Source organism: Hypanus sabinus, unplaced genomic scaffold (assembly GCF_030144855.1).
Source record: "Hypanus sabinus isolate sHypSab1 unplaced genomic scaffold, sHypSab1.hap1 scaffold_1215, whole genome shotgun sequence".
Lineage (NCBI taxonomy): Eukaryota > Metazoa > Chordata > Chondrichthyes > Myliobatiformes > Dasyatidae > Hypanus > Hypanus sabinus.
Window position 1 is genome coordinate 61291 of NW_026779276.1, and position 65302 is coordinate 126592.

Sequence of the window (65302 nt, forward strand, 5' to 3'; positions counted from 1 at the left end):
TGGATATTGTGCATGGGGAACGGAGGGAGATGGACATTGTGTCCGCGGAACTTAGGGAGATGGACTGTGTAGGGGAATGGAGGGAGATTAACAGTGTGTACGGAGAACGGAGGGAGATGGACATTGTGTACGGGGAACGGAGGGAGATGGACATTGTGTTCGGGGAACGGAGGGAGATGGACATTGTGTACGGGGAACGGAGGGAGATGCACATTGTGTACGGGGAAAGGAGGGAGATGGACATTGTGTACGCCGAACGGAGGGAGATGGACGTTGTGTACGGGGAACGGAGGGAGATGGACATTGTGTATGGGGAATGGAGGGAGCTGCACATTGTGTATGGGGAACGGGGGGAGATGGACATTGTGTATGGGGAATGGAGGGAGATGCACATTGTGTATGGGGAACGGAGGGAGATGGACATTGTGTACGGGGAACGGAGGGAGATGGACATTGTGTAGGGGGAACAGAGGGAGATGGACACTGTGTACGGGGAACGGAGTGAGCTGGAGATTGTGTATGGGGAATGGAGGGAGATGGACATTGTGTACGGGGAATGGAGGGGGATGGACATTCTGCACGGGGAATGGAGGGTGATGGACATTCTACATGGGGAACGGAGGGAGAGGGACATTGTGTACAGGGAACGGAGGGAGATGGACATTGTGTACAGGGAACAGAGGGAGATGGACATTGTGTATGGGGAATGGAGGGAGATGGACATTGTGTCCGGGGAACGGAGGGAGATGGACATTGTGTACGGGGAACGGAGGGAGATGGACATTGTGTACGGGGAACAGAGGGAGATGGACATTGTGTACGGGGAACGGAGGGAGATGGACATTGTGTACGGGGAACAGAGGGAGATGGACATTGTGTACGGGGAACGGAGGGAGATGGGCATTGTGTATCGGGAATGGAGGGGGAAGGATATTGTGTATGGGGAATGGAGGGAGATGGACATTGTGTACGGGGAACGGAGGGAGATGGACATTGTGTACGGGGAATGGACGGAGATGGACATTGTGTACGGCGAATGGAGGGAGATGGACATTGTGTACGGGGAATGGGGGGAGATGGACATTGTGTACGGGGAATGGGGGGAGATGTACATTGTGTACGGGGAAGGAGGGAGATGGACATTCTGTACGGGAAATGGAGGGAGATGGACATTGTGTACGGGGAACGGAGGGAGATGGACATTGTGTATGGGGAACGGAGGGAGATGGACATTGTGTACGGGGAACGGAGGGAGATGGACAATGTGTATCGGGAATGGAGGGAGATGGACATTGTGTACGGGGAACGGAGGGAGATGGGCATTGTGTACGGGGAACGGAGGGAGATGGACATTGTGTACGCCGAATGGGGGGAGATGGACATTGTGTACGCGGAATGGAGGGAGATGGACATTGTGTACGGGTAATGGAGACAGGTGGACATTGTGTACGGGGAAAGGAGGGAGATGGACATTGTGTACGGGGAACGGTGAGAGATGGACATTGTGTACGGGGAACGGAGGGAGATGGACAATGTGTACAGGGAACAGAGAGTGTTGCTCATGGTGCATGGGGAACAGAGGGAGATGGTCAATGTGTAGGGGGAACAGAGGGAGATGGACAATGTGTATGGGGAACAGAGGGAGATGGACTGTGTAGGGGAATGGAGGGAGATGGTCATTGTGTACAGGGAACAGAGGGAGATGGACATTGTGTACGGGGAATTGAGGGAGATGGACTGTGTAGGGGAATGGAGGGAGATGGTCATTGTGTACAGGGAACAGAGGGAGATGGACATTGTGTACGGGGAAAGGAGGGAGATGGACATTGTGTACGGGGAATTGAGGGAGATGGACATTGTGTATGGGGAATGGAGGGAGATGGACATTGTGTATGGGGAACGGAGGGAGATGGACATTGTGTATGAGGAACAGAGGGAGATGGACATTGTGTACGGGGAATGGAAGGAGATGGACATTGTGTACGGGGAACAGAGGGAAATGGAGATTGTGTACGGGGAACGGGGGGAGATGGACAGTGTATACGGGGAACGGAGGGAAATGGACATTGTGTACGGGGAATGGAGGGAGATGGACATTGTGTACGGGGAACTGAGGGAGATGGACATTGTGTATGGGGAATGGGGGGAGATGGACATTCTGTACGGGGAATGGAGGGAGATGATCGTTGTGTACGGGGAACAGAGGGAGATGGAGATTGTGTACGGGGAACGGAGGGAGATGGACATTGTGTACGGGGAACGGAGGGAGATGGGCATTGTGTACGGGGAACGGAGGGAGATGGACATTGTGTATGGGGAATGGAGGGAGATGGACATTGTGTATGGGGAATGGAGGGAGATGGATATTGTCTATGGGGAACGGAGAGAGATGGAGATTGTGTACGGGGAACGGAGGGAGATGGGCATTGTGTACGGGGAACGGAGGGAGATGGACATTGTGTACGGGGATTGGAGGGAGATGGACATTGTGTATGGGGAATGGAGGGAGATGGACATTGTGTACGGGGAACGGAGGGAGATGGACATTGTGTACGGGGAAATGGAGGGAGCTGGACATTTGTGTACGGGTAATGGAGACAGGTGGACATTGTGTACGGGGAAAGGAGGGAGATGGACATTGTGTACTGGGAATTGAGGGAGATGGACTGTGTAGGGGAATGGAGGGAGATGGTCATTGTGTACAGGGAACAGAGGGAGATGGACATTGTGTACGGGGAAAGGAGGGAGATGGACTGTGTACGGGGAATTGAGGGAGATGGACATTGTGTATGGGGAACGGAGGGAGATGGACATTGTGTATGAGGAACAGAGGGAGATGGACATTGTGTACGGGGAATGGAAGGAGATGGACATTGTGTACGGGGAACAGAGGGAAATGCAGATTGTGTACGGGGAACGGGGGGAGATGGACAGTGTATACGGGGAACGGAGGGAAATGGACATTGTGTACGGGGAATGGAGGGAGATGGACATTGTGTACGGGGAACTGAGGGAGATGGATATTGTGTATGGGGAATGGGGGGAGATGGACATTCTGTACGGGGAATGGAGGGAGATGGACGTTGTGTACGGGGAACAGAGGGAGATGGAGATTGTGTACGGGGAACAGGGGGAGATGGACATTGTGTATGGGGAACGGAGGGAAATGGACAGTGTGTACGGGGAATCGAGGGAGATGGACATTGTGTACGGGGAAATCAGGGAGATGGACATTGTGTATCGGGAATGGGGGAGATGGACATTCTGTACGGGGAATGGAGGGTGATGGACATTGTGCATGGGGAACGGAGGGAGATGGACATTGTGTACGCGGAATTGAGGGAGATGGATATTGTGCATGGGGAACGGAGGGAGATGGACATTGTGTACGCGGAACTTAGGGAGATGGACATTGTGTACGCGGAATGGGGGGAGATTGGCATTGTGTATGGGGAACGGAGGGAGATGAACATTGTGTACAGGGAACAGAGGGAGATGGACATTGTGTACGGGGAACGGAGGGAGATGAACATTGTGTTCGGGGAACGGAGGGAGATGAACATTGTGTACAGGGAACGGAGGGAGATGGACATTGTGTTCGGGGAACGGAGGGAGATGAACATTGTGTACGGGGAATGGAGGGAGATGGACATTGTGTACGGGGAACGGAGAGAGATGGACATTGTGTACTGGGAACGGAGGGAGATGGACATTGTGTACAGGGAACAGAGGGAGATGGACATTCTGTACGGGGAACGGAGGGAGATGGACATTGTGTACGGGGAACGGAGGGAGATGGACATTGTGTACGGGGAATGGAGGGAGATGGACATTGTGTACGGGGAACGGAGAGAGATGGACATTGTGTACGGGGAACGGAGAGAGGTGGACATTGTGTACGGGGAACGGAGGGAGATGGACATTGTGTTCGGGGAACGGAGGGAGATGGACATTGTGTACGGGGAACGGAGGGAGATGCACATTGTGTACGGGGAAAGGAGGGAGATGGACATTGTGTACGCCGAACGGAGGGAGATGGACGTTGTGTATGGGGAATGGAGGGAGCTGCACATTGTGTATGGGGAACGGGGGGAGATGGACATTGTGTATGGGGAATGGAGGGAGATGCACATTGTGTATGGGGAACGGAGGGAGATGGACATTGTGTACGGGGAACGGAGGGAGATGGACATTGTGTAGGGGGAACGGAGGGAGATGGACACTGTGTACGGGGAACGGAGGGAGCTGGAGATTGTGTATGGGGAATGGAGGGAGATGGACATTGTGTACGGGGAATGGAGGGGGATGGACATTCTGTACGGGGAATGGAGGGTGATGGACATTCTACATGGGGAACGGAGGGAGAGGGACATTGTGTACAGGGAACGGAGGGAGATGGACATTGTGTACAGGGAACAGAGGGAGATGGACATTGTGTATGGGGAATGGAGGGAGATGGACATTGTGTACAGGGAACGGAGGGAGATGGACATTGTGTACGGGGAACGGAGGGAGATGGACATTGTGTACGGGGAACAGAGGGAGATGGACATTGTGTACGGGGAACGGAGGGAGATGGACATTGTGTACGGGGAACAGAGGGAGATGGACATTGTGTACGGGGAACGGAGGGAGATGGGCATTGTGTATCGGGAATGGAGGGGGAAGGATATTGTGTATGGGGAATGGAGGGAGATGGACATTGTGTACGGGGAACGGAGGGAGATGGACATTGTGTACGGGGAATGGAGGGAGATGGACATTGTGTACGGCGAATGGAGGGAGATGGACATTGTGTACGGGGAATGGGGGGAGATGGACATTGTGTACGGGGAATGGGGGGAGATGTACATTGTGTACGGGGAAGGAGGGAGATGGACATTCTGTACGGGAAATGGAGGGAGATGGACATTGTGTACGGGGAACGGAGGGAGATGGACATTGTGTATGGGGAACGGAGGGAGATGGACATTGTGTACGGGGAACGGAGGGAGATGGACAATGTGTATCGGGAATGGAGGGAGATGGACATTGTGTACGGGGAACGGAGGGAGATGGGCATTGTGTACGGGGAACGGAGGGAGATGGACATTGTGTACGCCGAATGGGGGGAGATGGACATTGTGTACGCGGAATGGAGGGAGATGGACATTGTGTACGGGTAATGGAGACAGGTGGACATTGTGTACGGGGAAAGGAGGGAGATGGACATTGTGTACGGGGAACGGTGAGAGATGGACATTGTGTACGGGGAACGGAGGGAGATGGACAATGTGTACAGGGAACAGAGAGTGTTGCTCATGGTGCATGGGGAACAGAGGGAGATGGTCAATGTGTAGGGGGAACAGAGGGAGATTGACAATGTGTAGGGGGAACAGAGGGAGATGGACAATGTGTATGGGGAACAGAGGGAGATGGACTGTGTAGGGGAATGGAGGGAGATGGTCATTGTGTACAGGGAACAGAGGGAGATGGACATTGTGTACGGGGAATTGAGGGAGATGGACTGTGTAGGGGAATGGAGGGAGATGGTCATTGTGTACAGGGAACAGAGGGAGATGGACATTGTGTACGGGGAAAGGAGGGAGATGGACATTGTGTACGGGGAATTGAGGGAGATGGACGTTGTGTACGGGGAACAGAGGGAGATGGAGATTGTGTAAGGGGAACGGGGGGAGATGGACATTGCGTATGGGGAACGGAGGGAAATGGACAGTGTGTACGGGGAATCGAGGGAGATGGACATTGTGTACGGGGAAATGAGGGAGATGGACATTGTGTATGGGGAATGGGGGAGATGGACATTCTGTACGGGGAATGGAGGGTGATGGACATTGTGCATGGGGAACGGAGGGAGATGGACATTGTGTACGCGGAATTGAGGGAGATGGATATTGTGCATGGGGAACGGAGGGAGATGGACATTGTGTACGCGGAACTTAGGGAGATGGACATTGTGTATGCGGAATGGGGGGAGATTGGCATTGTGTATGGGGAACGGAGGGAGATGGACATTGTGTACAGGGAACAGAGGGAGATGGACATTGTGTACGGGGAATGGAGGGAGATGGACATTGTGTACGGGGAATGGAGGGAGATGGACATTGTGTACGGGGAATGGGGGGAGATGGACATTGTGTACGGGGAATGGAGGGAGATGGACATTGTGTACGGGGAACGGAGAGAGATGGAGATTGTGTACGGGGAACGGGGGGAGATGGACATTGTGTATGGGGAACGGAGGGAAATGGACAGTGTGTAGGGGGAATCGAGGGAGATGGACATTGTGTACGGGGAAATGAGGGAGATGGACATTGTGTATGGGGAATGGGGGAGATGGACATTCTGTACGGGAAATGGAGGGAGATGGACATTGTGTACGGGGAACGGAGGGAGATGGGCATTGTGTATGGGGAACGGAGGGAGATGGGCATTGTGTACGGGGAACGGAGGGAGATGGACATTGTGTACGGGGAACGGAGGGAGATGGACAATGTGTACCGGGAATGGAGGGAGATGGACATTGTGTACGGGGAACGGAGGGAGATGGGCATTGTGTACGGGGAACGGAGGGAGATGGACATTGTGTACGCGGAATGGGGGGAGATGGACATTGTGTACGCGGAATGGGGGGAGATGGACATTGTGTACGGGGAACGGAGGGAGATGGACATTGTGTATGGGGATTGGAGGGAGATGGACATTGTGTACGGGGAACGGAGGGAGATGGACATTTTGTATGGGGAATGGGGGAGATGGACATTCTGTACGCGGAACGGAGGGAGATGGACATTGTGTATCGGGAACGGAGGGAGATGGATATTGTGTACAGGGAACGGAGGGAGATGGACATTGTGTACGGGGAACGGAGGGAGATGGACATTGTGCACGCGGAACGGAGGGAGATGGACATTGTGTACGCGGAATGGGGGGAGATTGGCATTGTGTATGGGGAATGGAGGGAGATGCACATTGTGTATGGGGAACGGGGGGAGATGGACATTGTGTACGGGGAACAGAGGGAGATGCACATTGTGTACGGGGAAATGGAGGGAGATGGACATTGTGTACGGGGAACGGAGGGAGATGGACATTGTGTATGGGGAACGGAGGGAGATGGACATTGTGTACGGGGAATGGAGGGAGATGGACAATGTGTATCGGGAATGCAGGGAGATGGACATGGTGTACGGGGAACGGAGGGAGATGGGCATTGTGTACGGGGAACGGAGGGAGATGGACATTGTGTACGCGGAATGGGGGGAGATGGACATTGTGTACGCGGAATGGAGGGAGATGGACATTGTGTACGGGTAATGGAGACAGGTGGACATTGTGTACGGGGAAAGGAGGGAGATGGACATTGTGTACGGGGAACGGTGAGAGATGGACATTGTGTACGGGGAACGGAGGGAGATGGACAATGTGTACAGGGAACAGAGAGTGTTGCTCATGGTGCATGGGGAACAGAGGGAGATGGTCAATGTGTAGGGGGAACAGAGGGAGATTGACAATGTGTAGGGGGAACAGAGGGAGATGGACAATGTGTATGGGGAACAGAGGGAGATGGACTGTGTAGGGGAATGGAGGGAGATGGTCATTGTGTACAGGGAACAGAGGGAGATGGACATTGTGTACGGGGAATTGAGGGAGATGGACTGTGTAGGGGAATGGAGGGAGATGGTCATTGTGTACAGGGAACAGAGGGAGATGGACATTGTGTACGGGGAAAGGAGGGAGATGGACATTGTGTACGGGGAATTGAGGGAGATGGACATTGTGTATGGGGAACGGAGGGAGATGGACATTGTGTATGGGGAACGGAGGGAGATGGACATTGTGTATGAGGAACAGAGGGAGATGGACATTGTGTACGGGGAATGGAAGGAGATGGACATTGTGTACGGGGAACAGAGGGAAATGGAGATTGTGTACGGGGAACTGGGGGAGATGGACAGTGTATACGGGGAACGGAGGGAAATGGACATTGTGTACGGGGAATGGAGGGAGATGGACATTGTGTACGGGGAACTGAGGGAGATGGACATTGTGTATGGGGAATGGGGGGAGATGGACATTCTGTACGGGGAATGGAGGGAGATGATCGTTGTGTACGGGGAACAGAGGGAGATGGACATTGTGTACGGGGAACGGGGGGAGATGGACATTGTGTATGGGGAACGGAGGGAAATGGACAGTGTGTACGGGGAATCGAGGGAGATGGACATTGTGTACGGGGAAATGAGGGAGATGGACATTGTGTATGGGGAATGGGGGAGATGGACATTCTGTACGGGGAATGGAGGGTGATGGACATTGTGCATGGGGAACGGAGGGAGATGGACATTGTGTACGCGGAATTGAGGGAGATGGATATTGTGCATGGGGAACGGAGGGAGATGGACATTGTGTACGCGGAACTTAGGGAGATGGACATTGTTTACGCGGAATGGGGGGAGATTGGCATTGTGTATGGGGAACGGAGGGAGATGGACATTGTGTACAGGGAACAGAGGGAGATGGACATTGTGTACGGGGAATGGAGGGAGATGGACTGTGTAGGGGAATGGAGGGAGATGGTCATTGTGTACAGGGAACAGAGGGAGATGGACATTGTGTACGGGGAAAGGAGGGAGATGGACATTGTGTACGGGGAATTGAGGGAGATGGACATTGTGTATGGGGAACGGAGGGAGATGGACATTGTGTATGGGGAACGGAGGGAGATGGACATTGTGTATGAGGAACAGAGGGAGATGGACATTGTGTACGGGGAATGGAAGGAGATGGACATTGTGTACGGGGAACTTAGGGAGATGGACATTGTTTACGCGGAATGGGGGGAGATTGGCATTGTGTATGGGGAACGGAGGGAGATGGACATTGTGTACAGGGAACAGAGGGAGATGGACATTGTGTACGGGGAATGGAGGGAGATGGACATTGTGTTCGGGGAACGGAGGGAGATGGACATTGTGTTCGGGGAACGGAGGGAGATGGACAGTGTATACGGGGAACGGAGGGAAATGGACATTGTGTACGGGGAATGGAGGGAGATGGACATTGTGTACGGGGAACTGAGGGAGATGGACATTGTGTATGGGGAATGGGGGGAGATGGACATTCTGTACGGGGAATGGAGGGAGATGGACGTTGTGTACGGGGAACAGAGGGAGATGGAGATTGTGTACGGGGAACGGGGGGAGATGGACATTGCGTATGGGGAACGGAGGGAAATGGACAGTGTGTACGGGGAATCGAGGGAGATGGACATTGTGTACGCGGAATGGGGGGAGATGGACATTGTGTACGCGGAATGGAGGGAGATGGACATTGTGTACGGGTAATGGAGACAGGTGGACATTGTGTACGGGGAAAGGAGGGAGATGGACATTGTGTACGGGGAACGGTGAGAGATGGACATTGTGTACGGGGAACGGAGGGAGATGGACAATGTGTACAGGGAACAGAGAGTGTTGCTCATGGTGCATGGGGAACAGAGGGAGATGGTCAATGTGTAGGGGGAACAGAGGGAGATTGACAATGTGTAGGGGGAACAGAGGGAGATGGACAATGTGTATGGGGAACAGAGGGAGATGGACTGTGTAGGGGAATGGAGGGAGATGGTCATTGTGTACAGGGAACAGAGGGAGATGGACATTGTGTACGGGGAATTGAGGGAGATGGACTGTGTAGGGGAATGGAGGGAGATGGTCATTGTGTACAGGGAACAGAGGGAGATGGACATTGTGTACGGGGAAAGGAGGGAGATGGACATTGTGTACGGGGAATTGAGGGAGATGGACATTGTGTATGGGGAACGGAGGGAGATGTACATTGTGTATGGGGAACGGAGGGAGATGGACATTGTGTATGAGGAACAGAGGGAGATGGACATTGTGTACGGGGAATGGAAGGAGATGGACATTGTGTACGGGGAACAGAGGGAAATGGAGATTGTGTACGGGGAACTGGGGGAGATGGACAGTGTATACGGGGAACGGAGGGAAATGGACATTGTGTACGGGGAATGGAGGGAGATGGACATTGTGTATGGGGAATGGGGGGAGATGGACATTCTGTACGGGGAATGGAGGGAGATGATCGTTGTGTACGGGGAACAGAGGGAGATGGAGATTGTGTACGGGGAACGGGGGGAGATGGACATTGTGTATGGGGAACGGAGGGAAATGGACAGTGTGTACGGGGAATCGAGGGAGATGGACATTGTGTACGGGGAAATGAGGGAGATGGACATTGTGTATGGGGAATGGGGGAGATGGACATTCTGTACGGGGAATGGAGGGTGATGGACATTGTGCATGGGGAACGGAGGGAGATGGACATTGTGTACGCGGAATTGAGGGAGATGGATATTGTGCATGGGGAACGGAGGGAGATGGACATTGTGTACGCGGAACTTAGGGAGATGGACATTGTTTACGCGGAATGGGGGGAGATTGGCATTGTGTATGGGGAACGGAGGGAGATGGACATTGTGTACAGGGAACAGAGGGAGATGGACATTGTGTACGGGGAATGGAGGGAGATGGACTGTGTAGGGGAATGGAGGGAGATGGTCATTGTGTACAGGGAACAGAGGGAGATGGACATTGTGTACGGGGAAAGGAGGGAGATGGACATTGTGTACGGGGAATTGAGGGAGATGGACATTGTGTATGGGGAACGGAGGGAGATGGACATTGTGTATGGGGAACGGAGGGAGATGGACATTGTGTATGAGGAACAGAGGGAGATGGACATTGTGTACGGGGAATGGAAGGAGATGGACATTGTGTACGGGGAACTTAGGGAGATGGACATTGTTTACGCGGAATGGGGGGAGATTGGCATTGTGTATGGGGAACGGAGGGAGATGGACATTGTGTACAGGGAACAGAGGGAGATGGACATTGTGTACGGGGAATGGAGGGAGATGGACATTGTGTTCGGGGAACGGAGGGAGATGGACATTGTGTTCGGGGAACGGAGGGAGATGGACAGTGTATACGGGGAACGGAGGGAAATGGACATTGTGTACGGGGAATGGAGGGAGATGGACATTGTGTACGGGGAACTGAGGGAGATGGACATTGTGTATGGGGAATGGGGGGAGATGGACATTCTGTACGGGGAATGGAGGGAGATGGACGTTGTGTACGGGGAACAGAGGGAGATGGAGATTGTGTACGGGGAACGGGGGGAGATGGACATTGCGTATGGGGAACGGAGGGAAATGGACAGTGTGTACGGGGAATCGAGGGAGATGGACATTGTGTACGGGGAAATGAGGGAGATGGACATTGTGTATGGGGAATGGGGGAGATGGACATTCTGTACGGGGAATGGAGGGTGATGGACATTGTGCATGGGGAACGGAGGGAGATGGACATTGTGTACGCGGAATTGAGGGAGATGGATATTGTGCATGGGGAACGGAGGGAGATGGACATTGTGTACGCGGAACAGGGAGATGGACATTGTGTATGCGGAATGGGGGGAGATTGGCATTGTGTATGGGGAACGGAGGGAGATGGACATTGTGTACAGGGAACAGAGGGAGATGGACATTGTGTACGGGGAATGGAGGGAGATGGACATTGTGTACGGGGAATGGAGGGAGATGGACATTGTGTACGGGGAATGGGGGGAGATGGACATTGTGTACGGGGAATGGAGGGAGATGGACATTGTGTACGGGGAACGGAGAGAGATGGAGATTGTGTACGGGGAACGGGGGGAGATGGACATTGTGTATGGGGAACGGAGGGAAATGGACAGTGTGTAGGGGGAATCGAGGGAGATGGACATTGTGTACGGGGAAATGAGGGAGATGGACATTGTGTATGGGGAATGGGGGAGATGGACATTCTGTACGGGAAATGGAGGGAGATGGACATTGTGTACGGGGAACGGAGGGAGATGGGCATTGTGTATGGGGAACGGAGGGAGATGGACATTGTGTACGGGGAACGGAGGGAGATGGACAATGTGTACCGGGAATGGAGGGAGATGGACATTGTGTACGGGGAACGGAGGGAGATGGGCATTGTGTACGGGGAACGGAGGGAGATGGACATTGTGTACGCGGAATGGGGGGAGACGGACATTGTGTACGCGGAATGGAGGGAGATGGACATTGTGTACGGGGAACGGAGGGAGATGGACATTGTGTATGGGGATTGGAGGGAGATGGACATTGTGTACGGGGAACGGAGGGAGATGGACATTTTGTACGGGGAACGGAGGGAGATGGACATTGTGTACGGGGAAATGGAGGGAGCTGGACATTGTGCATGGGGAACGGAGGGAGATGGACATTGTGTACGCGGAATTGAGGGAGATGGATATTGCGCATGGGGAACGGAGGGAGATGGACATTGTGTACGCGGAATTGAGGGAGATGGACATTGTGTATGTGGAACGGAGGGAGATGGACATTGTGTATGGGGAACGGAGGGAGATGGACATTGTGTATGAGGAACAGAGGGAGATGGACATTGTGTACGGGGAACAGAGGGAAATGGAGATTGTGTACGGGGAACGGGGGGAGATGGACAGTGTATACGGGGAACGGAGGGAAATGGACATTGTGTACGGGGAATGGAGGGAGATGGACATTGTGTATGGGGAACTGAGGGAGATGGACATTCTGTATGGGGAATGGGGGGAGATGGACGTTGTGTACGGGGAACAGAGGGAGATGGAGATTGTGTACGGGGAACGGGGGGAGATGGACATTGTGTATGGGGAACGGAGGGAAATGGACAGTGTGTACGGGGAATCGAGGGAGATGGACATTGTGTACGGGGAAATGAGGGAGATGGACATTGTGTATGGGGAATGGGGGAGATGGACATTCTGTACGCGGAACGGAGGGAGATGGACATTGTGTATCGGGAACGGAGGGAGATGGATATTGTGTACGGGGAACGGAGGGAGATGGACATTGTGCACGCGGAACGGAGGGAGATGGACATTGTGTACGCGGAATGGGGGGAGATTGGCATTGTGTATGGGGAATGGAGGGAGATGCACATTGTGTATGGGGAACGGGGGGAGATGGACATTGTGTATGGGGAATGGAGGGAGATGCACATTGTGTATGGGGATTGGAGGGAGATGGACATTGTGTACGGGGAACGGAGGGAGATGGACATTGTGTAGGGGGAACAGAGGGAGATGGACACTGTGTACGGGGAACGGAGTGAGCTGGAGATTGTGTATCGGGAATGGAGGGAGATGGACATTGTGTACGGGGAATGGAGGGGGATGGACATTCTGTACGGGGAATGGAGGGTGATGGACATTCTACATGGGGAACGGAGGGAGAGGGACATTGTGTACAGGGAACGGAGGGAGATGGACATTGTGTACAGGGAACAGAGGGAGATGGACATTGTGTATGGGGAATGGAGGCAGATGGACATTGTGTACAGGGAACGGAGGGAGATGGACATTGTGTACGGGGAACGGAGGGAGATGGACATTGTGTACGGGGAACAGAGGGAGATGGACATTGTGTATGGGGAACGGAGGGAGATGGACATTGTGTACGGGGAACAGAGGGAGATGGACATTGTGTACGGGGAAATGGAGGGAGATGGACATTGTGTACGGGGAACGGAGGGAGATGGACATTGTGTATGGGGAACGGAGGGAGATGGACATTGTGTACGGGGAATGGAGGGAGATGGACAATGTGTATCGGGAATGCAGGAAGATGGACATGGTGTACGGGGAACGGAGGGAGATGGGCATTGTGTACGGGGAACGGAGGGAGATGGACATTGTGTACGCGGAATGGGGGGAGATGGACATTGTGTACGCGGAATGGAGGGAGATGGACATTGTGTACGGGTAATGGAGACAGGTGGACATTGTGTACGGGGAAAGGAGGGAGATGGACATTGTGTACGGGGAACGGTGAGAGATGGACATTGTGTACGGGGAACGGAGGGAGATGGACAATGTGTACAGGGAACAGAGAGTGTTGCTCATGGTGCATGGGGAACAGAGGGAGATGGTCAATGTGTAGGGGGAACAGAGGGAGATTGACAATGTGTAGGGGGAACAGAGGGAGATGGACAATGTGTATGGGGAACAGAGGGAGATGGACTGTGTAGGGGAATGGAGGGAGATGGTCATTGTGTACAGGGAACAGAGGGAGATGGACATTGTGTACGGGGAATTGAGGGAGATGGACTGTGTAGGGGAATGGAGGGAGATGGTCATTGTGTACAGGGAACAGAGGGAGATGGACATTGTGTACGGGGAAAGGAGGGAGATGGACATTGTGTACGGGGAATTGAGGGAGATGGACATTGTGTATGGGGAACGGAGGGAGATGGACATTGTGTATGGGGAACGGAGGGAGATGGACATTGTGTATGAGGAACAGAGGGAGATGGACATTGTGTACGGGGAATGGAAGGAGATGGACATTGTGTACGGGGAACAGAGGGAAATGGAGATTGTGTACGGGGAACTGGGGGAGATGGACAGTGTATACGGGGAACGGAGGGAAATGGACATTGTGTACGGGGAATGGAGGGAGATGGACATTGTGTACGGGGAACTGAGGGAGATGGACATTGTGTATGGGGAATGGGGGGAGATGGACATTCTGTACGGGGAATGGAGGGAGATGATCGTTGTGTACGGGGAACAGAGGGAGATGGAGATTGTGTACGGGGAACGGGGGGAGATGGACATTGTGTATGGGGAACGGAGGGAAATGGACAGTGTGTACGGGCAATCGAGGGAGATGGACATTGTGTACGGGGAAATGAGGGAGATGGACATTGTGTATGGGGAATGGGGGAGATGGACATTCTGTACGGGGAAAGGAGGGTGATGGACATTGTGCATGGGGAACGGAGGGAGATGGACATTGTGTACGCGGAATTGAGGGAGATGGATATTGTGCATGGGGAACGGAGGGAGATGGACATTGTGTACGCGGAACTTAGGGAGATGGACATTGTTTACGCGGAATGGGGGGAGATTGGCATTGTGTATGGGGAACGGAGGGAGATGGACATTGTGTACAGGGAACAGAGGGAGATGGACATTGTGTACGGGGAATGGAGGGAGATGGACTGTGTAGGGGAATGGAGGGAGATGGTCATTGTGTACAGGGAACAGAGGGAGATGGACATTGTGTACGGGGAAAGGAGGGAGATGGACATTGTGTAAGGGGAATTGAGGGAGATGGACATTGTGTATGGGGAACGGAGGGAGATGGACATTGTGTATGGGGAACGGAGGGAGATGGACATTGTGTATGAGGAACAGAGGGAGATGGACATTGTGTACGGGGAATGGAAGGAGATGGACATTGTGTACGGGGAACAGAGGGAAATGGAGATTGTGTACGGGGAACGGGGGGAGATGGACATTGTGTACAGGGAACGGAGGGAGATGGACATTGTGTACGGGGAACGGAGGGAGATGGACATTGTGTACGGGGAACAGAGGGAGATGGACATTGTGTACGGGGAATGGAGGGAGATGGACTGTGTAGGGGAATGGAGGGAGATGGTCATTGTGTACAGGGAACAGAGGGAGATGGACATTGTGTACGGGGAATTGAGGGAGATGGACTGTGTAGGGGAATGGAGGGAGATGATCGTTGTGTACGGGGAACAGAGGGAGATGGAGATTGTGTACGGGGAACGGGGGGAGATGGACATTGTGTATGGGGAACGGAGGGAAATGGACAGTGTGTACGGGGAATCGAGGGAGATGGACATTGTGTACGGGGAAATGAGGGAGATGGACATTGTGTATGGGGAATGGGGGAGATGGACATTCTGTACGGGGAATGGAGGGTGATGGACATTGTGCATGGGGAACGGAGGGAGATGGACATTGTGTACGCGGAATTGAGGGAGATGGATATTGTGCATGGGGAACAGAGGGAGATGGACATTGTGTACGCGGAACTTAGGGAGATGAACATTGTTTACGCGGAATGGGGGGAGATTGGCATTGTGTATGGGGAACGGAGGGAGATGGACATTGTGTACAGGGAACAGAGGGAGATGGACATTGTGTACGGGGAATGGAGGGAGATGGACTGTGTAGGGGAATGGAGGGAGATGGTCATTGTGTACAGGGAACAGAGGGAGATGGACATTGTGTACGGGGAATTGAGGGAGATGGACATTGTGTATGGGGAATGGGGGGAGATGGACATTCTGTACGGGGAATGGAGGGAGATGATCGTTGTGTACGGGGAACGGGGGGAGATGGACATTGTGTATGGGGAACGGAGGGAAATGGACAGTGTGTACGGGGAATCGAGGGAGATGGACATTGTGTACGGGGAAATGAGGGAGATGGACATTGTGTATGGGGAATGGGGGAAATGGACATTCTGTACGGGGAATGGAGGGTGATGGACATTGTGCATGGGGAACGGAGGGAGATGGACATTGTGTACGCGGAACTTAGGGAGATGGACATTGTTTACGCGGAATGGGGGGAGATTGGCATTGTGTATGGGGAACGGAGGGAGATTGACATTGTGTACAGGGAACAGAGGGAGATGGACATTGTGTACGGGGAATGGAGGGAGATGGACTGTGTAGGGGAATGGAGGGAGATGGTCATTGTGTACAGGGAACAGAGGGAGATGGACATTGTGTACGGGGAATTGAGGGAGATGGACTGTGTAGGGGAATGGAGGGAGATGGTCATTGTGTACAGGGAACAGAGGGAGATGGACATTGTGTACGGGGAAAGGAGGGAGATGGACATTGTGTACGGGGAATTGAGGGAGATGGACATTGTGTATGGGGAACGGAGGGAGATGGACATTGTGTATGGGGAACGGAGGGAGATGGACATTGTGTATGAGGAACAGAGGGAGATGGACATTGTGTATGGGGAATGGAAGGAGATGGACATTGTGTACGGGGAACAGAGGGAAATGGAGATTGTGTACGGGGAACGGGGGGAGATGGACAGTGTATACAGGGAACGGAGGGAAATGGACATTGTGTACGGGGAATGGAGGGAGATGGACATTGTGTACGGGGAATGGAGGGAGATGGACATTGTGTACGGGGAACTGAGGGAGATGGACATTGTGTATGGGGAATGGGGGGAGATGGACATTCTGTACGGGGAATGGAGGGAGATGATCGTTGTGTACGGGGAACAGAGGGAGATGGAGATTGTGTACGGGGAACGGGGGGAGATGGACATTGTGTATGGGGAACGGAGGGAAATGGACAGTGTGTACGGGGAATCGAGGGAGATGGACATTGTGTACGGGGAAATGAGGGAGATGGACATTGTGTATGGGGAATGGGGGAGATGGACATTCTGTACGGGGAATGGAGGGTGATGGACATTGTGCATGGGGAACGGAGGGAGTTGGACATTGTGTACGCGGAATTGAGGGAGATGGATATTGTGCATGGGGAACGGAGGGAGATGGACATTGTGTACGCGGAACTTAGGGAGATGGACATTGTTTACGCGGAATGGGGGGAGATTGGCATTGTGTATGGGGAACGGAGGGAGATGGACATTGTGTACAGGGAACAGAGGGAGATGGACATTGTGTACGGGGAATGGAGGGAGATGGACTGTGTAGGGGAATGGAGGGAGATGGTCATTGTGTACAGGGAACAGAGGGAGATGGACATTGTGTACGGGGAATTGAGGGAGATGGACTGTGTAGGGGAATGGAGGGAGATGGTCATTGTGTACAGGGAACAGAGGGAGATGGACATTGTGTACGGGGAAAGGAGGGAGATGGACATTGTGTACGGGGAATTGAGGGAGATGGACATTGTGTATGGGGAACGGAGGGAGATGGACATTGTGTATGGGGAACGGAGGGAGATGGACATTGTGTATGAGGAACAGAGGGAGATGGACATTGTGTACGGGGAATGGAAGGAGATGGACATTGTGTACGGGGAACAGAGGGAAATGGAGATTGTGTACGGGGAACGGGGGGAGATGGACAGTGTATACAGGGAACGGAGGGAAATGGACATTGTGTACGGGGAATGGAGGGAGATGGACATTGTGTACGGGGAACTGAGGGAGATGGACATTGTGTATGGGGAATGGAGGGAGATGGACATTGTGTACGGGGAACGGAGGGAGATGGACATTGTGTACGGGGAATGGGGGGAGATGGACATTTTGTACGGGGAATGGAGGGAGATGATCGTTGTGTACGGGGAACAGAGGGAGATGGAGATTGTGTACGGGGAACGGGGGGAGATGGACATTGTGTATGGGGAACGGAGGGAAATGGACAGTGTGTACGGGGAATCGAGGGAGATGGACATTGTGTACGGGGAAATGAGGGAGATGGACATTGTGTATGGGGAATGGGGGAGATGGACATTCTGTACGGGGAATGGAGGGTGATGGACATTGTGCATGGGGAACGGAGGGAGATGGACATTGTGTACGCGGAATTGAGGGAGATGGATATTGTGCATGGGGAACAGAGGGAGATGGACATTGTGTACGCGGAACTTAGGGAGATGAACATTGTTTACGCGGAATGGGGGGAGATTGGCATTGTGTATGGGGAACGGAGGGAGATGGACATTGTGTACAGGGAACAGAGGGAGATGGACATTGTGTACGGAGAATGGAGGGAGATGGACATTGTGTTCGGGGAACGGAGGGAGATGGACATTGTGTTCGGGGAACGGAGGGAGATGGACAGTGTATACGGGGAATGGAGGGAGATGGACTGTGTAGGGGAATGGAGGGAGATGGTCATTGTGTACAGGGAACAGAGGGAGATGGACATTGTGTACGGGGAATTGAGGGAGATGGACTGTGTAGGGGAATGGAGGGAGATGGTCATTGTGTACAGGGAACAGAGGGAGATGGACATTGTGTACGGGGAAAGGAGGGAGATGGACATTGTGTACGGGGAATTGAGGGAGATGGACATTGTGTATGGGGAACGGAGGGAGATGGACATTGTGTATGGGGAACGGAGGGAGATGGACATTGTGTATGAGGAACAGAGGGAGATGGACATTGTGTACGGGGAATGGAAGGAGATGGACATTGTGTACGGGGAACAGAGGGAAATGGAGATTGTGTACGGGGAACGGGGGGAGATGGACAGTGTATACGGGGAACGGAGGGAAATGGACATTGTGTACGGGGAATGGAGGGAGATGGACATTGTGTACGGGGAACTGAGGGAGATGGACATTGTGTATGGGGAATGGGGGGAGATGGACATTCTGTACGGGGAATGGAGGGAGATGATCGTTGTGTACGGGGAACAGAGGGAGATGGAGATTGTGTACGGGGAACGGGGGGAGATGGACATTGTGTATGGGGAATGGAGGGAAATGGACAGTGTGTACGGGGAATCGAGGGAGATGGACATTGTGTACGGGGAAATGAGGGAGATGGACATTGTGTATGGGGAATGGGGGAGATGGACATTCTGTACGGGGAATGGAGGGTGATGGACATTGTGCATGGGGAACGGAGGGAGATGGACATTGTGTACGCGGAATTGAGGGAGATGGAAATTGTGCATGGGGAACGGAGGGAGATGGACATTGTGTACGCGGAACTTAGGGAGATGGACATTGTTTACGCGGAATGGGGGAGATTGGCATTGTGTATGGGGAACGGAGGGAGATGGACATTGTGTACAGGGAACAGAGGGAGATGGACATTGTGTACGGGGAATGGAGGGAGATGGACTGTGTAGGGGAATGGAGGGAGATGGTCATTGTGTACAGGGAACAGAGGGAGATGGACATTGTGTACGGGGAATTGAGGGAGATGGACTGTGTAGGGGAATGGAGGGAGATGGTCATTGTGTACAGGGAACAGAGGGAGATGGACATTGTGTACGGGGAAAGGAGGGAGATGGACATTGTGTACAGGAAATTGAGGGAGATGGACATTGTGTATGGGGAACGGAGGGAGATGGACATTGTGTACGGGGAACAGAGGGAGATGGAGATTGTGTACGGGGAACGGGGGGAGATGGACATTGTGTATGGGGAACGGAGGGAAATGGACAGTGTGTACGGGGAATCGAGGGAGATGGACATTGTGTACGGGGAAATGAGGGAGATGGACATTGTGTATGGGGAATGGGGGAGATGGACATTCTGTACGGGGAATGGAGGGTGATGGACATTGTGCATGGGGAACGGAGGGAGATGGACATTGTGTACGCGGAATTGAGGGAGATGGATATTGTGTACGGAGAATGGAGGGAGATGGACATTGTGTTCGGGGAACGGAGGGAGATGGACATTGTGTTCGGGGAACGGAGGGAGATGGACAGTGTATACGGGGAACGGAGGGAAATGGACATTGTGTACGGGGAATGGAGGGAGATGGACATTGTGTACGGGGAACTGAGGGAGATGGACATTGTGTATGGGGAATGGGGGGAGATGGACATTCTGTACAGGGAATGGAGGGAGATGGACGTTGTGTACGGGGAACAGAGGGAGATGGAGATTGTGTACGGGGAACGGGGGGAGATGGACATTGTGTATGGGGAACGGAGGGAAATGGACAGTGAGTAGGGGGAATCGAGGGAGATGACATTGTGTACGGGGAAATGAGGGAGATGGACATTGTGTATGGGGAATGGGGGAGATGGACATTCTGTACGGGGAATGGAGGGTGATGGACATTGTGCATGGGGAACGGAGGGAGATGGACATTGTGTACGCGGAATTGAGGGAGATGGATATTGTGCATGGGGAACGGAGGGAGATGGACATTGTGTACGCGGAACTTAGGGAGATGGACATTGTGTACGCGGAATGGGGGGAGATTGGCATTGTGTATGGGGAACGGAGGGAGATGGACATTGTGTACAGGGAACAGAGGGAGATGGACATTGTGTACGGGGAATGGAGGGAGATGGACATTGTGTACGGGGAATGGAGGGAGATGGACATTGTGTACGGGGAACGGAGGGAGATGGGTGTTGTGTATGGGGAATGGGGGGAGATGGACATTGTGTACGGGGAAAGGAGGGAGATGGACATTGTGTACGGGGAACAGAGGGAGATGGACATTGTGTACGGGGAACAGAGGGAGATGGACATTGCGTACGGGGAACGGAGAGAGATGGACATTGTGTACGGGGAACGGAGAGAGATGGGCATTGTGTACGGGGAATGGGGGGAGATGGACATTGTGTACGGGTAATGGGGGGAGATGGACATTGTGTACAGGGAACAGAGGGAGATGGACATTGTGTACGGGGAATGGAGGGAGATGGGCATTGTGTACGGCGAACGGAGGGAGATGGACATTGTGTATGGGGAACGGAGGGAGATGGACATTGTGTACGGGGAACAGAGGGAGATGGACATTGTGTACGGGGAACAGAGGGAGATGGACATTGTGTACGGGGAATGGAGGGAGATGGACATTGTGTACGGGGAATGGAGGGAGATGGACATTGTGTACGGGGAATGGGGGGAGATGGACATTGTGTACGGGTAATGGAGACAGATGGACATTGTGTACGGGGAAAGGAGCGAGATGGACATTGTGTACGGGGAACAGAGGGAGATGGACACTGTGTACGGGGAACGGAGTGAGCTGGAGATTGTGTACGGGGAATGGAGGGGGATGGACATTCTGTACGGTGAATGGAGGGTGATGGACATTGTGTACTGGGAACGGAGGGAGATGGACATTGTGTACGGGGAACGGAGGGAGATGGACATTGTGTACGGGGAACGGAGGGAGATGGACATTGTATACGGGGAAAGGAGGGAGATGGAGATTGTGTATGGGGAACGGAGGGAGATGGGCATTGTGTATCGGGAATGGAGGGAGAAGGATATTGTGTATGGGGAACGGAGGGAGATGGACATTGTGTACGCGGAACGGAGGGAAATGGACATTCTGTACGGGGAATGGAGGGTGATGGATATTGTGTACGGGGAATGGAGGGAGATGGACATTGTGTACGCGGAACGGAGGGAGATGGACATTGTGTATCGGGAACGGAGGGAGATGGATATTGTGTACGGGGAACGGAGGGAGATGGACATTGTGTACGGGGAACGGAGGGAGATGGACATTGTGTACGGGGAATGGAGGGAGATGGACATTGTGTTCGGGGAACGGAGGGAGATGGACATTGTGTACAGGGAACAGAGGGAGATGGACATTCTGTACGGGGAATGGAGGGAGATGGACATTGTGTACGGGGAATGGGGGGAGATGGACATTGTGTACGGGGAACGGAGAGAGATGGACATTGTGTACGGCGAACGGAGGGAGATGGACATTGTGTACAGGGAACAGAGGGAGATGGACATTGTGTACGGGGAATGGAGGGAGATGGACATTGTGTACGGGGAATGGGGGGAGATGGACATTGTGTATGGGGAAAGGAGGGAAATGGGTGTTGTGTACGGGGAAATGGAGGGAGCTGGAGATTGTGTACGGGTAATGGAGACAGATGGACATTGTGTACGGGGAAAGGAGGGAGATGGACATTGTGTACGGGGAACAGAGGGAGATGGACATTGTGTACGGGGAACAGAGGGAGATGGACATTGTATACGGGGAACGGAGGGAGATGGGCATTGTGTATCGGGAATGGAGGGAGAAGGATATTGTGTATGGGGAACGGAGGGAGATGGACATTGTGTACGCGGAACGGAGGGAAATGGACATTCTGTACGGAGAATGGAGAGTGATGGATATTGTGTACAGGGAATGGAGGGAGATGGACATTGTGTACGCGGAACGGAGGGAGATGGACATTGTGTATCGGGAACGGAGGGAGATGGATATTGTGTACGGGGAACGGAGGGAGATGGACATTGTGTACGGCGAACGGAGGGAGATGGACATTGTGTACGCGGAACGGAGGGAGATGGACATTGTGTACGCGGAATGGGGGGAGATTGGCATTGTGTATGGGGAATGGAGGGAGATTAACAGTGTGTACGGAGAACGGAGGGAGATGGACATTGTGTACGGGGAACGGAGGGAGATGGACATTGTGTACGGGGAAAAGAGGGAGATGGACATTGTGTACGGCGAACGGAGGGAGATGGACGTTGTGTACAGGGAACAGAGGGAGATGGACATTGTGTACGGGGAATGGAGGGAGATGGACATTGTGTACGGGGAATGGGGGAAGATGGACATTGTGTATGGGGAAAGGAGGGAGATGGACATTGTGTACGGGGAATGGAGGGAGATGGACATTGTGTACGGGGAACGGAGGGAGATGGGCATTGTGTACGGGGAACGGAGGGAGATGGACATTGTGTACGGGGAACGGAGGGAGATGGACATTGTGTACGGGGAACGGAGGGAGATGGACATTGTGTAGGGGGAACGGAGGGAGATGGACACTGTGTACGGGGAACGGAGTGAGCTGGAGATTGTGTATGGGGAATGGAGGGAGATGGACATTGTGTACGGGGAATGGAGGGGGATGGACATTCTGTACGGGGAATGGAGGGTGATGGACATTCTACATGGGGAACGGAGGGAGAGGGACATTGTGTACAGGGAACGGAGGGAGATGGACATTGTGTACAGGGAACGGAGGGAGATGGACATTGTGTACGGGGAATGGAGGGAGATGGACATTGTGTACAGGGAACGGAGGGAGATGGACATTGTGTACGGGGAACGGAGGGAGATGGACATTGTGTACGGGGAACAGAGGGAGATGGACTGTGTACGGGGAACGGAGGGAGATGGACATTGTGTACGGGGAACAGAGGGAGATGGACATTGTGTACGGGGAACGGAGGGAGATGGGCATTGTGTATCGGGAATGGAGGGGGAAGGATATTGTGTATGGGGAATGGAGGGAGATGGACATTGTGTACGGGGAACGGAGGGAGATGGACATTGTGTACGGGGAATGGAGTGAGATGGACATTGTGTACGGGGAACGGAGGGAGATGGGCATTGTGTACGGGGAATGGAGGGAGATGGACATTGTGTACGGGGAATGGGGGGAGATGGACATTGTGTACGGGGAATGGGGGGAGATGTACATTGTGTACGGGGAACGGAGGGAGATGGACATTCTGTACGGGAAATGGAGGGAGATGGACATTCTGTACGGGGAACGGAGGGAGATGGACATTGTGTATGGGGAACGGAGGGAGATGGACATTGTGTACGGGGAACGGAGGGAGATGGACAATGTGTATCGGGAATGGAGGGAGATGGACATTGTATACGGGGAACGGAGGGAGATGGGCATTGTGTACGGGGAACGGAGGGAGATGGACATTGTGTACGCGGAATGGGGGGAGATGGACATTGTGTACGCGGAATGGAGGGAGATGGACATTGTGTACGGGTAATGGAGACAGGTGGACATTGTGTACGGGGAAAGGAGGGAGATGGACATTGTGTACGGGGAACGGTGAGAGATGGACATTGTGTACGGGGAACGGAGGGAGATGGACATTGTGTACAGGGAACAGAGAGTGTTGCTCATGGTGCATGGGGAACAGAGGGAGATGGTCAATGTGTAGGGGGAACAGAGGGAGATTGACAATGTGTAGGGGGAACAGAGGGAGATGGACAATGTGTATGGGGAACAGAGGGAGATGGACTGTGTAGGGGAATGGAGGGAGATGGTCATTGTGTACAGGGAACAGAGGGAGATGGACATTGTGTACGGGGAATTGAGGGAGATGGACTGTGTAGGGGAATGGAGGGAGATGGTCATTGTGTACAGGGAACAGAGGGAGATGGACATTGTGTACGGGGAAAGGAGGGAGATGGACATTGTGTACGGGGAATTGAGGGAGATGGACATTGTGTATGGGGAACGGAGGGAGATGGACATTGTGTATGGGGAACGGAGGGAGATGGACATTGTGTACAGGGAACAGAGGGAGATGGACATTGTGTACGGGGAATGGAGGGAGATGGACATTGTGTTCGGGGAACGGAGGGAGATGGACATTGTGTACGGGGAATGGAGGGAGATGGAGATTGTGTATGGGGAACGGAGGGAGATGGGCATTGTGTATCGGGAATGGAGGGAGAAGGATATTGTGTATGGGGAACGGAGGGAGATGGACATTGTGTACGCGGAACGGAGGGAAATGGACATTCTGTACGGAGAATGGAGGGTGATGGATATTGTGTACAGGGAATGGAGGGAGATGGACATTGTGTACGCGGAACGGAGGGAGATGGACATTGTGTATCGGGAACGGAGGGAGATGGATATTGTGTACGCGGATTGGAGGGAGATGGACATTGTGTACGGGTAATGGAGACAGGTGGACATTGTGTACAGGGAAAGGAGGGAGATGGACATTGTGTACGGGGAACGGTGAGAGATGGACATTGTGTACGGGGAACGGAGGGAGATGGACATTGTGTACAGGGAACAGAGAGTGTTGCTCATGGTGCATGGGGAACAGAGGGAGATGGTCAATGTGTAGGGGGAACAGAGGGAGATTGACAATGTGTAGGGGGAACAGAGGGAGATGGACAATGTGTATGGGGAACAGAGGGAGATGGACTGTGTAGGGGAATGGAGGGAGATGGTCATTGTGTACAGGGAACAGAGGGAGATGGACATTGTGTACGGGGAATTGAGGGAGATGGACTGTGTAGGGGAATGGAGGGAGATGGTCATTGTGTACAGGGAACAGAGGGAGATGGACATTGTGTACGGGGAAAGGAGGGAGATGGACATTGTGTACGGGGAATTGAGGGAGATGGACATTGTGTATGGGGAACGGAGGGAGATGGACATTGTGTATGGGGAACGGAGGGAGATGGACATTGTGTACAGGGAACAGAGGGAGATGGACATTGTGTTCGGGGAACGGAGAGAGATGGATATTGTGTACGGGGAATGGGGGGAGATGGACATTCTGTACGGGGAATGGAGGGAGATGGACGTTGTGTACGGGGAACAGAGGGAGATGCAGATTGTGTACGGGGAACGGGGGGAGATGGACATTGTGTATGGGGAACGGAGGGAAATGGACAGTGTGTAGGGGGAATCGAGGGAGATGGATATTGTGTACGGGGAAATGAGGGAGATGGACATTGTGTATGGGGAATGGGGGAGATGGACGTTCATAACGGGGAATGGAGGGTGATGGACATTGTGCATGGGGAACGGAGGGAGATGGACATTGTGTACGCGGAATGGAGGGAGATGGACATTGTGTACGGGGAACGGAGGGAGATGGGCATTGTGTACGGGGAACGGAGGGAGATGGACATTGTGTACGCGGAATGGGGGGAGATGGACATTGTGTACGCGGATTGGAGGGAGATGGACATTGTGTACGGGTAATGGAGACAGGTGGACATTGTGTACAGGGAAAGGAGGGAGATGGACATTGTGTACGGGGAACGGTGAGAGATGGACATTGTGTACGGGGAACGGAGGGAGAAGGATAGTGTGTATGGGGAACGGAGGGAGATGGACATTGTGTACGCGGAACGGAGGGAAATGGACATTCTGTACGGGGAATGGAGGGTGATGGATATTGTGTACGGGGAATGGAGGGAGATGGACATTGTGTACGCGGAACGGAGGGAGATGGACATTGTGTATGGGGAACGGAGGGAGATGGACATTGTGTACAGGGAACAGAGGGAGATGGACATTGTGTACTGGGAACGGAGGGAGATGGACATTGTGTACGGGGAATGGAGGGAGATGGACATTGTGTACGGGGAACAGAGGGAGATGGACATTGTTTACGGGGAAAGGAGGGAGATGGAGATTGTGTATGGGGAACGGAGGGAGATGGGCATTGTGTATCGGGAATGGAGGGAGAAGGATAGTGTGTATGGGGAACGGAGGGAGATGGACATTGTGTACGCGGAACGGAGGGAAATGGACATTCTGTACGGGGAATGGAGGGTGATGGATATTGTGTACGGGGAATGGAGGGAGATGGACATTGTGTACGCGGAACGGAGGGAGATGGACATTGTGTATCGGGAACGGAGGGAGATGGATATTGTGTACGGGGAACGGAGGGAGATGGACATTGTGTTCGGGGAACGGAGGGAGATGGACATTGTGTACAGGGAACAGAGGGAGATGGACATTCTGTACGGGGAATGGAGGGAGATGGACATTGTACATGGGGAACGGAGGGAGAGGGACATTGTGTACAGGGAACGGAGGGAGATGGACATTGTGTACAGGGAACAGAGGGAGATGGACATTGTGTACGGGGAACGGAGGGAGATGGACATTGTGTACAGGGAACAGAGGGAGATGGACATTGTGTACGGGGAACGGAGGGAGATGGACATTGTGTACGGGGAACAGAGGGAGATGGACATTGTGTACGGGGAACGGAGGGAGATGGGCATTGTGTATCGGGAATGGAGGGGGAAGGATATTGTGTATGGGGAATGGAGGGAGATGGACATTGTGTACGGGGAACGGAGGGAGATGGACATTGTGTACGGGGAATGGAGGGAGATGGACATTGTGTACGGGGAACGGAGGGAGATGGACATTGTGTACGGGGAATGGAGGGAGATGGACATTGTGTACGGGGAACGGAGGGAGATGGACATTGTGTACGGGGAACGGAGGGAGATGGGCATTGTGTACGGGGAACGGGGGGAGATGGACATTGTGTACGGGGAACGGAGGGAGATGGACATTGTGTACGGGGAATGGAGGGAGATGGGCATTGTGTACGGGGAATGGAGGGAGATGGACATTGTGTATGGGGAACGGAGGGAGGTGGACATTGTGTATGGGGAACGGAGGGAGATGGACATTGTGTACGGGGAACGGAGGGAGATGGACATTGTCTACAGGGAACGGAGGGAGATGGATATTGTGTACGGGGAACGGAGGGAGATGGACAATGTGTATCGGGAATGGAGGGAGATGGACATTGTGTACGGGGAACGGAGGGAGATGGACATTGTGTACGGGGAATGGAGGGAGATGGACATTGTGTACGGGGAACGGAGGGAGATGGACATTGTGTACGGGGAACGGAGGGAGATGGGCATTGTGTACGGGGAACGGGGGGAGATGGACATTGTGTACGGGGAACGGAGGGAGATGGACATTGTGTACGGGGAATGGAGGGAGATGGGCATTGTGTACGGGGAATGGAGGGAGATGGACATTGTGTATGGGGAACGGAGGGAGGTGGACATTGTGTATGGGGAACGGAGGGAGATGGACATTGTGTACGGGGAACGGAGGGAGATGGACATTGTCTACAGGGAACGGAGGGAGATGGATATTGTGTACGGGGAACGGAGGGAGATGGACAATGTGTATCGGGAATGGAGGGAGATGGACATTGTGTACGGGGAACGGAGGGAGATGGGCATTGTGTACGGGGAACGGAGGGAAATGGGCCTTGTGTACGCGGAATGGGGGGAGATGGACATTGTGTACGCGGAATGGAGGGAGATGGACATTGTGTACGCGGAATGGAGGGAGATGGACATTGTGTAAGTGGAACGGAGGGAGATGGACATTGTGTACGGGGAACGGAGGGAGATGGACATTGTGTACGGGGAACGGGGGGAGATGGGCATTGTCTACTGGGAACGGAGGGAGATGGACATTGTGTACGGGGAACGGGGGGAGATGGGCATTGTCTACAGGGAACGGAGGGAGATGGATATCGTCACCTAAACTCCTGTTCACACTCGCCAGTGCCCAGCTTGCCTGCAAAACTGTTGTTACACTCAACGGAACAGACTCCGCCAAGTTCTCCACTCCTCTCCTTACCCTCACAGAACCCCTTCACCCTATCACGCCTCCACCCTATCAGACCCCTAGAACTCTGCTGCTGCCCCTCCGTTTTTGCCCCTGCCTTTGTTGATTCAGAGTGGGGTGGGGGTCACCAGCTTACCCCTGCACCTCACCGCGTTGGATGAGGGCTGCTGCCTTTCTGCAGGTATCGGCCCCAAGGGGCAGCTCACTCGGGCATTATGGATTGGCAGTGTTGGCTTAATTCGTGAGGGGCAAGTCAATTCCTCCATTGCTGCAGCCACCTGGACGTTGGATATCCTCCGATCATGATTGGGATAAAACCCACGTTTCCGATGGGCAAGTGGTTTCGGGAGTAACGACTAACACAGCTGGGTGTCCCCTGGGGCAAGTCCTGCTATGACTGGGCCCAGGTAACTGTGACGCAAGGGACCCAGGTAACAGTGTCCGGGTGGGGCGGCCTCGACCCCCGGGTCCGGATTGTCCGGGTGGGGAGATCTCGACCCCCGGGTCCGGATTGTCTGGGTGGGGCGGCCTCGACCCCCGGGTCCGGATTGTCCGGGTGGGGAGGTCTCGACCCCCGGGTCCGGATTGTCCAGGTGGGGAGATCTCGACCGCCGGGTCCGGATTGTCCGGGTGGGACGGCCTCGACCCCCGGGTCCGCATTGTCCGGGTGGGGCAGCCTCGACCCCCGGGTCCGGATTGTCCGGGTGGGGCGGCCTCGACCCCCGGGTCCGGATTGTCCGGGTGGGGCGGCCTGGACCCCCGGGTCCGGATTGTCCGGGTGGGGAGATCTCGACCCCCGGGTCCGGATTATCCGGGTGGGGAGATCTCGACCCCCGGGTCCGGATTGTCCGGGTGGGGCGGCCTCGACCCCCGGGTCCGCATTGTCCGGGTGGGGAGATCTCGACCCCCGGGTCCGGATTGTCCGGGTGGGGAGATCTCGACCCCCGGGTCCGGATTGTCCGGGTGGGGAGATCTCGACCCCCGGGTCCGGATTGTCCGGGTGGGGAGATCTCGACCCCCGGGTCCGGATTGTCCGGGTGGGGTGATCTCGACCCCCGGGTCCGGATTGTCCGGGTGGGGCGGCCTCGACCCCCGGGTCCGGATTGTCCGGGTGGGGAGATCTCGGCCCCCGGGTCCGGATTGTCTGGGTGGGGAGATCTCGACCCCCGGGTCCGGACTGTCCGGGTGGGGAGATCTCGACCCCCGGGTCCGGATTGTCCGGGTGGGACGGACTCGACCCCCAGGTCCGGATTGTCCGGGTGGGGCGGCCTCGACCCCCGGGTCCGGATTGTCCGGGTGGGGAGATCTCGACCCCCGGGTCCGGATTGTCCGGGTGGGGAGATCTCGACCCCCGGGTCCGGATTGTCCGGGTGGGACGGACTCGACCCCCGGGTCCGGATTGTCCGGGTGGGGCGGCCTCGACCCCCGGGTCCGGATTGTCCGGGTGGGGCGGCCTCGACCCCCGGGTCCGGATTGTCCGGGTGGGGAGATCTCGACCCCCGGGTCCGGATTGTCCGGGTGGGGAGATCTCGACCCCCGGGTCCGGATTGTCCGGGTGGGACGGACTCGACCCCCGGGTCCGGATTGTCCGGGTGGGGCGGCCTCGACCCCCGGGTCCGGATTGTCCGGGTGGGGAGATCTCGACCCCCGGGTCCGGATTGTCCGGGTGGGGAGATCTCGACCCCCGGGTCCGGATTGTCCGGGTGGGGAGATCTCGACCCCCGGGTCCGGATTGTCCGGGTGGGGAGATCTCGACCCCCGGGTCCGGATTGTCCGGGTGGGGCGGCCTCGACCCCCGGGTCCGGATTGTCCGGGTGGGGAGATCTCGACCCCCGGGTCCGGATTGTCCGGGTGGGGAGATCTCGACCCCCGGGTCCGGATTGTCCGGGTGGGGAGATCTCGACCCCCGGGTCCAGACTGTCCGGGTGGGGAGATCTCGACCCCCGGGTCCGGATTGTCCGGGTGGGACGGACTCGACCCCCGGGTCCGGATTGTCCGAGTGGGGCGGCCTCGACCCCCGGGTCCGGATTGTCCGGGTGGGGAGATCTCGACCCCCGGGTCCGGATTGTCCGGGTGGGGAGATCTCGACCCCCGGGTCCGGATTGTCCGGGTGGGGAGATCTCGACCCCCGGGTCCGGATTGTCCGGGTGGGGCGGCCTCGACCCCCGGGTCCGGATTGTCCGGGTGGGGAGATCTCGACCCCCGGGTCCGGATTGTCCGGGTGGGGAGATCTCGACCCCCGGGTCCGGATTGTCCGGGTGGGGAGATCTCGACCCCCGGGTCCGGATTGTCCGGGTGGGACGGACTCGACCCCCGGGTCCGGATTGTCCGAGTGGGGCGGCCTCGACCCCCGGGTCCGGATTGTCCGGGTGGGGAGATCTCGACCCCCGGGTCCGGATTGTCCGGGTGGGGAGATCTCGACCCCCGGGTCCGGATTGTCCGGGTGGGGAGATCTCGACCCCCGGGTCCGGATTGTCCGGGTGGGGAGATCTCGACCCCCGGGTCCGGATTGTCCGGGTGGGACGGACACGACCCCCGGGTCCGGATTGTCTGGGTGGGGAGATCTCGACCCCCGGGTCCGGATTGTCCGGGTGGGGCGGCCTCGACCCCCGGGTCCGGATTGTCCGGGTGGGACGGACTCGACCCCCGGGTCCGGATTGTCCGGGTGAGGAGATCTCAACCCCCGGGTCCGGATTGTCCGGGTGGGACGGACTCGACCCCCGGGTCCGGATTGTCCGGGTGGGGAGATCTCGACCCCCGGGTCCGGATTGTCCGGGTGGGGAGATCTCGACCCCCGGGTCCGGATTGTCCGGGTGGGACGGACTCGACCCCTGGGTCCGGATTGTCCGGGTGGGGCGGCCTCGACCCCCGGGTCCGGATTGTCCGGGTGGGGAGATCTCGACCCCCGGGTCCGGATTGTCCGGGTGGGGAGATCTCGACCCCCGGGTCCGGATTGTCCGGGTGGGGCGGCCTCGACCCCCGGGTCCGGATTGTCCGGGTGGGGCGGCCTCGACCCCCGGGTCCGGATTGTCCGGGTGGGGAGATCTCGACCCCCGGGTCCGGATTGTCCGGGTGGGGAGATCTCGACCCCCGGGTCCGGATTGTCCGGGTGGGGCGGCCTCGACCCCCGGGTCCGGATTGTCCGGGTGGGACGGACTCGACCCCCGGGTCCAGATTGTCCGGGTGAGGAGATCTCAACCCCCGGGTCCGGATTGTCCGGGTGGGACGGACTCGACCCCCGGGTCCGGATTGTCCGGGTGGGGAGATCTCGACCCCCGGGTCCGGATTGTCCGGGTGGGGAGATCTCGACCCCCGGGTCCGGATTGTCCGGGTGGGACGGACTCGACCCCTGGGTCCGGATTGTCCGGGTGGGGCGGCCTCGACCCCTGGGTCCGGATTGTCCGGGTGGGGAGATCTCGACCCCCGGGTCCGGATTGTCCGGGTGGGGAGATCTCGACCCCCGGGTCCGGATTGTCCGGGTGGGGAGATCTCGACCCCCGGGTCCGGATTGTCCGGGTGGGGCGGCCTCGACCCCCGGGTCCGGATTGTCCGGGTGGGGCGGCCTCGACCCCCGGGTCCGGATTGTCCGGATGGGACGGACTCGACCCCCGGGTCCGGATTGTCCGGGTGGGGAGATCTCGACCCCCGGGTCCGGATTGTCCGGGTGGGGAGATCTCGACCCCCGGGTCCGGATTGTCCGGGTGGGGCGGCCTCGACCCCCGGGTCCGGATTGTCCGGGTGGGGCGGCCTCGACCCCCGGGTCCGGATTGTCCGGGTGGGGCGGCCTCGACCCCCGGGTCCGGATTGTCCGGGTGGGGAGATCTCGACCCCCGGGTCCGGATTGTCCGGGTGGGGAGATCTCGACCCCCGGGTCCGGATTGTCCGGGTGGGGCGGCCTCGACCCCCGGGTCCGGATTGTCCGGGTGGGGAGATCTCGACCCCCGGGTCCGGATTGTCCGGGTGGGGAGATCTCGACCCCCGGGTCCGGATTGTCCGGGTGGGGCGGCCTCAACCCCCGGGTCCGGATTGTCCGGGTGGGGCGGCCTCGACCCCCGGGTCCGGATTGTCCGGGTGGGGCGGCCTCGACCCCCGGGTCCGGATTGTCCGGGTGAGGAGATCTCGACCCCCGGGTCCGGATTGTCCGGGTGGGACGGACTCGACCCCCGGGTCCGGATTGTCCGGGTGGGGCGGCCTCGACCCCCGGGTCCGGATTGTCCGGGTGGGGCGGCCTCGACCCCCGGGTCCGGATTGTCCGGGTGGGGAGATCTCGACCCCCGGGTCCGGATTGTCCGGGTGGGACGGACTCGACCCCCGGGTCCGGATTGTCCGGGTGAGGAGATCTCGACCCCCGGGTCCGGATTGTCCGGGTGGGACGGACTCGACCCCCGGGTCCGGATTGTCCAGGTGGGACGGACTCGACCCCCGGGTCCGGATTGTCCGGGTGGGGAGATCTCGACCCCCGGGTCCGGATTGTCCGGGTGGGGCGGCCTCGACCCCCGGGTCCGGATTGTCCGGGTGGGGAGATCTCGACCCCCGGGTCCGGATTGTCCGGGTGGGGAGATCTCGACCCCCGGGTCCGGATTTTCCGGGTGGGGAGATCTCGACCCCCGGGTCCGGATTGTCCGGGTGGGACGGACTCGACCCCCGGGTCCGGATTGTCCGGGTGAGGAGATCTCGACCCCCGGGTCCGGATTGTCCGGGTGGGACGGACTCGACCCCCGGGTCCGGATTGTCCGGGTGGGACGGACTCGACCCCCGGGTCCGGATTGTCCGGGTGGGGAGATCTCGACCCCCGGGTCCGGATTGTCCGGGTGGGGCGGCCTCGACCCCCGGGTCCGGATTGTCCGGGTGGGGAGATCTCGACCCCCGGGTCCGGATTGTCCGGGTGGGGAGATCTCGACCCCCGGGTCCGGATTTTCCGGGTGGGGAGATCTCGACCCCCGGGTCCGGATTGTCCGGGTGGGGAGATCTCGACCCCCGGGTCCGGATTGTCCGGGTGGGGAGATCTCGACCCCCGGGTCCGGATTGTCCGGGTGGGGAGATCTCGACCCCCGGGTCCGGATTGTCCGGGTGGGGAGATCTCGACCCCCGGGTCCGGATTGTCCGGGTGGGGCGGCCTCGACCCCCGGGTCCGGATTGTCCGGGTGGGGAGATCTCGACCCCCGGGTCCGGATTGTCCGGGTGGGGAGATCTCGACCCCCGGGTCCGGTTTGTCCGGGTGGGGAGATCTCGACCCCCGGGTCCGGATTGTCCGGGTGGGGCGGCCTCGACCCCCGGGTCCGGATTGTCCGGGTGGGGCGGCCTCGACCCCCGGGTCCGGATTGTCCGGGTGGGGAGATCTCGACCCCCGGGTCCTGATTGTCCGGGTGGGGAGATCTCGACCCCCGGGTCCGGACTGTCCGGGTGGGGCGGCCTCGACCCCCGGGTCCGGACTGTCCGGGTGGGGCGGCCTCGACCCCCGGGTCCGGATTGTCCGGGTGGGGAGATCTCGACCCCCGGGTCCGGATTGTCCGGGTGGGGAGATCTCGACCCCCGGGTCCGGATTGTCCGGGTGGGGAGATCTCGACCCCCGGGTCCGGATTGTCCGGGTGGGGCGGCCTCGACCCCCGGGTCCGGATTGTCCGGGTGGGGAGATCTCGACCCCCGGGTCCGGATTGTCCGGGTGGGGCGGACTCGACCCCCGGGTCCGGATTGTCCGGGTGGGGAGATCTCGACCCCCGGGTCCGGATTGTCCGGGTGGGGAGATCTCGACCCCCGGGTCCGGATTGTCCGGGTGGGGAGATCTCGACCCCCGGGTCCGGATTGTCCGGGTGGGGCGGCCTCGACCCCCGGGTCCGGATTGTCCGGGTGGGGCGGCCTCGACCCCCGGGTCCGGATTGTCCGGGTGGGGAGATCTCGACCCCCGGGTCCGGATTGTCCGGGTGGGGCGGCCTCGACCCCCGGGTCCGGATTGTCCGGGTGGGGAGATCTCGACCCCCGGGTCCGGATTGTCCGGGTGGGACGGACTCGACCCCCGGGTCCGGATTGTCCGGGTGGGACGGACTCGACCCCCGGGTCCGGATTGTCCGGGTGGGACGGACTCGACCCCCGGGTCCGGATTGTCCGGGTGGGACGGACTCGACCCCCGGGTCCGGATTGTCCGGGTGGGGAGATCTCGACCCCCGGGTCCGGATTGTCCGGGTGGGGCGGCCTCGACCCCCGGGTCCGGATTGTCCGGGTGGGGAGATCTCGACCCCCGGGTCCGGATTGTCCGGGTGGGACGGACTCGACCCCCGGGTCCGGATTGTCCGGGTGGGGAGATCTCGACCCCCGGGTCCGGATTGTCCGGGTGGGACGGACTCGACCCCCGGGTCGGGATTGTCCGGGTGGGGAGATCTCGACCCCCGGGTCCGGATTGTCCGGGTGGGGAGATCTCGACCCCCGGGTCCGGATTGTCCGGGTGGGACGGACACGACCCCCGGGTCCGGATTGTCTGGGTGGGGAGATCTCGACCCCCGGGTCCGGATTGTCCGGGTGGGGCGGCCTCGACCCCCGGGTCCGGATTGTCCGGGTGGGACGGACTCGACCCCCGGGTCCGGATTGTCCGGGTGAGGAGATCTCAACCCCCGGGTCCGGATTGTCCGGGTGGGACGGACTCGACCCCCGGGTCCGGATTGTCCGGGTGGGGAGATCTCGACCCCCGGGTCCGGATTGTCCGGGTGGGGAGATCTCGACCCCCGGGTCCGGATTGTCCGGGTGGGACGGACTCGACCCCTGGGTCCGGATTGTCCGGGTGGGGCGGCCTCGACCCCCGGGTCCGGATTGTCCGGGTGGGGAGATCTCGACCCCCGGGTCCGGATTGTCCGGGTGGGGAGATCTCGACCCCCGGGTCCGGATTGTCCGGGTGGGGCGGCCTCGACCCCCGGGTCCGGATTGTCCGGGTGGGGCGGCCTCGACCCCCGGGTCCGGATTGTCCGGGTGGGGAGATCTCGACCCCCGGGTCCGGATTGTCCGGGTGGGGAGATCTCGACCCCCGGGTCCGGATTGTCCGGGTGGGGCGGCCTCGACCCCCGGGTCCGGATTGTCCGGGTGGGACGGACTCGACCCCCGGGTCCAGATTGTCCGGGTGAGGAGATCTCAACCCCCGGGTCCGGATTGTCCGGGTGGGACGGACTCGACCCCCGGGTCCGGATTGTCCGGGTGGGGAGATCTCGACCCCCGGGTCCGGATTGTCCGGGTGGGGAGATCTCGACCCCCGGGTCCGGATTGTCCGGGTGGGGCGGCCTCGACCCCCGGGTCCGGATTGTCCGGGTGGGGCGGCCTCGACCCCCGGGTCCGGATTGTCCGGGTGGGGCGGCCTCGACCCCCGGGTCCGGATTGTCCGGGTGGGGAGATCTCGACCCCCGGGTCCGGATTGTCCGGGTGGGACGGACTCGACCCCCGGGTCCGGATTGTCCGGGTGAGGAGATCTCGACCCCCGGGTCCGGATTGTCCGGGTGGGACGGACTCGACCCCCGGGTCCGGATGGGACGGACTCGACCCCCGGGTCCGGATTGTCCGGGTGGGGAGATCTCGACCCCCGGGTCCGGATTGTCCGGGTGGGGCGGCCTCGACCCCCGGGTCCGGATTGTCCGGGTGGGGAGATCTCGACCCCCGGGTCCGGATTGTCCGGGTGGGGAGATCTCGACCCCCGGGTCCGGATTTTCCGGGTGGGGAGATCTCGACCCCCGGGTCCGGATTGTCCGGGTGGGGAGATCTCGACCCCCGGGTCCGGATTGTCCGGGTGGGGAGATCTCGACCCCCGGGTCCGGATTGTCCGGGTGGGGAGATCTCGACCCCCGGGTCCGGATTGTCCGGGTGGGGAGATCTCGACCCCCGGGTCCGGATTGTCCGGGTGGGGCGGCCTCGACCCCCGGGTCCGGATTGTCCGGGTGGGGAGATCTCGACCCCCGGGTCCGGATTGTCCGGGTGGGGAGATCTCGACCCCCGGGTCCGGATTGTCCGGGTGGGGAGATCTCGACCCCCGGGTCCGGATTGTCCGGGTGGGGCGGCCTCGACCCCCGGGTCCGGATTGTCCGGGTGGGGCGGCCTCGACCCCCGGGTCCGGATTGTCCGGGTGGGGAGATCTCGACCCCCGGGTCCTGATTGTCCGGGTGGGGAGATCTCGACCCCCGGGTCCGGACTGTCCGGGTGGGGCGGCCTCGACCCCCGGGTCCGGACTGTCCGGGTGGGGCGGCCTCGACCCCCGGGTCCGGATTGTCCGGGTGGGGAGATCTCGACCCCCGGGTCCGGATTGTCCGGGTGGGGAGATCTCGACCCCCGGGTCCGGATTGTCCGGGTGGGGCGGACTCGACCCCCGGGTCCGGATTGTCCGGGTGGGGAGATCTCGACCCCCGGGTCCGGATTGTCCGGGTGGGGCGGACTCGACCCCCGGGTCCGGATTGTCCGGGTGGGGAGATCTCGACCCCCGGGTCCGGATTGTCCGGGTGGGGAGATCTCGACCCCCGGGTCCGGATTGTCCGGGTGGGGAGATCTCGACCCCCGGGTCCGGATTGTCCGGGTGGGGCGGCCTCGACCCCCGGGTCCGGATTGTCCGGGTGGGGCGGCCTCGACCCCCGGGTCCGGATTGTCCGGGTGGGGCGGCCTCGACCCCCGGGTCCGGATTGTCCGGGTGGGGCGGCCTCGACCCCCGGGTCCGGATTGTCCGGGTGGGGAGATCTCGACCCCCGGGTCCGGATTGTCCGGGTGGGACGGACTCGACCCCCGGGTCCGGATTGTCCGGGTGGGACGGACTCGACCCCCGGGTCCGGATTTTCCGGGTGGGATGGACTCGACCCCCGGGTCCGGATTGTCCGGGTGGGACGGACTCGACCCCCGGGTCCGGATTGTCCGGGTGGGACGGACTCGACCCCCGGGTCCGGATTGTCCGGGTGGGGAGATCTCGACCCCCGGGTCCGGATTGTCCGGGTGGGGCGGCCTCGACCCCCGGGTCCGGATTGTCCGGGTGGGGAGATCTCGACCCCCGGGTCCGGATTGTCCGGGTGGGACGGACTCGACCCCCGGGTCCGGATTGTCCGGGTGGGACGGACTCGACCCCCGGGTCCGGATTGTCCGGGTGGGACGGACTCGACCCCCGGGTCCGGATTGTCCGGGTGGGTCGGACTCGACCCCCGGGTCCGGATTGTCCGGGTGGGGCGGCCTCGACCCCCGGGTCCGGATTGTCCGGGTGGGGAGATCTCGACCCCCGGGTCCGGATTGTCCGGGTGGGACGGACTCGACCCCCGGGTCCGGATTGTCCGGGTGGGACGGACTCGACCCCCGGGTCCGGATTGTCCGGGTGGGGAGATCTCGACCCCCGGGTCCGGATTGTCCGGGTGGGTCGGACTCGACCCCCGGGTCCGGATTGTCCGGGTGGGACGGACTCGACCCCCGGGTCCGGATTGTCCGGGTGGGGCGGCCTCGACCCCCGGGTCCGGATTGTCCGGGTGGGGAGATCTCGACCCCCGGGTCCGGATTGTCCGGGTGGGACGGACTCGACCCCCGGGTCCGGATTGTCCGGGTGGGGAGATCTCGACCCCCGGGTCCGGATTGTCCGGGTGGGGAGATCTCGACCCCCGGGTCCGGATTGTCCGGGTGGGACGGACTCGACCCCCGGGTCCGGATTGTCCGGGTGGGACGGACTCGACCCCCGGGTCCGGATTGTCCGGGTGGGACGGACTCGACCCCCGGGTCCGGATTGTCCGGGTGGGTCGGACTCGACCCCCGGGTCCGGATTGTCCGGGTGGGGCGGCCTCGACCCCCGGGTCCGGATTGTCCGGGTGGGGAGATCTCGACCCCCGGGTCCGGATTGTCCGGGTGGGACGGACTCGACCCCCGGGTCCGGATTGTCCGGGTGGGACGGACTCGACCCCCGGGTCCGGATTGTCCGGGTGGGGAGATCTCGACCCCCGGGTCCGGATTGTCCGGGTGGGTCGGACTCGACCCCCGGGTCCGGATTGTCCGGGTGGGACGGACTCGACCCCCGGGTCCGGATTGTCCGGGTGGGGCGGCCTCGACCCCCGGGTCCGGATTGTCCGGGTGGGGAGATCTCGACCCCCGGGTCCGGATTGTCCGGGTGGGACGGACTCGACCCCCGGGTCCGGATTGTCCGGGTGGGGAGATCTCGACCCCCGGGTCCGGATTGTCCGGGTGGGGAGATCTCGACCCCCGGGTCCGGATTGTCCGGGTGGGACGGACTCGACCCCCGGGTCCGGATTGTCCGGGTGGGACGGACTCGACCCCCGGGTCCGGATTGTCCGGGTGGGATGGACTCGACCCCCGGGTCCGGATTGTCCGGGTGGGGCGGGCCTCGACCCCCGGGTCCGGATTGTCCGGGTGGGGCGGACTCGACCCCCGGGTCCGGATTGTCCGGGTGGGACGGACTCGACCCCCGGGTCCGGATTGTCCGGGTGGGGCGGCCTCGACCCCCCGGGTCCGGATTGTCCGGGTGGGGAGATCTCGACCGCCGGGTCCGGATTGTCTGGGTGGGGAGATCTCGACCCCCGGGTCCGGATTGTCCGGGTGGGGAGATCTCGACCCCCGGGTCCGGATTGTCCGGGTGGGGCGGCCTCGACCCCCGGGTCCGGATTGTCCGGGTGGGGCGGCCTCGACCCCCGGGTCCGGATTGTCCGGGTGGGGAGATCTCGACCCCCGGGTCCGGATTGTCCGGGTGGGGAGATCACGACCCCCGGGTCCGGATTGTCCGGGTGGGGAGATCTCGACCCCCGGGTCCGGATTGTCCGGGTGGGGCGGCCTCGACCCCCGGGTCCGGATTGTCCGGGTGGGACGGACTCGACCCCCGGGTCCGGATTGTCCGGGTGGGGAGATCTCGACCCCCGGGTCCGGATTGTCCGGGTGGGACGGACTCGACCCCCGGGTCCGGATTGTCCGGGTGGGACGGACTCGACCCCCGGGTCCGGATTGTCCGGGTGGGACGGACTCGACCCCCGGGTCCGGATTGTCCGGGTGGGACGGACTCGACCCCCGGGTCCGGATTGTCCGGGTGGGACGGACTCGACCCCCGGGTCCGGATTGTCCGGGTGGGACGGACTCGACCCCCGGGTCCGGATTGTCCGGGTGGGACGGACTCGACCCCCGGGTCCGGATTGTCCGGGTGGGGCGGCCTCGACCCCCGGGTCCGGATTGTCCGGGTGGGGCGGCCTCGACCCCCGGGTCCGGATTGTCCGGGTGGGACGGACTCGACCGCCATCTTTCTGACAGGCACCCATGGGCGCTCCGGAGAACCTGGCTGTCGGCGCAAGCGGCCGGCGGGACGGCCCCGTTCCGACGGAAACCTGACAGCCGAACGATGCTATTTTGATCAGTGGCATCTACTGTCGAGTTGGCGAAATAGGGAGAGGCAAGAACCGGAAGCTGTACTCATTTGATGCTGCCTGTGACAGTAGGGCCCATCGCCATATTTCTTCCTGGCGAACAGACGAACCGCGCCCGCGCCAGAGCCGCGTCGCCGCCATGTTTGTTACTGGTGAAGGCGGAGGCTGAGCTCGCATCATTGGGTATCTGAGGGAGGCCCGCCATCTTTGGCGCTGGCAGCGGCCGGCCCCGCCCCTGGGTCGTGACGCGGCCGGAAGCGGCGGGGCGGGACTTCCTGTGCCCAGGCAGCAGATAGAAGGTGCCCACGGCCGCCATGCGGGGAAGAGGGCGGCCGCGACCCGTCCCTCGCTCCCGCATCCCGGCGCCGCCCTCGCCGCCACGCTGCTGCGTCCCCGGCTGCGCCACTGCGCCCAGCCGCCGGCTGCACCCGCTGCCCCGCGGCCTCGGCCTCCGCCAGCGATGGGTGCAGGCTATCGTCGGCCGGCGGCCCGAGGCGGAGAGGAGGAAGTGCAGCCTCCAGCTCCTGGTCAGTTCCGGGTCAGGGGGCAGCGGGCTCGGGGTTGGGGGGTCTGCAGCGGGGTGAGAGGGTAATTGGGTGTGTAGGTGAAGGGTCAGAGGTGGGCCTGAGCGCGTCAAGGGGGTCAGTGGGTCAGGGTTCAGAGGGCGCTGGGGATCAGGGTTCAGAGGGCGCTGGGGATCAGTGGGTCAGGGTTCAGAGGGCGCTGGGGATCAGTGGGTCAGTGAGTCAGGGTTCAGAGGGCGCTGGGGATCAGGGTTCAGAGGGCGCTGGGGATCAGGGTTCAGAGGGCGCTGGGGATCAGTGGGTCAGGGTTCAGAGGGCGCTGGGGATCAGTGGGTCAGGGTTCAGAGGGCGCTGGGGATCAGGGTTGATTGGGCGCTGGGGATCAGTGGGTCAGGGTTCAGAGGGCGCTGGGGATCAGGGTTCAGAGGGCGCTGGGGATCAGGGTTCAGAGGGCGCTGGGGATCAGGGTTCAGAGGGCGCTGGGGATCAGGGTTCAGAGGGCGCTGGGGATCAGTGGGTCAGGGTTCAGAGGGCGCTGGGGATCATGGTTGATTGGGCGCTGGGGATCAGGGTTGATTGGGCGCTGGGGATCAGGGTTCAGAGGGCGCTGGGGATCAGGGGGTCAGTGGCACAAGAGTTGTCCCGGATGTGGGAAAGCTGCCACTGAGCTGGGAAGGGGGCAGAGGAGATGTTACCTGGGCTCGGGGTCCGAGTTCTGGGGAGAGGTTGGGGGCGTGGGTGATAAAACCCTGTTAAAGTGCAGGTCCTTCTCTGCAGGGTTGGGCAATCTGGGTACAGGTAAGATGAGAGGGGACAGATTAATAGGGATCCGAGGGTGGTCCTTCCATGGAATGAGCTGCCAGAGGAAGTGGTTGAGGCAGGTATGATTTACAAGTAATTTTGATAGGGATAGGTATGGAATTCCAACATCACTGTATTCCACTGCCCTTATCTGCAGGGTCCATGGACAGCAGGTAGGGGACCCCTGGGTTAGAGGGGTACAGGGCCAACGATAAAGGTTAGAATGTGGTGAGGGTGGATGGGTTTATGTGGTCACAAAAACCCATGACCTATCTCCCTCTCTTCCCCCTCCTACCACAGCGAATCCGCCGTCCTTACATCTGCTCCAGCCACTTCCAGCCGGGCGAGGAGGTGACGGCTGAAACCCTGCCTTCCATCTTTCCCCCGCCCTCTCCCTCCTCTCCCCATTCTTCCTCCCCTCACCCCGTTCCCCCCACTTCAGACACCCCTCCTCCTGCTGCAACACCACCTCCTCCCCCGATGGCCCCGGGAGAGGCCGCGCCTGATCCTGCCAGGGGCCGGATCGGGGACCTGGTGTTGGCAGCCGAGCTGATGGAGATGGTGAGCGAGACGGTACGCCACGCTCAAGAGGAGGGCGGCCGTCTGGAGCAGGCATTCGGGCACGACCACGGGGCCTACGTGGTGCCCGACGACCCCTGCACCCTGAAGCGGATGGTGAAGGAGATGAAGGATACGGTGCACAGCCAGAACGGCCGGCTGGCGGCCCTGCAGCGAGAGCTGGCCTCTGTGCTGGCTCAGTACAAGGAGCTGAAGGTAGGGGATGGCTCCCGCGCCGCCCGTGGCCTCGCCCCATGTCTGAGAAAGGAATGAAACCCGGAGTGTGTTCTCTCCCTCTCCAGGAACGCTACGAACACGAGCGGCGGACGGTGGCGGTGGAACTGACGGCGCAGCTCAGCCAGCTGCAGATGCAGAACGCCAGCCTGAGGATGGAGCGGGAGGACCTGGAGCGGCGGCTGCGCAAGGTGCAGGAGCAGGCCGACTCGGCCGCCGGCACCGTGCTCTTCCTGAGCCGCCAGCTGAAGGAGCGGGAGGGCCGCGCCAGGGCTGCCGCCTTCTCCGTGGAGGGCATGCGTCCCGGCCGCAAGTGGCTGCGCTTCTACACCGGCTTCGACAGCCACGAGCGCTTCGTCGACTTCATGAACTTTGTTACGCGGGACAGCAGCCCCCGCACCCTGTCCAGCAGGGGATCCAAGTCCAAGGGCTGTTCGCAGGTCACCCTCAGCCCGGCCGACCAGCTGCTGCTCGTCATGAGCCGCCTGCGGCTCGGGCTGCTGCTCCAGGACCTGGCCTACCGCTTCCGCGTCTCCGAGACCACCGTCTCCCGCATCTGGCTCAGCTGGACAGAGATCATCCAGCAGCGCCTCACGCAGGTAAGTGGCACGCTCGCCTCCCCCCGCCGCGTTTTCCCATGTAAACAGTCACGGCGCTGAGATTGACAGCATCGGTCCGTTGCATTTTCCTATGTAAACTGTCACGGTGCCATTGCAGATTCCCGTGGTGTGCAGCCCCAAGTACCTGGACGCTTTCGAGCCCAAGCGGACCATCCAGCACCGGGGCACCACCCTCACCGTTTTGGAGTGCACAGACCTCTTCTTCGAGGGCCAGACCAAGGAGCGGACACGCCTGGGCCCTACCCAACCCTATCGTGCCCACTACGTCCGGCGGGGCTACGCGCTAGCCTCCGCCAACGGCTACATGACCTTCGTCTCCAGCCTCGCCTTCGGCCTCCGGGCGCGGGCCGGCGAGAGGGGGCTGCTGGAGGAGCAGGTGGACATGGAGGATGATGATGAGGACGAGGAGCGGGAGAGCGAGGAGGACGAAGAGGACGAGGAGACACGACTCCGCTTGCCCGATTTCTTCCATGATGGCTCACCCACAGAGGAGCAGCGGGCAACCTCAAGGGAGGTTCTGAGTGTCCGAAGTCACATTGACAAGGTGCTGAATTACCGTTTCCTCAAGTGTGTCTACCCACGGACCATGGAGGACCAGGTGGACCGCGCCTGGACAATCTGCTGCTACCTGGCCTGCCTCCTGCACGAACCCATGGGGCTGCGGTAAATGCCCCACTCTACCAGCGAGCCTGGGTGAAGCTCCTGAGTGAGAGGGTAAAGGGCCTACTCATTTTTGCCCAGGGATGGTGGTGAGGGAAAGGGGGAGTGAGGAATCTAAGGGAAGGGTGCTTGGGGGGGGGTGTAAAGGGGTCAAATGGGAGGGAGTGTGTAAAGGGGCTTGGGAGGCGGGTGTCTGGATCAGAGAGGGGAGAGAGTGACTCTGTTATAACTGTTCCAGTGTAAGAATTTCAATAAACTCTAAAACCCCACCACTACATTTCTCTTTATTTAGATGCAACACGATTTAATCAGAGCAGTTGTAATGGCCAAGTGTCTGCAGACTACGGGCTCCGTACAGAAGGGGCAGGACAGAATTCTGCAATAGCTTAACAGCAGCTGCCATGCTAGTTGTACCTCATGTCACTAGCAGGGAGGTCGGTTCCATCATTGTACCCTGACCACCCAGCATCCCAGTAAAACGAGACGAAAGCTGAGCGGTTCAGAAATAAGTCCTTTATTTTAACAAGGGGCAGGGAGTAACACCTCAGTTCTTGTATGCCCGGCTGGCTCTACGTCCTCTTGCCCTTTCGAACTTGCGGCCCTTGGATCGGATGTAAGGCCTGGTGGGGAGAGAGCAGTCAGTCAGAGGGGTCTGGGGAGGGCAGACAAGATCGGCAATCTGGCACGTCGCAACTGCTCTGGCCGTGGACTCGGCCCCACCCACCTTCCTTGTCCCCAGCTGAGCCAGTCTGTCTGTCTGTCTTAAAACATATTTAATGAGGTAGCCTCATTGGGCAGAGATTCACTACTCTGGAAGGAAAAAACTCATTTCCTCCCTAAACCTATTCTCCCAAATGTCACTTGCTTCTAGACTCAGTTAACAGTGCGGAGAAGTTCCTTGCCTTGATCTTACCCATCCCTTCACCACTCGGTTTTGATTAAGTGTAGTTTGAAATACTTTGCTCTCTGGCAGCAAGACGTTAAAACCTGCAGATGCTGAGCCAGCCCGCAGAAAGTAGGCAAGAAACGATTCCGCACTCCCCATGTGACTGTCCATTCGTCCCTCCCGGCACTCGTCAGTCAGGGCCCCAAACAGCCCTTCCAGGTGAGCTGACACTTCACCCGTGAGTCTGTTGGGGTCGTGTACTGTGTCCCTTGCTCCCAGTGTGGCCTGTAGACTGGGAGACTGCCTCACAGAGCACCGACAATCAGTCCAACAGGAAATGCAGGATCTCCCGATGACAGCCCTTTCCCATATGCATCCTCTACGGCTGCGACTTGCAGGAGCAATTCCTTGTATTGTCTGGCTAGCCTGCAACCTGATGGCGTAAACATCTATTTCTGTAACTGCCCCCCCCCCCCCACCATTCCCCATTCCGTCACCGTGTCTCCTTACCTACCCACTCTGATAATCCCCCTTCCTTTCTTCCATTGTCCACGACCCACTTAACTCTTTACTTCACCCCTCCCCTTCCCGGTTTCACCCATCACCTACAACCTTCCTGCCCTCCTCCCAGCTTTTTACTCTACTTCCCCAGCCTTGCCCTGAAATGGCGACCGTTTACTCTGCCTGCCTGACACCGGCCCATCCACTTAACCTATCAGTATGCCTCCTCAGCGCAATTTGCTTTTCCATTCAATGTAGTGTCATCGGACGATTTAGATCACCTAACATTCAGTTACCACTTCAGGAGAGCAGAGAAAGGGAGGGATGAAGAGACAGAACAAAGGTTCATACTTGGTGTGACTGTGTGGAGTTCCTGGAGCTGGTCCGAAATGTCTGTACACCTTCCGTCCCTTTCGAGGTCCTGCAATAGAACAGAAGATACATGGCCACGTCTTTCTTCACCACTACCCTGCTGTCCGATATCCAGGCTGTGACAGAACGGTGTGGAGGGAACTTCATTGTGTCGGACTCTGGGTGTGTGGAGGGAGCTTCTTCTCTCTGTTGAACCCCAGGAGTAATGGGACGGGGGGGAGGGGGGTGTCTGAGAGGACAGTGCAGAGAGAGCCTCACCTGACAACAGTACAGTGCCCTGACCCTTGGGAGCAGCCAGTGCCAGTTGGTCAAAGGTGATGATCTGCCCTCCTGCCTTCAGGATGCGGTGCCTCGCCACATCTGTCACACGGAGGGCACAAACCTAGGGGAGAGAAAGAATTGCTGAGTGTCGGCATCCGTCCCACTCTCCAAGCTCGAGACAGCACAGGAACAGAACCTTCAGTAATTATCTCTGCTAAACAGGATGTTTAATTAAACTATTTCCTAAACGGAATCTGTCTCCCTCCATGCATATCCACCCACCTGATAACTCCTCCATATCGTATCTGCCTCCACCAGCACCCCTGCATCACCATAAATGCATGCCTTGGGAGAAAAGATGCTGTCTGTCTATGCCTTCAACTCAGATCTCCAGGCGGTTCATTTCTTTAAGGATGCTCTCCCCATGACCACATTCCACAGACATACAAGTTAGAATTTACCAAACAGTATTACAGTACAAGACAGCAAGTCACTCCAGAGAAAAGGACCCAGTTTTGCTCAATGTCTCCTGGGGTAGTGTTCGAGGGTTACAATATTGCAGTACAAGACAGCAAGTCACTCCAGAGAAAAGGACCCAGTTTTGCCCAATGTCTCCTGGGGTAGTGTTCGAGGGTTACAATATTGCAGTACAAGACAGCAACATGGAAGCCATTCCTGAAACACAGGAGTCTTCTACCTCCTCCCCGATGGTATTAACAAAGAGGTGGCATGTGGTGGCATGTAGTACAGCGGTTCTTGCTTCAGCTCCAGCGACCGGGCTCCGTGGGTTTCCACGTACCGGGTAGGGCTGATCCCAGCAAGCAGCACAATTTACTGTACATGTGACAATCAATCCTTTGTTCAAAAAAGGGAGTGGGGATAATGCTGGGAATTACTTCAGCAGAGGTTAAGTTGTTGGAGAGTATCCTCCAACAGGATTTACGAGCAAACAACCTGATTTGGGATAGTCAACATGGCTTGGAAGTGCCACGAGTCTGAGTGAATTCTTTGAGGATGTGACAAAGCACAGTGGTCATGGAGGATACGGATATGGTGGGCTCTTCCAGAAGCTTAGGAGTATGGGATCCAGTCAAACCTGCCCACACAAAACAAAGGGTGGTAGTCGATGTAGCATAATGTGGGTAGAGTTCAGAAACTGCAAGGGTAAAAAGACATAAGAGCAGAATTAGGCCATTCAGCCCCTCCAGTCTACTCAACCATTTCATCGTGCCTAGTCCCAGATCCCACTCAACCGCATACACCTGCCATATGCTTCGATGCCCCAACCAATCATGAAACTATCAACTTCCGCCTTAAATATATCCACGGACATGGCCTCCACCACTGTCTGTGGCAGAACATTCCTCTGATTCACCACTCTCTGGCTAAAAAAATAATTCCTCCTTACCTCTGTTCTAAAAGGTCTCCCCTCTAGTTCTGGATACCCCCACTACAGGAAACATCCTCTCCACATCCACTCTATCTGTGTCCTCTGGTCCTAGACTCCCTCACAACAGGAAACATCCTCTCCACATCCACTCTATCTGTGTCCTCTGGTCCTAGACTCCCCCACCATAGGAAACATCCTCTCCACATCCACTCTATCTGTGTCCTCTGGTCCTAGACTCCCCCACTATAGGAAACATCCTCTCCACATCCACACTATCTGTGTCCTCTGGCCCTAGACTCCCCCACCACAGGAAACATCCTCTCCACATCCACTTTATCTAGTCCTTCTGATTTTCGGTAGGTTTCAATGAGATTCCCCTGCAGTCTTTTTAAATTCCAGTGAGTACGGGCCCAAAGCTGCCAAACGCTCCTCACGTAAACCTCTTCAATCCAAAAAATCATCCTCGTGAACCTCCTCTGGGCTCTCTCCAATGACAGCACATCCCTTTTCAGATATGGACCCAAAACTTGACGATACTGCGTGCGGCCTGTCGTGTGTCTTATAAAGGCTCAGCATTATCTCCTTGCTTTTATATTCTACTCCCCTAGAAATAAATGCCAACAATGCATTTGCCTTTCTTACCACAGACTCAACCTGTAACCTTCTTGCACGAGGACTCCCTCTGCACCGCTGATGTGTGAACCTTCTCCCCGTTTAGATATCTCCTTTTACTGAAATGATCATACATTTCCTCACACTGTATTCCATCCGACACGTTTTGCCCATTCTTCCAATTTGACTAAAGCCCCACTGCAATCACTTTGCTTCCTCAGCACTGCCTACCCCTCCACCTATCATCCTCCATCTTAGCCACTAAGCCATCGGTTTCATTATCCAAATTAATGACAAACGATACTGACCCCTGAGGAACACCACTAGTCACTGGCCCCTTTATTCCCACTTGCTGCCTCCTGCCTGTCAGCCATTCCACTGTCCATCTTTCCTGTAACACCACAGGATTTTATCTTAAGCAGCCTCGTGTGGCACCTTATAAAACGCATTCTGAAAATCCAAGTAAATGACACCCACTGCCTCTCCTTTGCCCACCCTGTTTGTTACTTCCTCAAAGAACTCTAACAGATTTGTCAGGCAAGATTTCCCTTTACAGAAACCATGCTGACTTTGACTTATTAGTTTCCAAGAATCCCCAAACCTCATCCTTAATAATAGACTCCAACAGCTTCCAACCACCAGGTTAGTCTCACTGGCCCATAATTTCTCTAATTTTGCATTCCTCCCTTCTGGAGTTCGAGCTGCCTTCAACTTCCCTCAGATGTGGCCCAGCCGACTTATCCACCTTCCAGTTTGCCTCGCTTTTCTCTCCCTTTTTAATAGCAACGGCACTCACTCCTGCCCCTGACATAGACTTCTGGCACAGTTAAGTCATCCATAGTGAAAATTGATGCAAAATACCCATTAAGCTTTTTTTCTCCAGCCCTGCCGAAGGCTCTCAGCCCGAAAAGTCAACTGTAGATTTTCACATCGATGCTGTTCCTCTAGCACCTGCAGATTTTCTCGTCTGTCATTCAGTTCATCCACCACTTGTCCCCGGTCACTATCTCACCAGCATCATTTTCCAGTGATCCAAAGCAACTCTTAGCTCCCTTTTACTCTTTATATAACTGAAAAAAACAACTTTTTAATCTCCTGCTTTATATTATTGGCTAGTTTGCCCACATATTTCATCTTTTCCCTTCTTACAGCCTTTCGTTGATTTCAAAAGCTTCCCAATCATCCAACTTCCCACTCACGTTTGCTACCTTATACTAGCCCCTAACTTTCCGTGTCAACCACACTTGCCTACCCCAACAATTTGAGAAATTCTTCTTCTTCCTACGCCTTGTGAACTATTCCCAGAATCTTGCTCTGCCATCATCGCCACCAGTATCCTCCTGGATCTGCTCACCACTGCCTGTCGTTTTCATACAAACTATGGACGTCCTTCAGCCACAACTCAGATACCCACAATGTCATTCCAACCAATCTGTAATTGCGCCATGAATTCACCCACCTTATTCCGAAAGTATGCACATTTACATACAGCACCTCATCTTGCATTCTTTGCCCTTTTGAATTTTGCCTCTGTGATTCAACTTAACTCGTTGCTCTGTCTGCATTTATATCCAATCATTGGCCAGTCCTTTCTTACATTCACGTTACATCCATCATCTACTTGTGAACCTGCTGGCTGATCCTCAGCTCTATCACACTGGCTCCCATCCCCCTGCCATATTAGTTTAAACCACTCCCAACAGCTCGAGCAAACCTGCCCGCAAGGGTATTGGTCCCCCTCTGATTCAAGTGCAATCGGTCCCTTTTATACAGATCCCACCTGCCCCAGAAGAGTTCCCAATGATCCAGAAATCTGAATCCCTGCCCCCTGCTCCACATTTATCTGCCATCTCATTCTATTCCTATTTTCACAGGCAGCCCAAGATTACTACCGTGAAGGTCCTGCCTCTCAGCTTCCTAACTCCCTGTGGAAATTTGGGCAGCTCCTCTCTCATGCCTCTGTCATTACCTTTACTTCACAGTAATACTGACACATCTGATTTCAGCTTCTTTTCAAACTGCATAGTGAATTCTATCACATAGTAATCACTACCTCCCAAGGGTTTCATTACCGTAAGCTCCCTAATCACAGCACCAATCCAGAATAGTCGATCCCCTAGTGGGCTCAACCTCGAGCTGCTTTAAAAACCATCTCGTAGGCGTTCTACAAATTCTCTCTTGGCATTAAGCACCGACCCAATTTCCCAGTTCACCACGCTCCCATGTCTATTGTAATGTTACCCTTTTGACATGCCTTTCCTAACTCCTGTGTTGCCCACGTCCTGGCTGCATGTAACTCCCATCAAGGACTCATCCTTCCAAGAGTTTTCTATCTTGATACAAGACCACAACATGAGTTAATGTAGCCGCCTCAACATTACATCTGTCGCAAATAGGATTAATATTGGAAAAGATCTGGGTATTTATCCTTTGACATATGTGCCCAATAAACTGCATCAAGGAATGACGGGCACAAACTGATGAAGTATTTACCAAATGAAATTTTATCCCATTGATTATCTGAAAGTGACTCTCAAAATTCCAATTCCCATGCAGCTTTAATTACATTATCAGATACCATTCACAAATTCAATAACCATTTATAAATTATAGCTATCAGTCCTTTTTGAAATAGTTTAATCTGAAAGAGTATCCATTATATTCGGTATAATAGTATCTATAATATTAAGCAGAGGGAAAATTCGGAAGTAAACTACATTAAAAAATGCCTAATTTGTAAATATCTAAAGTAGTGTGCATTAAGTCCTATTTGTCCACATTAAACAATCCCCCATAAACAAATCTAAAAGTTGTTATTCCCTTGGTTTTCCAAATTAAAAAGATCTGATCGGAAATTGATGATTTAAAAAATAATTAAGATGGATTTTACTAGAAGGAACAAAGTTATTAAACTCAAAAAAATCTATGAAACTGAAACCAAATTCTTAATGTATGTTTAATAATGGGATTGAGGTCTTGTCTACCAATCTTAGAAAGCAGAAAAGGAAGAGGAGCTCCCAGTAAAGAGGCCAAAGAATACCCCTTCACCGAGTTCTTCTCCAAATCCACCCATAAAGGAGTCATGTATGTCTGAGTAATGAATCTAAAAAGAAATATATCAAAAATTGCCCCGTAATACAATCTAAAAGTTGGCAAAGCCATACCACAATGCTTTTTTAATTTCTGCAATAGAGGTTTCCTCAATCTCAGATATGTCAAGTACGAGAGGTGAGTATAGATATTGGACCTAGTAGTAGTAATAGGGAACAAGAACAAGGCATACAAACTTTACTCTGGAAGACTCTGGCCGGCAGTTGTTACTCAGGACTAAGTACTTGGGAACTGGAAGGTCTGAAGGTAGATGAATCTCCTGGACCAGGTGGACTACATCTGAAAGATGTGGCTGAAGATTGTGGAGACGGTAATGATTCTAGAATGGTGGTTCCAGACGACTGGAAAATTGAAAGTTACACTCGTCTTCGGGGTGAGGGAGGAGAAGGTTGCAGAAAGAGGTTACCGGCCAGTTATCCTGACCTCAGTAATGGGAAAATGTTGAGAATGTGGTTTTGGGGTACATGATGAAATAGGCCAAGTTAGCACAACTTCCAGAAGGGCAAGTCTCGCGTGACAAATCTGCTGTAATTCTTTGAGATCTTAACAAGTATGACACACAGTTGATGGCTTTCAGACAGCCTCTGAAAAGATGCCGGACATGAAGCTGTGGAAGAGCCAATGATATTACAGGAAAGATACTGGTGTGGAAAGAGCATTGGCTGATTGGCAGAAGGCAGAGTGGCAACAGAGGGAGCCTTTCCTGATTGGCTGATGTTGGGACCACTGTGGAAGAGCCAATGATATTACAGGAAAGATACTGGTGTGGAAAGAGCATTGGCTGATTGGCAGAGTGGCAACAGAGGGAGCCTTTCCTGATTGGCTGATGTTGGGACCACTGTGGAAGACTCAGGGCTAGACATTTCGATTTCCAACGACATCTCCCCCTCACATTCAGAGTATGGAGGGGTTGAGTCTCACCTTCAGTTTCGGGATATCCCAGGTCCGGACATCGTCCGTCACTGTGCCTACCACCACGGCTGTCTTGTTCTCCCGTCCAGGCAGCTTCATCTTACGGATCTGCAGACGAGACAGGGCTAGTCAGAATCACTGCCTTCCTCCCCGAAACCTGCAGAACTCCACTGTGTCTGACCCCGGAGTATGTCCGTGTTCTATGTACAGCACAGCATTGTGGGCTGAAGGGCCTCTATTGTGCCGATGGTTTTCTATTCAACACCCAATTACACTAGATTTAATTTGGCTTTTTTGACACTGATTAATAAAAAAAAGTATTCACCGGTCCCCTTTTATATAACACAGCTAATCATACTGGAACAGGAGATCATCCTGTGCACCACCATGCTTCACGGACGGTAGGGAGGGAGTATTTTTAATGATGTGCGGTGTACGGCTTACGCCAAACAGTGTTTAGTCTAAAAGCTCAATTTGGTTTCATCAGAAGATAGAACCTTCTTCCAGCTGACTTTGGTGTCTCCCACATTCCCTCTGGCCGAGATTTCACGAGTTTCAATTGACTGTAGTAAAAATACACCTGTATCTGGGAGGTCCAGCTGCTGCTGAGTCAGTATCCTGGCAAAAACTCCACCATAAAGACAAAAGAACACTTCAGGCAGCTCCACGAAAACGTTACCAAAAAGCACAAGTCAGGAGATGGATACAAGGAAATTTCCCAGTCACTGAATATCCCCTGGAGTACAGTTCAGTCAATCATCAGGAAATGGAAAGAATATGGCACAGCTATGAATCCGCCTCGAGCAGGCCGTCCTCAAAAACTGAGTGACCGTGCAAGAAGGGGACGAGTGAGGGAGGCCGCCAAGAGACCAACGACAACTCTGGTGAAGTTACAAGCTTCAGTGGCTGAAGGGAGATGAGCAAACAACTGCTGCTTCACCAGTCACAGCTTTATGGGAGAGTGGCAAAGAGAAAGCCACTGTTGAAAACGAAAACTCAGCCTGTTTGCCAGAAGGCATGTGGGAGACTCTGAAGTCAGCTAGAAGGTGGTTTTATGATCTGATTTTTTAGGCCATCAGACTAAACACTGTTTGGTGTAAGGCAGCCAAACAACACACCATCCCTACCGTGAAGCACGGTGGGGGCTGCCTCACCGCAGCAGATCCTGGAAGGCTTGTGAAGGTAGAGGGCAAAATGAATGCAGCAAAATACAGGGAGATCCTGGAGGAAAACCTGATGCCGTCTGCAAGAGAAACCCAAGTTAGGAGATTTATTTTCCAGCAAGACAGTGACCCCAAGCTTAAAGCCAAAGCTACAAAGGAATGACTTAAAAACAATGTTAATAACCATATAACAATTACAGCACGGAAACAGGCCATCTCGGCCCTTCTGGTCTGTGCCAAACACTTACTCTCACCTCGTCCCACCAACCTGCACTCAGCCCATAAACCTCCATTCCTTTCCTGTCCATATCCCTATCCAATTTTACTTTAAATGACAATACCGAACCTGCCTCTACCACTTCTACTGGAAGCTCGTTCCACACAGCTACCACTCTCTGAGTAAAGAAATTCCCCCTCGTGTTATCCCTAAACTTTTGCCCCCTAACTCTCAAATCATGTCCTCTCGTTTGAATCTCCCCTACTCACAATGGAAAAAGCCTGTCCACGTCAACTCTATCTATCCCCCTCATAATTTTAAATACCTCTATCAAGTCCCCCCTCAACCTTCTACGCTCCAAAGAATAAAGACCTAACTTGTTCAACCTTTCTCTGTAACTTAGGTGCTGAAACCCAGGTAACATTCCAGTAAATCTTCTCTGTACTCCCTCTATTTTGTTGACATCTTTCCTATAATTCGGTGACCAGAACTGGACACAATACTCCAAATTCAGCCATACCAATGCCTTGTACAATTTTAACATTACATCCCAACTCCCATACTCAATGCTCTGATTTATAAAGGCCAGCATACCAAAAGCTTCCTTCACCACTCTATCCACATGAGATTCCACCTTCAGGGAACTATGCACCATTACTCCTCGATCACTCTGTTCTACTGCATTCCTCAATGCCCTACCATTTACCATGTATGTCCTACTTTGATTATTCCTACCAGAGTGTAGCACCTCACACTTATCAGCATTAAACTCCATCTGCCATCGTTCAGCCCACTCTTCTAACTGGCCTAAATCTCTCTGCAAGCTTTGAAAACCTACTTCATTATCCACAACGCCACCTACCTTAGTATCATCTACATACTTACTAATCCAATTTACCACCCCATCATCCAGATCATTAATGACCTGGAGTGGCCGAGTCAGAGTCCAGACCTCAAATTGAGAATTTGTGGCTGAACTTGAAAAAGGCTGTTCACTCATAATTCCCATGCAATCTGACAGAGTTTAGAGTTTTGTAAAGAAAAACGGGGGAAAATTGTAGTGTCCAGACGTACAAAGCTGATAGACGTATCCAGACTCGAGGCTGTAATTTCTGCCAAAGGTGCATCTACTAAATCCTGACTCGAAGCGAGTGATTATGCAATTATTTTGTGTTTAATAATTGGAATAAATTTAGACTAATTTGTAGAAATCCATTTTCACTTTGACATGGAAGTCTTTTCTGGTGATCAGTGTCAAAAAAGCCGAATTAAATCCGCTGTGATTCAGTATTGTAAACCAATAAAACGTGAAACCTTTCAGTGGTGAAGAGGCACTGACCTTCTTCCCAGATGATGTGCCATTCCCTCAGCGAGAGCGGGGGCCTGTAGAGGCACTGACCTTCTTCCCAGATGATGTGCCATTCCCTCAGCGAGAGCGGGGGCCTGTAGAGGCACTGACCTTCTTCCCAGATAATTCCCTCAGTCATCACTCCCCCCGCCCCCCAAACCTGTCACTCACCAGGCGAGCCAGCGAGAGCGGGGGCCTGTTGGTGACCTTCTTCCCAGATAATTCCCTCAGTCATCGCTCCCCCCGCCCCCCAAACCTGTCACTCACCAGGCGAGCCAGCAAGAGCGGGGGCCTGTTGGTGACCTTCTTCCCAAATAATTCCCTCAGTACTGGGGCTCATCACTCCCTTGGTGTGTCTCCCCCCTCCCCCGAACCTGTGACTCACCAGGCGAGCCAGCGAGAGCGGGGGCCTGTTGGTGCGGCTCATGAACAGACGCTTGAGGACGACCTTGTTGAATGGGGAGTTGGAGCGACGAGCCAGGAACCTGTAGAGCTGTGGTGGGAAAAAAATTTGAAACATACACTTTTTATAAAAGAGTAGTGGATTTGTGCGAGGGACAGGTAGAGTTTTGTGTTTAGTTCTCATTAACAGGAAGGATCTGGAGGATGCAGAGGGCATTTACTGGGGCATGAGTAAGCCAGAGCTTTTTCCTTTGGAGCAAAGGAGTGAGAGGTGACTTGATAGAGGTGATGAGATCGAGTAAACAGCCGGAGACTCTTTCCCCAGGCTAATACGAGGAGGATAAATGTAAGGTGACTGGAGAAAGTACAGGAGGGGAATGTCAGTGTGTTTTTTTATACACAGAGCAGTGGGTGCATGGAACTTGCTACCAGGGCTGCTGGTAGAAGCAGGCACATTCGGAACATTCAAGAAATTCTTAGATCTGCACATGGTTGATAGAAAAATAGAGGGGTTAGATTGATCTGGGGAACAGGTTAAAAAAGGCCATAGGGCCTGTACTGTAGTGTTGTTATCAGTTACAACTTCACGCACGCCCCTCAACAGAGAGTTCAGGAAAAGACTCTTGAACCAGCATTCCTATTCATGCAGATGATCCCCAAACAACCCAGCCCTCTACGTGCACAAAATCCAATCACACAGTCCCTCATGACGCGAAGCCCTCACCCAGTCTGGGTTTGAAGGTTGCCCCACAAAACATCAAAAGTCAGTACAGTCCTCTCAGACCAACGTTTTAACCTACTCCGAGATCAATCTACCTTCCACACAGCCCTCAAAAGAGGAAACCTGCAGATGCTGGAAACACACAAAATGCTGGAGAAGCTCAGCAGGCACAGTCGATGTTTCAGGCCGAGACCCTTCACCAGGACTGGAGCTGAGTAGATTTGAAAAGTGAGGGAGGGGAAGAGTGAACACCCAGTGAGGGAGGGATGAAGGAAGGAGCTGGGAAGTTGATTGGTGAGAGAGACAGGGTGAAGCGATAGGCAGGCAAGGCGATAAAATGAGATGGGAAATGGTAAAGGGGGTGTGGGGAGGCACTACTGGAAGTCTGAGAAATCAATGTTCATGCCAACAGGTTGCAGGCTGCCCAAACGGATTCTAAGTGGAATATCCCGACAGTGGAATAGGAATGGGTGGCCACTGGGAGATGCCGCTTGTTCTTGCTCAGTGAAGCGGTCTCACTGATGTACAGGAGGCCACAACACAGTACGTGACCCCCAACAGCAGCGTGGCCTCAGCTGGAAGGATGGCTGGGGCACGGAGTGGTAGTGAGGGAGGTGGTGTAGAACTTGATATGCTTGCAAGGGCAAGTGCCACAGGTACAGCAATGGGGAGGGGTGAAAGGACAAGAGTCACATAGGACTCTGGGAGCAGAAAATGGGGGAGGTGATGCAAGTTTCAGAGAACTATGGACACGGAAGCTGATGGGGTGGTAGGTGAGGACAAGAGGAACCCTATTCCTGGCAGGGTGGGGTAAGAGCAGACGTGTGAAACGGTGAGGTCAGTGTTGACGGTAGAGGAAGGGAAGCCCCTCTCTTTGAAAAAAGGACATCTTTGTTCCGAAATGAAAAGCCTCATCCTGAGAGCAGATATGGTGGAGACAGAGGAATTGAGTGAAGGGGACGGCGTTTTTACAAGTAAAAGGGTGGGACGAGGTATAGTCCAAGTAGCTGTGAGAGTCTGTTGGTTTATAATAGACATCAGTGGATAAGCTGTCTCCGGAGACAGAGACAGCGAGATCGAGAAAGGGAGGTGTCGGAAATGGAGCAGAGCGGTAGTTGGATGAAATCGGCGAATTCAGCATGGGCGCAGGAAGCAGCACCGATACAGCTGTAGCCATTTTGGCTACGTTTCACCCACCTGACCAACTAACCCACTAAGCGGGTCTTTGGAAAAGTGGGAGCCAGAGTCACAGGGAGAAGCAGAATAATCCGAATGATTTCACACAGCGTCGGGAACTGTACCAGTGTGCTAACTGCTGTATTACCATGCGGCTTGCTGGCCATCTCCCAGCGTGACAAGCCAGAATATTCTCCCATCCATGTGCCCATCAAGTGTATTTGCCTCTACCACTACCCCTGGCGGGGGTTCAACACACCCACCACTGTATTAAAAAAAACTACCTCTGACCTATCACCTTAAAAACTTTGACCCTTCTATTAGCCACTTCCACTCTAGCAAACTCTGCCCTTTCAATTTATGCATATTATCACGTACACTTCTACCAAATCACTTGTGGTCCTCCTCCACTCTGAGAGAAGAGCCCTGGCTCGTACAAACCTTCCTGTGGTAAATCACCTCTGCTGTACCCCCTCTGAAGCTGCTACATCCACAGGTGCTGCAGCAGTTAGCATGATGCTGGGCCAAGGGAGTTGCAAGTTTAATTTCAGCACCGTTCTGTAAGCAGTCCTTCAACAACCTGACTGAAATGCCCGAGTTTTCCCTCGTTTCCTCCCACAGGACGAGGATGAAGTACGTTCATTAGTCATTGTCCCTCCCGATGAGCTCAACTGAACACAATATTCCAAATGAGATTTAAGGAACTGCTACATTACCTCACAGCTCTTCAACTCACGCACTCTATCAACTTACGCGGCAGCTTTCAGAGTCAGATGTGCTTCTTTCTCCGTACTGCCATTAACTCTGCAAGTCTCACCCTCTCTCCACGACTCAGTCCTGAGCCCCGGTCTCAGCACGACAGGCCGCTCTCCACCGCACACCCACAGCCCGGCCTCCCCTCCCAACCCTCCTCTTCATTGCCCCACCAGATACCCCAGTGGGCACCCACAGCCTGGCCTGGCCTCCTACCCCTGCTCCTCATTGCCCCACCAGATACCCCTGCGGGCACCCACAGCCTGGCCTGGCCTCCCCTCCCACCCCTGCTCCTCATTGCCCCACCAGATACCCCTGTGGGCACCCACAGCCTGGCCTGGCCTCCCCTCCCACCCCTGCTCCTCATTGCCCCACCAGATACCCCTGCGGGCACCCACAGCCCGGCCTGGCCTCCCCTCCCACCCCTGCTCCTCATTGCCCCACCAGATACCCCTGTGGGCACCCACAGCCCGGCCTGGCCTCCCCTCCCACCCCTGCTCCTCATTGCCCCACCAGATACCCCTGTGGGCACCCACAGCCCGGCCTGGCCTCCCCTCCCACCCCTGCTCCTCATTGCCCCACCAGATACCCCAGCGGGCACCCACAGCCCGGCCTGGCCTCCCCTCCCACCCCTGCTCCTCATTGCCCCACCAGATACCCCAGCGGGCACCCACAGCCCGGCCTGGCCTCCCCTCCCACCCCTGCTCCTCATTGCCCCACCAGATACCCCAGCGGGCACCCACAGCCCGGCCTGGCCTCCCCTCCCACCCCTGCTCCTCATTGCCCCACCAGATACCCCAGCGGGCACCCACAGCCCGGCCTGGCCTCCCCTCCCACCCCTGCTCCTCATTGCCCCACCAGATACCCCTGTGGGCACCCACAGCCTGGCCTGGCCTCCCCTCCCACCCCTGCTCCTCATTGCCCCACCAGATACCCCTGTGGGCACCCACAGCCCGGCCTGGCCTCCCCTCCCACCCCGTCCCCGCCAGAGCCCCCTGCGGGCAGCGGCCTCACCTTGACCAGCAGGCGGAGGTAAATGTCTTGGCTCTTGGGCTCCTTACGGCGAACCTTGCGGTCCTTGTTGTGGCGGATGTCGATACCCTGGGGGGGGCAGAAGACAGATTAACCCCGGTGCCGAGACGCCGCTCCCGCCCTGCCGCCCGCCCGGGGCCGCCGGCAGCCGATGGCGGCGGATTGCCCCTCCTGCCCGCCCGCCCTCCCGGGGCCCCCCGGGGCCGCCCCGGCAGCCGATGGCGCCGGATTGCCCGGCCGGCCGGCCGCCCTCTCCCCTCACCCACCATCTTGTTCGGCCGTCGTCGCGGGAAGAGAGCGGACCGCGCCTGCGCGCTGCCTTAATCTCGCCGAGGGCCAGAACATCTCGCGAGACCAGACCGCGGCTGTCCTCCTAGTGCGCAGCGCCTCCTATCGGATGGGAGGGCGCTCTGTGAGCTGGGCTGGAACTGTCCCTTCTGCAGTGCAGTTCTTGTGTGCAATGTACAACCCTTCTGCAGTGCAGTTCTTGTGTGCAATGTACAACCCTTCTGCAGTGCAGTTCTTGTGTGCAATGTACAACCCTTCTGCAGTGCAGTTCTTCTGTGCAATGTACAACCCTTCTGCAGTGCAGTTCTTGTGTGCAATGTACAACCCTTCTGCAGTGCAGTTCTTCTGTGCAATATACAACCCTTCTGCAGTGCAGTTCTTGTCTGCAATGTACAACCCTTCTGCAGTGCAGTTCTTGTCTGCAATGTACAACCCTTCTGCAGTGCAGTTCTTGTGTGCAATGTACAACCCTTCTGCAGTGCAGTTCTTGTGTGCAATGTACAACCCTTCTGCAGTGCAGTTCCTGTGTGCAATGTACAACCCTTCTGCAGTGCAGTTCTTGTGTGCAATGTACAACCCTTCTGCAGTGCAGTTCTTGTGTGCAATGTACAACCCTTCTGCAGTGCAGTTCTTGTGTGCAATGTACAACCCTTCTACAGTGCAGTTCTTGTGTGCAATGTACAACCCTTCTACAGTGCAGTTCTTGTGTGCAATGTACAACCCTTCTGCAGTGCAGTTCTTGTGTGCAATGTACAACCCTTCCACAGTGCAGTTCTTGTGTGCAATGTACAACCCTTCCGCAGTGCAGTTCTTGTGTGCAATGTACAACCCTTCCACAGTGCAGTTCTTGTGTGCAATATACAACCCTTCTGCAGTGCAGTTCTTGTGTGCAATATACAACCCTTCTGCAGTGCAGTTCTTGTGTGCAATGTACAACCCTTCTGCAGTGCAGTTCTTGTGTGCAATGTACAACCCTTCTGCAGTGCAGTTCTTGTGTGCAATGTACAACCCTTCTGCAGTGCAGTTCTTGTGTGCAATATACAACCCTTCTGCAGTGCAGTTCTTGTGTGCAATGTACAACCCTTCTGCAGTGCAGTTCTTGTGTGCAATGTACAACCCTTCTGCAGTGCAGTTCTTGTGTGCAATGTACAACCCTTCTACAGTGCAGTTCTTGTGTGCAATATACAACCCTTCTGCAGTGCAGTTCTTCTGTGCAATGTACAACCCTTCTGCAGTGCAGTTCTTGTGTGCAATGTACAACCCTTCTGCAGTGCAGTTCTTGTGTGCAATGTACAACCCTTCTGCAGTGCAGTTCCTGTGTGCAATGTACAACCCTTCTGCAGTGCAGTTCTTGTGTGCAATGTACAACCCTTCCGCAAGTGCAGTTCTTGTGTGCAATGTACTACCCTTCTGCAGTGCAGTTCTTGTGTGCAATGTACAACCCTTCTACAGTGCAGTTCTTGTGTGCAATGTACAACCCTTCTGCAGTGCAGTTCTTGTGTGCAATATACAACCCTTCTGCAGTGCAGTTCTTGTGTGCAATGTACAACCCTTCTACAGTGCAGCTCTTGTGTGCAATGTACAACCCTTCTGCAGTGCAGTTCTTGTGTGCAATGTACAACCCTTCTGCAGTGCAGTTCTTGTGTGCAATGTACAACCCTTCTACAGTGCAGTTCTTGTGTGCAATGTACAACCCTTCTACAGTGCAGTTCTTGTGTGCAATGTACAACCCTTCTGCAGTGCAGTTCTTGTGTGCAATGTACAACCCTTCTACAGTGCAGTTCTTGTGTGCAATGTACAACCCTTCTGCAGTGCAGTTCTTGTGTGCAATATACAACCCTTCTGCAGTGCAGTTCTTCTGTGCAATGTACAACCCTTCTGCAGTGCAGTTCTTGTGTGCAATATACAACCCTTCTGCAGTGCAGTTCTTGTGTGCAATGTACAACCCTTCTGCAGTGCAGTTCTTGTGTGCAATGTACAACCCTTCTGCAGTGCAGTTCTTGTGTGCAATATACAACCCTTCTGCAGTGCAGTTCTTGTGTGCATTGTACAACCCTTCTGCAGTGCAGTTCTTGTGTGCAATGTACAACCCTTCTGCAGTGCAGTTCCTGTGTGCAATGTACAACCCTTCTGCAGTGCAGTTCTTGTGTGCAATGTACAACCCTTCTGCAGTGCAGTTCCTGTGTGCAATGTACAACCCTTCTGCAGTGCAGTTCCTGTGTGCAATGTACAACCCTTCTGCAGTGCAGTTCCTGTGTGCAATGTACAACCCTTCTGCAGTGCAGTTCCTGTGTGCAATGTACAACCCTTCTGCAGTGCAGTTCTTGTCTGCAATGTACAACCCTTCTGCAGTGCAGTTCCTGTGTGCAATGTACAACCCTTCTGCAGTGCAGTTCCTGTGTGCAATGTACAACCCTTCTGCAGTGCAGTTCTTGTCTGCAATGTACAACCCTTCTGCAGTGCAGTTCTTGTGTGCAATGTACAACCCTTCTACAGTGCAGTTCTTGTCTGCAATGTACAACCCTTCTGCAGTGCAGTTCCTGTGTGCAATGTACAACCCTTCTGCAGTGCAGTTCCTGTGTGCAATGTACAACCCTTCTACAGTGCAGTTCTTGTGTGCAATGTACAACCCTTCTACAGTGCAGTTCTTGTGTGCAATGTACAACCCTTCTGCAGTGCAGTTCTTGTGTGCAATGTACAACCCTTCTGCAGTGCAGTTCTTGTGTGCAATGTACAACCCTTCTGCAGTGCAGTTCTTGTGTGCAATGTACAACCCTTCTGCAGTGCAGTTCTTGTGTGCAATGTACAACCCTTCTGCAGTGCAGTTCTTGTGTGCAATATACAACCCTTCTGCAGTGCAGTTCTTGTGTGCAATGTACAACCCTTCTGCAGTGCAGTTCTTGTGTGCAATGTACAACCCTTCTGCAGTGCAGTTCTTGTCTGCAATGTACAACCCTTCTGCAGTGCAGTTCTTGTGTGCAATGTACAACCCTTCTGCAGTGCAGTTCTTGTGTGCAATGTACAACCCTTCTGCAGTGCAGTTCTTGTGTGCAATGTACAACCCTTCTGCAGTGCAGTTCTTGTGTGCAATGTACAACCCTTCTGACAGGCCATGAAACAAAAACACCATGCAGCCAATTCAAAGATCAAACACCCAACACGCAAATTAAAAAAGTGAAAAACAGAATATAAAACGTTGAGAAAAGACTTTAAGGAGATTAAAGATTAGCTTTATTTAACACACGTACATCAAAAGATGGAAAATTTCAGTGAAATGAGCAACGCAGTCTACAGATGTTCCAGCGGAAAGCTCCTGGGGCACGTGCACAGCTCTGAAATGTGGGAAGAACATTCTCACATGTCGAGAGAGACACTGAAGAACAGGTCTTGCATCCTGCTCCTTTAGATTAACTCATTGTCTTAGATCAAGGTAAAAATAATAACCACACACACACACACACACACACACACACTCACACACAGTCTCTCTCACACACCGTCTCTCTCTCTCTCACACACACACACTCACACACAGTCTCTCTCACACACACACAGTCTCTCTCTTACACACACAGTCTCTCTCACACTCACACACAGTCTCTCTCACACACACACACACACTCACACACACACACACACACACACACACACACAGTCTCTCTCTCACACACACACAGTCTCTCTCACACACACACAGTCTCTCTCTCACACACACACAGTCTCTCTCTCACACGCACACAGTCTCTCTCACACACACACAGTCTCTCTCTCACACACAGTAACACTCCCACTCACACACAGTCTCTCTCACACACACACAGTCACTCTCACACACACACAGTCTCTCTCACACACACACAGTCTCTCTCTCACACACAATAACACTCACACACACACACACACACAGAGTCTCTCTCACACACACACAGTCTCTCTCTCACACACAGTAACACTCACACACACACACACTCTCACACACACACAGTCTCTCTCACTCACACACAGTCTCTCTCACACACACACAGTCTCTCTCACTCACACACACAGTCTCTCTCACACACACACAGTCTCTCTCACACACACAGTAACACTCACACACACACACACACACAGTCTCTCTCACACACACAGTCTCTCTCACTCACACACAGTCTCTCTCACACACACAGTAACACTCACACACACACACACACACAGTCTCTCTCACACACACAGTCTCTCTCACACACACACAGTCTCTCTCTCACACACAGTAACACTCACACACACACACACACACACACACACACAGAGTCTCTCTCACACACACACAGTCTCTCTCACACACACAGAGTCTCTCTCTCACACAACACAGTCTCTCTCACACACACACAGTCTCTCTCTCACACACACACAGTCTCTCTCACTCACACACACAGTCTCTCTCACACACACACAGTCTCTCTCTCACACACACACAGTCTCTCTCACACACACACAGTCTCTCTCTCACACACACAGTCTCTCTCACACACAGTCTCTCTCTCACACACACACAGTCTCTCTCACACACACACAGTCTCTCTCTCACACACACACAGTCTCTCTCACACACACACAGTCTCTCTCTCACACACACACAGTCTCTCTCACACACACACAGTCTCTCTCACTCACACACAGTCTCTCTCTCACACACACACAGTCTCTCTCACACACACACAGTCCTCTCACTCACACACAGTCTCTCTCACACACACACAGTCTCTCTCACACACACACAGTCTCTCTCTCACACACAGTAACACTCACACACACACACACACACACACACACACACACACACACACACACCCCATGTCCAATCAAGAACCTATCAATCTCTGCCTTAAATACACCCGATGATCTGGCCTCCATAGCTGCATGTAGCAACAAATTTACCACCCTCTGCTAAAGAAATTTAGAAACATAGAAACATAGAAAATAGGTGCAGGAGTAGTCCATTCGGCCCTTCGAGCCTGCACCGCCATTTAGTATGATCATGGCTGATCATCCAACTCAGAACCCTGTACCTGCTTTCTCTCCATACCCCCGATCCCTTTAGCCACAAGGGCCATATCTAACTTTCTCTTAAATATAGCCAATGAACCGGCCTCAACTGTTTCCTGTGGCAGAGAATTCCACAGATTCCCCACTCTCTGTGTGAAGAAGTTTCTCCTCATCTCAGTCCTAAAAGGCTTCCCCTTTATCCTTAAACTGTGACCCCTCGTTCTGGACTTCCCCAACATCAGAAACAATCTTCCTGCATCTAGCCTGTCCAATCCCTTTAGAATTTTCTACGTTTCAATAAGATCCCCCCTCAATCTTCTGAATTCCAGTGAGTATAAGCCTAGTCGATCCAGTCTTTCTTCATATGAAAGTCCTACCATCCCAGGAATCAATCTGGTGAACCTTCTCTGTACTCCCTCTATGGCAAGAATGTCTTTCCTCAGATTAGGGGACCAAAACTGCACACAATATTCTAGGTGCGGTCTCACCAAGGCCTTGTACAACTGCAGTAGAACCTCCCTGCTCCTGTACTCAAATCCTTTTGCTATGAATGCCAACATACCATTTGCCCTTTTCACAGCCTGCTGTATCTGCATACCCACCTTCAATGACTGATGTACAATGACACCCAGGTCTCGTTGCATCTCCCCTTTTCCTAATCGGCCACCGTTCAGATAATAATCCGTTTTCCTGTTCTTGCAACCAAAGTGGATAACCTCACATTTATCCACATTAAATTGCATCTGCCATGAATTTGCCCACTCACCTAACCTATCCAAGTCACCTCGCATCCTCTTAGCATCCTCCTCACAGCTAACACCGCCGCCCAGCTTCGTGTCATCTGCAAACTTGGAGATGCTGCATTGAATTCCCTCGTCTAAATCATTATATATATTGTAAACAACTGGGGTCTCCACATCTGTTTTGAAAGGACACCCCTCTATCCTGTGTCCTTTTGTCCTAGACTCCTTCCCCCACCACGGGAAACATCCTTTCCACATCTACTCTGTCTCGACCTTTCAACATTCATAGGTTTCGAAGGTTCCTTCTGAATTCCAGTGAGTACAGACCCAGAGCCATCAAACGTTCCTTGTATGATAACCCTTTCATTCCCGGAAACATCCTTGCCCAAAACTGTTCACAATACTCAAGGTGAGACCTCACCAGTGCCTTATAAAGCCTCAGCGTCACATCCCTGCTCTTGTATTCTAGACTTCTTGAAATTTTTATTCTGGCATCTTCCCCCTTTCTTTCCAGTCCTGAAGAAGTGTCCTAGCCCAATACATCAACTATTTATTCATTTTCATAAATGCTGTCTGTCCTCCAGCATCTGCAGAAGCTCTGAAGATTCAAAACAATAACTACTGGAATTGGCTACTTACTATGCTGAAAGTTAGATTATTATTCAACTGAAGAGTGAACTGATACAGCATTCCTCAGAGGCCAGGGTGAGAAGCACATTACCACAGGGCACGGCACATATAATTGTGATAGCAGGAAACATCTCGAAAAGCAAGCCCCAGAAAGAGAAGATCTGCAGATGCTGGAAATCCGAGCAAGACACACACACAAAATGCTGGGGGAGCTCAGCAGGCCAGGCAGCGTCTGGGGAGAAAGCACAGGCGACATACCCAGCCGAAAACCTTCAGCAG

The 65302-nt window shown here is 55.6% G+C and overlaps 2 protein-coding genes across 2 annotated transcripts; one reads left to right on the forward strand and one right to left on the reverse strand.

Annotated features, from left to right (window-relative positions):
- The first annotated feature begins 40348 nt into the window (after positions 1 to 40348).
- On the forward strand, positions 40349 to 43617 carry LOC132386568 (uncharacterized). The gene is made up of 4 exons (XM_059958847.1): positions 40349 to 40607; positions 41706 to 42179; positions 42266 to 42796; positions 42915 to 43617. The coding sequence occupies exons 1-4, from the start codon at positions 40395 to 40397 to the stop codon at positions 43482 to 43484; spliced, it is 1788 nt and encodes a 595-aa protein (XP_059814830.1). The 5' UTR covers positions 40349 to 40394; the 3' UTR covers positions 43485 to 43617.
- Positions 43618 to 43975: 358 nt separating this feature from the next.
- On the reverse strand, positions 43976 to 58673 carry rpl18 (ribosomal protein L18). The gene is made up of 7 exons (XM_059958849.1): positions 58601 to 58673; positions 58317 to 58403; positions 54636 to 54743; positions 51532 to 51630; positions 45495 to 45618; positions 45216 to 45285; positions 43976 to 44097 (listed from the first exon to the last, which is right to left on the reverse strand). The coding sequence occupies exons 1-7, from the start codon at positions 58601 to 58603 to the stop codon at positions 44022 to 44024; spliced, it is 567 nt and encodes a 188-aa protein (XP_059814832.1). The 5' UTR covers positions 58604 to 58673; the 3' UTR covers positions 43976 to 44021.
- Between the last annotated feature and the right edge of the window lie 6629 nt (positions 58674 to 65302).

Bases quoted from the DNA above. Each gene is read 5' to 3' on its own strand.
- LOC132386568 (XM_059958847.1), top strand. From the start codon at position 40,395: ATGCGGGGAAGAGGGCGGCCGCGACCCGTCCCTCGCTCCCGCATCCCG. The intron at 42,180-42,265 runs GTAGGGGATGGC...CTCCCTCTCCAG, and splicing joins CTCAGTACAAGGAGCTGAAG to GAACGCTACGAACACGAGCG. The intron at 42,797-42,914 runs GTAAGTGGCACG...GTGCCATTGCAG, and splicing joins TCCAGCAGCGCCTCACGCAG to ATTCCCGTGGTGTGCAGCCC.
- rpl18 (XM_059958849.1), bottom strand. The intron at 54,744-58,316 runs GTGAGGCCGCTG...TTCCCACCACAG, and splicing joins ACCTCCGCCTGCTGGTCAAG to CTCTACAGGTTCCTGGCTCG. The intron at 44,098-45,215 runs GTATGAACCTTT...TCTCCCCACCAG, and splicing joins ACTCCACACAGTCACACCAA to GCCTTACATCCGATCCAAGG.